Raw genomic sequence first — 71696 nt, 5'->3', positions numbered from 1 at the left:
ATAATGTTTTTTTGTTTTTTTTTAATCGGTTGTATAGAGTATATGTTACAGGTGAAGACCCAATGTAATCACTGTAAAATGTATTTCTCTCTAAACATGAGTAAGACTTAAAACTCATCACGTTGATTACATGTGTTACTATTAAACTATTGAATGTGCATAAAAATATTAAATTAAAAAAAAAAAAAAAACATGTTCCAAACATGAGCCACAGTGTACAGGTTACACGCTCAGATGTGTCTCTACTCTCTCCTCTGCTAAATGTAATTATTTACAATCTGTAATCCAAGCCTCCACTAACAACCCATGTAAACTATTCTCTACCTTCTCCTCCCTCCTAAACCCTCCCCCTCCTCCTCCCTCCTTTATCTCCCCTGATGACTTTGCCTCCTTCTTCTCTTCTAAAATCTCAGATATCCGCAAACTCTTTAACACCTCTCCCTCCCCCGCACCCCCTCCTGCTCCAACCCCTACACCCACTGCATCCCCTACTAACTCACCCTCCTTTTCCACCTTCTCGCCCCTCTCAGACTCTGACCTCTTCTCCCTGCTCCAGGGTCACAAACCCACCACGTGTGCCCTGGACCCCCTCCCCACTCACCTCTTTCAAGCTGCTGCTCCTGCTCTACTTCCCTTCATCTCCTCCCTTCTCAACACCTCTCTACTTTCTGGTCTCTTTCCCTCTGCCTTGAAAAAAGCCTCTATCACTCCCCTCTGCAAAAAACCTACCCTCGACCCAACCTCCCTCCAGAGCTACCGTCCTGTCTCCCTCCTACCCTTCCTCTCCAAAACCCTCGAGCGGACTGTACACCGCCAGCTCTCTGCTTTCCTGTCCAACCACTCTCTGCTCGACCCTCTCCAATCTGGTTTCCGCTCTGCTCACTCCACTGAAACCGTCCTCCTGTCTGTCACCAACTCACTTAAGTCTGCCCGAGCTGCCTCTCTCTTCTCTGTCCTAATTCTCCTCGACCTCTCTGCTGCCTTTGACACTGTTGATCACTCTATTCTACTATCATCTCTCGCTGACCTGGGGATCTCTGGCACTGCTCTGGCCTGGTTCTCCTCCTACCTCTCCAACTGAACTTACCAGGTAACCTGGTGTGGAACAATCTTCACACTTCACCTTCTCTTAACAGGAGTCCCCCAAGGGTCAGTCTTGGGTCCTCTCCTGCTCTCTCTCTACACCCGCTCCCTGGGCCCCCTCATCGCATCCTATGGTTTCTCATACCATTTCTATGCTGATGATGCTCAGATTTTCCTCTCCTTCCCCACCTCTGACTCCACCATCTCCTCCCGTATCTCTACCTGTCTGTCTGCTATTTCCTCAACCTCAACCTAAACTCAACCTCTCTAAATCTGACCTCCTTTTCTTTCCCTCCTCCTCCCCCTCCTCTGATCTCTCTATCTCTGTTCCTCTGAAATCTACAACACACTCTCCCTCTTCCTCTGCTAAGAACCTCGGAGTCACCCTGGACCCCTGCCTCTCTTATTCCCAGCACATCTCCACTCTGGCACGCACTTGCCGATTCTTCCTGAGCAACATCCGAAGAATCCGACATTTCCTCACCAACTACGCCACCCAGCTCCTGGTCCAGGCCTTGGTACTCTCCCGCCTAGACTACTGTAACTCCCTCCTGGCTGGCCTCCCTGCATTCGCCACCCGTCCGCTCCAGCTCATCCAGAACTCTGCTGCCCGCCTGGTGTTCTCTCTGCCTCGCTTCGCCCACGCTACTCCACTACTCCACTGGCTCCCGATCACCGCTCGCATCCAGTTCAAGACTCTTGTACTAGCCTACAGATGCCTTGACCAGACTGCACCCAGCTACCTCCAGACCCTCATCTCTCCCTAGAATCCCACCGACCTCTCCGCTCCGCCTGCACTATAAGACTGGCTCTACCTCCTCTACGCTCCCCTGCCTCCAGAGCCCGCTCCTTCTCCACGCTCGCTCCGCAGTGGTGGAATGACCTTCCTACAGATGTCAGGACCGTCCAGTCCCTGACCACATTCTGGCGCCTCCTCAAGACTCACCTCTTCAGACAGCACCTGTAGAACTCCTCTGTTTTTCCCGTTTGACACTATCACCCTTCCTTAAATGCTCTTTATTTGCTCTTATCTGCCGCCTATTTTACTGCATTTAATCCTGTACTTCAGAGTACTGTAATCTGACAAGTGTTTTATCTGTAGTATTTTGTAGTTAATCATATCCTGATGTAACTATCACTGTTATCTGCTGTATTATTGAATTGTATTTTGTCACACATGTACTTGCTTGAACCAAAGTCATTGTATTTATCTTGCTCTTATTGTATTATTACTTGTACTGTAACACTTGAAATGTATTTGCTTGCGATTGTAAGTCGCCCTGGATAAGGGCTTCTGCTAAGAAATAAATAATAATACAAATAATAATAAAGAGCATAATTTTATTACTCTCTCTTACCCTCTTGTGGTCACAGAGTGTAGTGCAGTTTGTGCTGTTTGGTGTTTTCTCATTTTAAGGTTGTGCCATAAGAGACTGGCTGACTCAACTTACCGTGAATATTTTCAAAGAGTAAAGATCAGAACAATTCCCCTAAAAGATGTATTGGCATCTTCATGAATTCAGTGTTTTAATTGGCTGAGAGACTCTAATTGATTTATATTGTTCTTTGAGCCACTTTGTGTGACTCAATGACCTAATAAAAGTTTAGTCACCCCAGCAAGTTAAACCAGTTGCTTCCAGATTGTTTTAATACATGCAGTCCTTTTCCATTAGGCTCCATAGTGTGGAACACTCCCTGTTTTTCACAGAACAGGACAGGTATAGAAGCCTCTAACCTGTTCTTAAGAGCGTGATTATGCACATTTGCTTGCAGTTTAAACAATGGCTCACAGGAAACCTGTCCCTGGAAGATGAATTGGTGTGGTTTCAGCACCTGTTACATAGAATAGCTCCAGCCATAATACATTGAAAATCTGAAGTACAGTAGCGGTGCTCGTATAATCAACAAAGCACCTACACTTCACACGCGGATAACAAAACACCAGTACATCACCACACACGCAGAACATTAACAACAATAAATAATATGTGCTTATTTCAATATTTATTTATTCCTTTACTTATTTGTTTATTTCGATAATTATTTAGGTATTTATTTATTTCAATATTTATTTATTAATACATAAATTAAATAAATATTGAAATAAACAAATAAATGTCAGTGTAGCTATTTTTTTTATTTGTTTATTTATTTATTTTTAATTTTGGCATGGAATATCCTCCATAGTTGCTATGTGTGAGAATTTTAAAAAAATCCAGTTGGAGCTACAAGGATATTATTAGAAATATGTGGGGAAATAGCGCCCCCTGCCGAGCTGCAATAAGAAAAGCTCACAGCACCTGGTAATACATACATACATACATACATACATACATACATACAAACATACATACATATGAATTAATAAATGAATTAATAATTGAATTGAATTGAATTGAAAAATGAATTAATAAGTGAATTATTGCATATACGGTTCAGGTCCGGTCTGGCCGACTCGCTGCAATTGTATTTCTCCTTTGAAAGTCGCCCAGCTGTGCTTACACCACGTGACCGCTGTCTCCACATAAGGAAGACACTCCATGTGAGATTCTAGAGCTCCTTGCTGTGAGACTTTCTTTTGTAGTCAAAAGCAGTTCAATCAAGCTGGAAAGAGTGTTTCCCCCTCAGCTGCCATGGTAACGGACAGCACGTCCTCGTGTACAGCGTGAGGTAAAACAATGGCAGCGTCACCCTCATCGCAGTAGGGATTCAAGGAAATGCATGCACATGGAATAGGGAGTGGTTAACATGTAGAAAACAGAAAGTACTGATTAGAGGAGAAACCTCAAAATGGAGTGAGGTAACCAGTGGTGTACCACAAGGATCAGTTTTAGGTCCTCTGCTATACCTAATCTACATTAATAATTTAGATTCTGGTATAGTAAGCAAGCTTGTTAAATTTGCAGATGACACAAAAAATAGGAGGAGTGGCAAACACTGTTGCAGTAGCAAAGGTCATTCAAAATGATCTAGACAGCATTTAGAACTGGGCAGACACATGGCAAATTACATTTAATAGAGAAAAGTTTAAAGTATTGCACGCAGGCAATAAAAATGTGTATTATAAATATAATATGGGAGATACTGAAATTGAAGCTGCACACACTGCCATCATTCACACTGACCACAAGAGGGAGCCAGAGCACCACTGCTGTCCATAATGTAATAACACAGTAATAAGACAATTGAAATAGCCAGCAGTTACCTCCCCAGTCAGCCCAGTTCTCCCATTGTTAACACAAGGCTCCTCACACCCAGTCATCTAAACACTACAGTGTGGTCAGTGTCTGTATATAGGAAATACTGAAATTGAAGAAAGAATCTATGAAAAAGACCTAGGAGTTTATGTTGACTCAGAAATGTCTTCATCTAGACAATGTGGGGAAGCTATAAAAAAGGCCAACAAGATGCTCGGATATATTGTGAGAAGTGTTGAATTTAAATCAAGGGAAGTAATGTTAAAACTTTACAATGCATTAGTAAGACCTCACCTAGAATATTGTGTTCAGTTCTGGTCACCTTGTTGCAAAAAGGATATTGCTACTCTAGAAAGAGTGCAAAGAAGAGCAACCAGAATTATCCCGGGTTTAAAAGGCATGTCGTATGCAGACAGTCTCAAAGAATTTAATCTATTTAGTCTTGAACAAAGAAGACTACTCGGCGATCTGATTCAAACATTCAAAATCCTAAAAGGTATAGACAATGTCGACCCAGGGGACTTTTTTGACATGAAAAAAGAAACAAGGACCAGGGGTCACAAATGGAGATTAGATAAAGGGGCATTCAGAACAGAAAATAGGAGGAACTTTTATTTGGCCTCCTCTCGTTTGTAAACTTTCTTATGTCCTTATGTTCTTATCATCAGCAGTCATCATTAACAAGGCCAGCATGGGGTGTTAAAGGCACAGTCTGCACAGCGTGGTACATTTCCTTTTGTGTGTTATTCCTTTTATATATTGTATATTTAATTTAATTTTACTTTGTTTTTAAGTTCAGTGGTGCATTGTGTCTTGAACTGTGCAATAACAGCGGTGTATGTGGTGTATTGAGATGTTAATATTGTATGGCTACTCCCTTTGTATGGAGGATATTCTACATCAAAATTAAAATAAATAAATAAATGAACGAATAAATAAATGTCTGTGAATGTATTTATTTATGTTGCTATATATTCATTTAGGGGTCTATTCACACTGTAGTGTTTCATGACTGGGTGTGAGGAGCCTTGTGTTAACAATGGGAGAACTGGGCTGACTGAGGAGGTAACTGCTGTCTATTTCAATTGTCTTATTACTGTACTGTTATTACATTATGGACAGCAGTGGTGCTCTGGCTCCCTCTTGTGGTCAGTGTGAATGATGGCAGTGTGTGCAGCTTGGCAGGGCACTGATATCTGTTTCCAGGGAGAAACACAGGGAGGGATTCAATCAAACACTAAGTTCACAGTTTAATAGAAGAGTGGATTAGTTCTATTTCCATATGTGTTCTAAGTGCTGCACTTCTGTTTCAATAAGTGTCACAGACAGTTCTATGAGATCTGAGCTGTGAACACAGGTGGGACTTGATAGGGTTGGGTGACTCACAGTACAGTTAGATTATCCTTATTGTAGTTTTATGTTTAGCCTCTCAGTGCTTTCCTGCTCTCTAGGCGGGGCATTAGAAATCTGCCTGTTCAGAATGAACTGGCCCATAAGTGTTGAGACATGTGTGCCAGGGAGCTGCTGCACACATAAGGAATGAAGGAGACCAGGTGGGTAACAAGGATGACACAGGAGGCAAGACAATGAAGAATAAACTGCCTTCAATAACGCTGATGTGCTGCTCCTTAATAAAACATAAGAATTCACTTAGAAATGTATGAATTCCTCATTTATTTATTTCTATTTAAATTTAGATACATTATTTTTTATTATAATAAGTTATAATCTAAGGTATATCAATATAGTATTAACATTTTTTTCAGTAATTAATAATAAAGTGTAAAATTCTATTTCAAAAGAAGACATGGTTTGTTCATTGTAATTAACAGTAATTTGTGTCTTGATTTTCATCTTAACAATATATTAAAGTTCGATGTTATTCATTTATGTATTAATATTAGTTTTCAAAATACATTAAAACACATCAGATTGACACAATGAAAAATATCCAGCTGGACTCCACAGAGTCAGAAAGTGTAACTACACATCACTGCAATACTGGGCTTTGCTGTTTGCTGGACTTCTTTTTTAATATGTTGTCCAGTGGATCATAAATAAATCAATCTCAATATGCATACTGTGGCAATGTGGCCACGCCCTTGTGCGTAGTTTGTGTTATATGTTGTATGTTGAGTGTGTAAATGTTGGTGTATAGTCATTGGTACACGGGATATAAATGGGTCTGTGTAACACGAGTGATTTAAAAATGTAGATTTGTATTTAGGCACGAGGATGGCACAAATCACTTCACGTGCTGGTTAAAATGTAATGTGTGGTCACGGGAGTACACTTAATTAATTCACGTGCTGGGATTCAAGTGAATAATTAATTAGTAATTGAATCCCAGCACAACAGTATACATAGATGCACGTTTCATTCACTCGGGGTTGGGTGTTCGGTGAGTTTAGAACAGGATTGGAGACGGAGGTAAAGAGAAGAATAAGAATAATAATAGTAATAATAGTTAAAGTATCTGCTCACCGTGTTTGTTTGTTTGTCTGTTTACTGTTTAGTCCGTTTTTTGTTTATGTATTTATTTTGGCGTAAGTGCCGTGTCCTGTTTTGTGTTCTGTCTGTTTAAACCTTTTATTTCGTTTAATAAACGCTGAGTGCCACCATTGCACTCAGCATTACTCATCACCACCGTCTGTCTGTGTGTTTCTTCCGGGTCTGATGTGTCACCACTCAGCCAGCCTTGTGACAATACACTTCAATTGTTTTAAAAAATAAACATCATTCTGTTTGTATATAGAATGTGTTGCTGATGAAGTGGAATCATTAAAAGAGTAAAATGAAAAAAAAGGAAATAATACTATTTGAAGTTAAATATGCAATTTATTTATATATATAATTTCCTGAAAGAGAAGTAAAATGTTTGTTTAACTTTATTTTCAGCTTGTATTTAATTATCAGAAAATGAACAATGTTCACCTGCAGTCCTGCTGAGGGAGGTTTTTGTACGGGTGTGTAGCACTGTGTGAACACTCTGCTAGTGCTGGGGTAGTGTAAACTCTGACAGTAGTAATCTCCTGCATCTTCAGCCTGGACTCCACTGATGGTCACATTAAATGGCAAGACTTTATATTTTCTTTTTTTGCCTGTTTTACTTTTGACACTTTTGTAAATTATCCAACAAACAGATATTTTATGTAAATGAAATTTTCTAAATGATTCTTACCCTGAGTGCAGATGACAAGTGCCCAGATGAAGATGCTGATAAAAGTCATTGTTGTTGTGGATTCTGTTGCCATGAAGGGCAGCTCTCAATCATGAAGTGTTAAACTCACAGGGCTATAAACACTCCCAGAGCACTGAAGTATGTGCCGCCAATGCAAAGTGTCTTTTCTATGCAAATTGTCTTCCTTGGCACAACAGACACTTGTAACCAAGCAGTGGTGTAAACACATGCTTGGTGTTGTGTATTCTGACAGAGCAAGATTAGCAGTTTAGCATGAACACTCCCAGGACAGCAGGACTAGACAAAGAACAGCTTTAATAGGAGCATATGAGGAGAGCCAATCAGCCGAGCCCTTATTCCACTCAACACAGCTGGAATGGAGTCAAGTGTGGAGTGTGTGTTTAAAGCAGTACTTGCACTGTGTGTTCAGACAGAGCAAGATTAGTAACTGCCCTGGCATTAACACTCCTAGGACAGTGGGACTATACAATAGAGCCCAGCTATTAAGAGTAGCATTGGAACCTGATTAGCACAGTCCTTAATGCACTCATTAAAGTGTAATGCAGCAGTACTGCTTATTAAACAGCAGCACCGTCATGACTGAAGTGCAGTGAAGTTCTCACTGGCTTCAGTAACACTAGAAGACACTCAGGTCCTCATTCACTAAACGCTGGTAAATGACCAGAATTATATAAATGTTCTTAAGCTTTAACCTTAGGGTGATCTCTAAAATAAGATTGGATGGATTGGCAGTTAACTCATTTGTGAATGGTCCCTGCTCTGCTCACAGCATCACCAGTGCGCTGCCCTAGTAACTGAATGTTGTGACAGTACATACCGCCTGCTTTACAAACACGGTATTTGAACACGCGCTGAGGACCCAAACATTTTAGCACCCTTCAGTGAATAATGGTTTGAATATCAAATCCCTCCCTCTCGGTATTTCTGATGTAATGTGCATACATTTACCATCCATTAACATCATGAATTATATTGAAATGACCCACATGCGGTACTTTTCCCTCGCATTGTTCACCACGGGTTAGGTTGCTCTTCACTGCTTGGTGAATGCAGCAGGTGTACACAGTAGCACACGGTACAGAGCCTCACTGCGTGTTAACACAGTACCGCTGTGTGATAAATGAGGTCCTTACACTTTGATGCTGGTAGCTCCTCACTGTTGTGGGCAATGTTAGGAACTGCAGTCTGTGATGTTTAAGGCATTTTCAGCTGCGTTCAAAAACTAAAGGCATAATATGCCACCTAATCTATCCTTCAAGCCCCTCAAGTGAAATACACAGCAATGGAAAAGTTATTTTATTTGTATTTAATGTGTTTAGTTGATATTATAAGATGCAGCAATGTTTATATCAGTATGTCAGTAAAACTTTTAATAACTGCTGAGGATGAAATCAAAGAGAGAATAATTCACTGCTCCTACATTATGGTCAACAGGCTCCCTCTTGTGGTCAATGTTGATAATTACTGCATGTTTTGTTTGAGTTATTATTTCTTCCAATTACACTGAAGAAAAAAACGTGCTCTCTTTTTTAGTTCAAAATAAAAGTGAATGGTCAGAAGTGGGATTTTTGAAAAACAGAGTCCTTGAGTCTGGCGCTTTAGACCACTCGGCCATCCTGACAAGCTGCGTTTGTTGTATTAGAAAATCGTGTTATTTATTTCAGCACAGACTAGGGTTGTATATATATATTAATATAGGTAATTGTATGTAAAAATAATCTGAGATCGTGTAACAATTGTATGTCGCCCTGGATAAGGGCATCTTTTAAGACAATAATAATAATAATAATAATAATAATAATAATAATAATAATAATAATAATAATAATAATAATAATGTGAATAGAGTCAAATACATTTGCATCATTCTGTAAATATGTTTTTGTATATATATACAGTATATATATTTATATCAAGTAACTGTAGCTTTATTTTTAATTTTATTTTTAATTTTTTTATTTTATTTTATAACTGTAGCTTTATTATCATTCACTGGTTGCCTACGAGGGATTGAGAGGAGGCGAAATTGGGAGTGAGATACATTTGAGAGGAATGGAGTTTGGGAATGGTGCTTAGTAACATTGAGGTTAGATACTGATAGCAGGACAAGATAGGGTAGACGAAGAGTTTTCCCTTCTCGTCGGGTCAGGCAGCATGCTCTGGCCGCTAGGTGATGTACAGAGGGAGTCACGAGAAGAGCAAAGGATTAGATATAAACACTTTCCGCCGGGTCAGGCAGCATCCTCTGACTGCTGGGTGACGTAAAAGTGAGAGAGAAGGAGCAAAGTTTAGACACATAACATACAACAAATCTGACTCTCGCTTCCGACGGCAGAATCCTCTGGCTGGTGGGCGTTTAGTGGAACAAGAGACAGGAAGGGGACAAACAGGACAAAAGGACAGCTCCTTCACAACTCAGTGCAGCATCCTCAGGCAGCTAAGCTGGGAGCTGGGCGGCATGGAGAGCTTAGGAAAAGTGTCTCGGGTCCGTTTAGGAGAGACGAAAACAGAGAAACCCCTCCGTTTAGGACAGACGAAAACAGAGAAACGATGGAATGCTGTCAGTAGTGTGCAGTGGCCTGCTGTAGAGAGCAGAGAGCTGCTGAATGCAGTGGAAATTGGTATTTGAGAGTTAAGGCATTTAAGATGATGTCGGAGATGGGGCTGCCTTTGGGCAGAGATGAAGAATGCATAGATCTGAGGCCGCTGCAAAACCTGAGAGGATGAGAATGCGTTGCTCGGAGGCTGCTGCAAAACCTATTGATTTGATCAGGAGCAGTCTAAGAGTGTATTGTCTATTGCGGTGTAGGAGGACGCTTGACTGAAATGTTGATAATGGTAGGACATAGTTTCTGTATGTGCCTGGAAGCTCAAATTGAATGAAATGGACTTTGAAAGTTGTATTAAGTGCCTTGATGATGTTGGGGGCAAATGAGGAAGTGCAAATCCGGGAACAAGAAGGATGCAGGAATTGACTGATGCAAGGAAGCTGGAAAATTAATGTGACGGTGGATTCTTAACATCTCAGAAAGCTGAGGTTTGGCTTCATGACCAGGTCCTCGAGGGGAGGGGTTTGGATTTGAAAAAATCAAGTTAATATATGAAGCAAAAGAGGTTGAAGCAGGAGGGGACTGAGAATCCCTCGGAATGACAACGAACTGCAGGAATTGATAGAAAGTTTGGAGTGTGTGAGATTCGCAGAAATAGCAAATCAGCTTCAATTATGTAGAGCTGGTGGTGTTATGCTGCCATCTAGAGGTTTTGATTGGAATTGAAACTATTGTCTTCACTGAAGCAGGGTAGCATATATTTGATTATTGCGATTAAAATCCTTGTCTATGTATAAAACATTTGCTTTACAACAGTTAGTGATGATATAAGTAAGTTAACATAGGTCTAGAAGAGGAGCCTGCAGTATATAGATATCACAATTCGGCGAGTTGAAGCTCTCATGTTGCAAAAGCGCAGCAGCAGGAACCAGAAGATTGCAGTAGTGAGGCACAGGCTCGCATTGCCTGTTAAAGCTGCCTGGTCGCCATGGCAACTTACCACTCCCAAGTAGTCACTCGATGAGGCGTTGCCGTGGTAACCATGCTCTGTGTGGCGCCGGTGGGAGAGTTGCAGTACAGCGGTGACGTTGGAAGAGTCTTTCTGATGAAAACGCAGACCAAGTTAAGAATGGCACTGCGCTTTGAACGGCGCTGTAGCTGTGCTGGAAACTGGAGACTGGATGGAGCAGAAAGGACTAACGATGGATCTCCTGCTAATGGTTCGAAATGAGTCAAAGCGAGTGAGGCGTTGTACCCATCACTAGGGACTGACTTCTATGAGAAATCAGGGGAGTACTCTTTTAAATTGTTACACTACTGTTGTATTTCTACTTTGTAAATCTTGGTGTTTTATTGATCTTAGCAACACTTAAATTCCAAACTGTTACACTGTATTTAAACACTGCGTGGATCTGCAGGGGACAGACACGCTCACTCCAATTCTTGGTGGAGGTGTATTTTGTGTATTTGAGTTTGTTTGTGTTATATGGTTATTGTCTATTTTGGGTTACTATTAATGATTTGATTGATCTGTTTATAGTTTTCTTTGAGCTACCTTGTTGTAGTTAATGTATTGTATTTTATCACTATTTTTGATTGTAGTGTGATTTGTGTTCACTAATGAATTATTGTATTTTCTTACTCTACGGGATTTGCAGTGGGTGTGTCTGCCCCTTTTGTGTTTCCTATTTCGCAGAGAATAATTAATCTAGTTTAATGGGTCATAATTTATTGGTAAGGTTTAAGATCGCTAACTGCTCTGTTTTAATTAACTATATTAATAAGTTATTTGCTCTGAGTTGCCGTTCCTGGTGTCTTTGTGACGTGACTTCAGACACTCTCCCTTATTCTATAAATATATCTAACTACCGGACCCTCGGTTAAACAGAGGTGGTGGCAGCGGCACGCTATTGCATATTTAATCCAGTAGCCGTGAACGAGCAGGTTCATTACCGTCCTGTACACAATGAAGTCGTGGCCACGTGGTTAAGGTGATGGACTTGAAATCTGTTGGTGTTTCCCCGCGCGTGTTCACATCCTGCCGATTACGTGACCCTTTTTTATGTCTTCGTTGTTAATTCTTAAAGGTCTGTTAAGCTTAAAGGCATCAGTCATTACTTGCTGTACTTTAAGTTTCTTCAAAACTAGTATTTGTAGAGCTATTTTCAAGACTGTCCAACATTAATTTGGGAGTCACTTTAATTTATTGCGCAGTATCAAATGAAACATAAAAATGAATCGCAATGCAATAAATCTCTGTTTGTCGCTATACAATCAATATGTTGTGTAGGCTAAATTGTATGAATGAAATAGTGTGGAATAGAAACAAAGAAAGCTTTGACCTCGACGTGATTTGAACACGCAAATTTCTGATTTGGAGTCAGACGCGCTACCGTTGCGCCATGATGTCCCGGCATAGTTTGTTATGTAATGCTAGAGTGCACCGCAAGCATGCCAAACACATGGTAATGCCGCCGCTGATACTAGGAAAACACTCGGTATCGCCAGTGTCAGGGATTAATATATATATCAGTGACCAGGGATTAATATAATTTAAAAACAAACTGCAATGGTTCCACTGGGGATTGAATCCAGGGCCTTCTGCGTGTAAAGCAGACGTGATAACCACTACACTATGGAACCTTGTCAGAACGGTTATGTTGCTCCTACATTATTGTCTACATGCAGCATCTCAAATAATTACAATGTCATTTATCAGACCCTTCGGCGTTGTCTTTTTAAGAATTAAACCTGCCAGACCGAACGCAGGCTAACATTCAATCAATCAATCAATCAATTAATTAATCATATATATTTTCTATAGCGCCCCATATGCGCTTCAAAAAATCTATTTGAAAACAATAAAATATCTAATTGTAAGCATGGTCGAACAAAATAAGTCTTCAGTGTAATTTTACACAAAGAGCGCTTTCCGCGATTTAAGATGCTTTAGAGAGACAGAATATTGTAATTGGCAGCCGAAACGGGGGGATAAAACTGCCTGTGATCAAACTGGGCAGTAAAGTTGCATACTTTGCATACCGTATTTGGGAGAAAAGAAAACGGATCATCTCTGATTTGCAGCGTTTCCATGGTTTGGCCCGGCCACTGCCGTGTGGCTAGTTAAAACGATGAGTTCAGTTTTTTTTCTTTTCTGCTGGTTGGTAATTCACTCGTGAGGCAGCTGTAGCAGAGTGGCGCAGCGGAAGCGTGCTGGGCCCATAACCCAGAGGTCGATGGATCGAAACCATCCTCTGCTAGCTTGTTTTTCTTCTGTTAGCAAAGTAGTTTTTCTAAAATATTAACTGAAGGCAAGACTTTGTATTATATTCGCAATCAAGGAAATGTGCACATTACTGGACACATTTAAATCGACAATAGACCTGGAAAACGTTAGGTTTTCTATCAAATTCGTTTCTTTACAAATGACATTGCTTTCTTTTCTTTTTAAATTGTGCCCAGAAAGACCAAAAAATAAAGCCCTTGGGAATAGGTCAATACTGCCAGCTCCTGCATATAAGTCAGCTCTTAACTCTCTTAAAAATTGAGCTCTAAAATGTTTGCTTTGTAAGTTAATTACCAACTGTAACACTCAATAGCTGTTAATCCATGTGTTAATTAAATTCAGTGATTGATTTGTTCACATAGTACAATGCTGTTTTCAGGATTCCCGGATATTCTGAACATGCACAATGTAATATGGCAATGGAATGACAGGGAAACCACTGCTTTCTTCCCTCTGGTCGTGTATTGTCACGCTGACTACTATCCATATGAAAGTGCCGCAGTCACCTAAAGGATAAGGCACTAGCATCCTAAACCAGGGATTGTGGTTTCGTCAATGTTTTATTAAAAACGAACTGTGTGTATTTGTTATTGGTCTGCGATATGTTTATAGAACTTGGTTCGCTACACAAAATAGTTTTGGCCAAGTGGTTAAGGTGACGGACTTAAAAGACGATGGAGTTTCCCGCGCATGTTCACATCCTGTCGACTACATGCCCCTTTTTATGTCTTCTTTGTTAATTCTTAAAGGTCTGTTAAGCTTAAAGGCATCAATCATCACTTGCTGTACTTTAAGTTTCTTCAAAACTAGTATTTGTATAGATATTTTCAATATCTCATGTAAGGAAGTGTTAATATGACTTTATTACCCAACTATGTCATTGAAGACTGGCCAACATTAATTTGGGAGTCACTTTAATTTATTGTCCAGTATCAAATGAAACATAAAAATGAATCGCAATACAATTAATCGATATGTTGTGTAGGCTAAATTGTTTAAATAAATGCACGGAAACATTCAAATCCAAACACGTTAAAAAATGAAATAGTGCGGAATAGAAACAAAAAAATGATTTGACCTCGACGTGATTTGAACACGCAACCTTCTGATCTGGAGTCAGACGCGCTACCGTTGCGCCACGAAGTCCTGGCGTAATGCAGGCTTGTTATGCAATGCTAGAGTGCACAGTATGCATGCCAAACGCATGGTAATGCCGACGCTGATACTAGGAAAACACTCGGTAACACCAGGGTCCATGGGATACAGCCGACTCGATACGTGTTCGTATCCAGCAGGGCTATGAAGTTGTCGGAAGTGTGTTTGATTCTCAGCTTTAAAAGTAAAGAAAACATAAAACAATGGGATTTGCTTTTATAATGTTCATTATTTGAAACGTGGGCATAAACACAGTTGGGCATGAACACAGACTAAGAATCATCTCGGGTCAATTACTTGGAAAGCAGCTATGCTGACCAATATATCACCGACGGGGGAAAGCTGGCAGTACTGAGTGACACAGAAGACGGATTCTCTCAGCGCGTCTCAATGCGCACTGGCACAAAGGGGCTTTGCTCGTCTAATGACGTGGCAGAATACAAAAATGTATTGTATTAATTTACCAACTAAAGAAACATAAATAAAAGTTGCATACTTTGCATAACGTATTTGGGAGAAAAGAAAACGGATCATCTCTGATTTGCAACGTTTCCATGGTTCGGCCTGGCCACTGCCGTGACTGGTTAAAAACGATAAGTTCAGTTTTTTTTCTGCTGCTTGGTAATTCAATCATGACGCAGCTGTAGCAAAGTGGCGCAGAGGAAGCGTGCTGGGCCCATAATCCAGAGGTCGTTGACTCGAAACCATCCTCTGCTGGCTTGTTTTACTTCTGTTAACAAAGTAGATTTTCTAAAATATTAACTGAAGGCAAGTCTTTGTGTTATTACATTTCAATTTAGTGTGTGTATTTTGTAAATGTTAATGTTTAGAAACGGCAGGTACGCAGCTTATCTGGACCGCTGCCTTTACCCATAGGAGACCAATACATTTATTTTTTGAAAAAAAAACTGAACACAAGGTGTGTTTATGTAATCTGATACGTTACATCTAGATTTAACTGTTATGGTTAACACAATTAGAGTAAGTTATCATAACAATAGAGTTAAAAGAACATTTAAATAAGATGCCAGTTAAAAAATGCGCCAAAAATGACAAAGTAGCCTCAGATTAGGACAATGGCACTTAAAGGGTAAGAAACACATTTGCAACAAAACCCTTGAAATGACCAGAGCCTTCCTCCTCCTGAATACTATGCAGGTGGGCGGGGACTGAAACGTCCCCCAGCTAGATAGATTGGTGATTGGTTGTTTCTTTAAATTATTCATAGATAGGTGCACCCTGGGTATTACTTAACTTCTCTTTTTTTACATTATACTTTAATTGAGTGGTTATTTCATTATGTGAATTTTGTGTTTGAAACGCATTGGCAAGTATTAACATTACTATGAACAAGTGTTATACTAGAAAGGAAACTGAACCAGACACCGTCACTGCAGTGATACATGCCGGGAGTAGGGAAATTGTTTTATCAGTATGTTTATAAGACTATACTTTCAGGGATCATTTCTATAGTTTGTTTCTAGTGAAATGCGTTTCTAAAGTGTCTGGTCTCGCTAACCATGGTGAGGAGTTACAGTGTTTTTTTCGGAGCGCGAAGCTGGTCTTGAATACTACTTCACTGTAGCTGTTCTTGATCATTGATGAACGTTCCGCTCTCTTTTGAGGGTGGAGGAAGAAAACACAGTCTGAGTGGTTCGTGATATTTTATAAATGGCAAATAAAAGATAAGAAAGCGTTTTGTATTTGTTACAAAAGAAAGTTTCATAAAGATAGGATATATTATTTAGTGTAGTGTTTGGAAAGTCGGTTATTAATATTAAATAACAGTGGATTAAATAACTAGTGTTTTAAGCGACACCTAGTGGAAGAGAAGTTCATTTCATGCATTTGCAGTCCGAAACTGGAACATAATAATCTGTTACACTCACATTTTGGTGCATGTGGCGATTTAGCTGGAAACAGTATTTTCATATTAGAAATGACTGTTAGTATAACAAGGAAACTGCAAGCAAGGATTAAAAACACCAGCATGATTATGAGCTGGCTGAGGCTGAAGAAGAAGGGTGTCCTTTGTTGAGGGTAAAATGGATAAATGTCATTGTAGAATATCATCTTTCAATGAGCTGAAAACAAACACGGAACAGTGCAAACAGTTATTCAGTACTTCTCGCTGAACAGAACACTAACATGCTGTCTGCAAACGTTATTGTCTGTGTTAAAAATAAAGACAGGAAAATCAAATAATGTTTTTTAGCTGGTTGACTAGTCATTAAAATGTGCGTCGTTGAACAGCTTCTAATGTGTTCAAACTGTATACTACTTTATCTTTATAATATTTTATATTTAATATTATTCTAGGCAAAATATGATAAACCATCACATTGTGGAAATCACATGGATTATATATATATATATATATATATATATATATATATATATATATATATATATATATATATATATATATATATATATATATATATATATATATATATATATATATATATCTCATAAAACGACTAAAAACTTACCTAACTTTTATCCAGTGATCTCGGTATATTGAGCAACTGGAATTTATTAAGATCTCTCCGGGGACCAGAGATGTGCATGAAAAGAGGGTGAGTTTTGATCCTTTCTCTTTTTATAGTCACCTCCAAGATATCATAAAGGAAATAGCTGGGGAATTTTGGTTGCAAGATTTATGTAAATACTTTGTATTTACTTGGTTTTTTCTCATTTTAAGGTTGTAGAGAGATATTCTCATGCCATGAGAGACAGGCTTGACTGACTCAACTTACCGTGAATATTTTCAAAGAGTAAAGATCAGAAAAATTCCCCTAAAAGATGTATTGGCACCTTTATGAATTCAGAGTTTTAATTGGTTTAGAGACTCTAATTGATTTATAGTGTCCTTTGAGCCACTTTGTGTGATTCAATGACCTAATAAAAGTTTAGTCACCCCAGCAGGTTAAACCATTTGCTTCCAGATTGTTTTAATACATGCACTCCTTTTCCAGTAGACTCCAGAGTGTGGAACACTCTCTGTTTTTCACAGAACAGGACAGGTATAGAAGCCTCTAACCTGTTCTTAAGAGCTTGATTATGCACATTTGCTTGCAGTTCCACAGGAAATCTGTCCCTGGAAGATGAATGGATGTGGTTTCAGCACCTGTTCCATAGGATAGCTGCAGACATAATACATTGAAACCGTTTCAAATAAAAGCAAAATTGACGAGAGTCCCAGCAATGGGGGACCTGTATGGATAGTTCTATGGTGTAATGGTTAGCACTCTGCACTCTGAATCCAGTGATCCGAGTTTAAAATAAAAGCAAAATTGATGAGCTACCAGGAGCTACCAGGATATTTCAGTATTAGAAATATGTGGAGAAATAGCGCCCCCTGCCGAAAGAAAAACTTACAGCACCTTGTGTTCCCAGGCAGTCTTCTATCCAAGTATTAAACAGGTCTGCCCTTCTGAGATCAGGCGTGCTCAAGGTTTAGTGTCTTTCATAGTAACTGATATCGGTATACCGATCTGTGAGAATAACAGAATAAGCAACAGTCTATATATATATGGAAAGACGCACACAACCCTCGCCTTGCTAAACTGTTGTTATTTTAAATTCCATATATTCCCTAAAGCTGTACGAAACCTTTTAATATTACCGCTATGTTTTAAATGAGCGCTTCTTTATGATTGGTTATGCAAGCCATGCAGTCAGCATTATAAGAACCAATCAGAGTTCTTGAATTGCCACGTGATCTGTATGTCTACAGAAGTCGCTCAGTAGGTTGCTTGGAAAGCAGAGCCCGGCTCAACTTCAAGCAGCTGTCTGCATGGACATCCACATGTACTACCTTGTTTACACTGCTGGCCGGCCCAGCCAACAGAATTTACGTTTATGTGTTTTTTTTTTTAATTGTACAATTGGCTCTTTGCGGACCGTTTGCTCAAAGATTTCATTCCGTTTGGCTCTTTTGCACTAAAAGGTTGCTGAGCCCTGGTGTAGGTGCTTAACAAGCGCTACTGTATCAACATTTGAAAAATGCATTATCAGACTCTGTGGGAATAGTTACAATTGTTTCGCAGGACAAGCGAAAGGAATGTAGCGCGAGTAATATATACCTGTACACATTGTACTGCAATGCTGCTGCATCGTGGCATCTCCAGAAAGCTACTATGCTATTGACAACACCATTCAGCTCATTCACTGGCCGGCACCACAAAACACTGTCCATTTCTTCACAGAACGGAAATGTTTGAGGGCTGTTCCCGCTGCGATTATTGCTGTCTTTAATGTTCCTGTACACAGCATGCAGTTTTTTATTTATTTAATTTTGTCCCGGAATTGTTGTGGAGTTCATGAGAACCCGTTATTTTTTTTATAAAAACTCGAATATTTTGAACAGCACCCATTAACTGTTTTTGAATTTCTGAGTCAGCCCACACTGAAAACAAAAATGTAGTTTCTTCGTTTTCCTACACACTACAAACAGCAGCCATTGAAAAGGGTTCAGCGGTTTCTGTTTCCATGGCTACAAATGCACACTCCCAGCTCTGTGATGATGAACTTCCTGTGTCTCCTGTCTGGCCAAGTCAGGTACGACAAAGCAAAGGGAGGCAGGAAGGCAGGCCGCGGTCAGCCAGGGCCACTGTGGCCAGCAGTGGAAGCTCTTATTTTCCGGTTGAGGCAGGCCATGGCCAGCCGCGCCCCGCAGTGGAAACGAGGCATAAGCCACTCAGCTGAATGCAAATACGTTGTGCAACTGAGGTGTGGCTCAGGTGTGGACCCAGCTTAACACACACAGAACAGGGGGTGTTACACAATTATGATCAAGGATGTTCCATGCGAAAATTAGTGTGGTACATTTCCTTTTGTATGTTATTCATTTTTTATATAGCATATTTGATTTAATTTAACTTTGTTTTTAAATGCAGTGGTGCATTTGTCTTGAACTGTGGAATAACAGCGGTGTAAGTGGTATATTGAGAACTTAATATTGTATGGCTACTCCCTTTGTATGGAGGATACTCTGCGTCAAAATAAAAATAAATAAATTAAAAAAAAAAAAAAAGAAATAAATAAATGAAGAAATAAATACACAGGAATGTATTTCAATTGTCTTATTACTGTACTGTTATTACATTATGGACAGCAGTGGTGCTCTGGCTCCCTCTTGTGGTCAGTGTGAATGAAGGCAGTGTGTGTAGCTTGGCAGGGCACTGATGCCTGTTTCCAGGCTATACAAACACAGGGAGGGATTCAATCAAACACTAAGTTCACAGTTTAATAGAAGGGTGGATTAGTTCTATTTGTATATGTGTTCTAAGTGCTGCACTTCTGTTTCAATAAGTGTCACAGACAGTTCTTTGAGATCTGAACTGTGAGCACAGGTGGGACTTGATAGGGTTGGGTGACTCACATTACAGTTAGATTATCCTTCCTGTAGTTTCATGTTTAGCCTCTCAGTGCTTTCCTGCTCTCTAGGAGGGGCATTAGAAATCTGCCTGTTCAGAATGAACTGGCCCATAAGAGTTGAGACATGTGTGCCAGGGAGCTGCTGCACACATAAGGAATGAAGGAGACCAGGTGGGTAACAAGAATGACATCAGGAGGCAAGACAATGAAGAATAAACTGCCTTCAATAACGCTGATGTGCTGCTACTTAATAAAAAATAAGAATTCACTCAGAAATGTATGAATTCCTCTGCAGTGGGGTTTTTGAAAGAATTCGACACAGGAAGCCTGGAGCAGAGGGTCTTACAACAAGCTTTAATACGATGCGCAAAGGAAGCCAGCAAATGCATTCAAAACACAATTCTGACTTGACTATCAGCCGAGTACAGAGAGATTTATACGTACATTGACGTCATATAGGATGAACAGAGACTTTCCTTAAAAGGAGTTGTTTTTCATAGTTGTTGTCGTTGTTACCCAGTACTGTCAGTGTATGTTCATTCCTGCACGTATTCGTGCTGTTTAGGCCTTGTTCTCTATTCTAGTTTCTGTTGTCTAACCTTTTGCTGCCGGAGCATGCCATGATTTTGCAGAAGTATAAACACATCTTACAGACACACATAAGCGGAACTGCGCCCCGAGATCTGAGTCGAAGCAATAATAAAATGAAAACTTATAAGCAAATACTTAAGTAATAAAAACACATATATTTATACACAAACATCATGGGCCATAGTCATTTAGATACAAAATTACTGTAACTAAGCAGATTATGAAGGCAAATGCTCCCTGCTGATTAAGCATTAAATGTTAGATATAAATTCCACCCCCACATTACCTCGCTCCATTTTGAGGATTCTCCTCTAATCAGTACTTTCTGTTTTCTATATGTTAACCACTCCCTAATCCATGTGCATGCATTTCCTTGAATCCCTACTGCGTTCAGTTTGAGAATTAATCTTTTATGCGGGACTTTGTCAAAAGCTTTCTTGAAATCTACATCTAATTGTGTAATTCTTCAGTAAAGTCACTGTCTCAGTTGATACACAGCACTGTCTCCAGCCCTTCGTGCCTCTGGTTCTTTAATGAGTTCAGAGTGAGGGGGAGATCAGTGACGTGCCCAGCCTGGGCTCTGGGAGAAGCTCAGAGCTTCAGCCCATTTTCTGCTGGTCTGCTGGAGGTTCAGCACCGGACAGCACCCTCTGACTCTCTCCCTGGGAGAGGCTCAGGGAGGAGAGGAAGGATAAAAGAGAAGATTGAAGCCCTTCAGCATGTGTATCTAACATCTAACAACCGACAAATAAATAAGATCAACAACAGAGTAAGAGAGAATATTTAAAAGAAAAACAGCTAGCTGTATCATCTTTTTATCTATAAACAAAGGTCATCTATGCATAATAATTATGGAATCTAGTCTCAGATTCCCGGACCTTTTTCTAATACAGAAATCCCGGGATTTGAAACATAAAATCCGGGGAATTAGGGAGTCAGGATATTCTGTCACTTTAATTTATTGTGCAGTATCAAATGAAACATAACAATCACAACACAATAAATCTCTGTTTGATCGCTATACAATCAATATGTTGTCTAGGCTAAATTTTATAAATAAACATTCAAATCCAAACACTTTAAAAAATGAAGTAGTGTGGAATAGGAACAAAGCAGACATTGACCACGACGTGATTTGAACTCACTACTGTTTGATCGGGAGTCAGACGTGCTACCGTTGCGCCACGAAGTCCTAGCATAGTACATGCTTGTTATGCAATGCTAGAGGGCACAGCAAAGCATGCCAAACATGGTAATGCTGAAGATACTAGGAAAACACTCGGTATCACCAGGGTCATAGGAAACAGCCTACTCAATACGTGTTCGTAGCCAGCAGGGCTATGAAGTTGTCGGAAGTGTGTTTGATTCTCATCTAGAAAACATAAAACAATGCGATTTGCTTTTATAATGTTAATTATTAGAAACGTGGGCATAAACACAGGTGTACTGGTTGGGAATCGTCTCGGATCAATTACTTGGAAAGCAGCTATCCTGACCAATATATCACCAGCGGGGGAAAGCTGGCAGTACTGAGTGACACAGAAGACGGATTCTCTCAGCGCGTCTCCTCTGAATGCGCACTGGCACAAAGGGGCTTTGCTCGTCTAATGACGTGGCAGAATACAAAAATGTATTGTATTAATTTACCAACAAAAGAAACATAAATAAAAGTTGCATACTTTGCATAACGTATTTGGGAGAAAAGAAAATGGATCATCTTTGATTTGCAACATTTCCATGGTTCGGCCCGGCCACTGCCGTGTGGCTGGTTAAAACGATGAGTTCAGTTTTTTTCTGTTGCTTGGTAATTCAGTCATGAGGAAGCTGTAGCAGAGTGACGCAGCGGAAGCGTGCTGGGCCCATAACCCAGAGGTCGATGGATCGAAACCTTCCTCTACTAGCTTGTTTTACTTCTGTTAGCAAAGTAGATTTTCTAAAATATTAACTGAAGCCAAGTCTTTGTGTTATTAGATTTCAATTTAGTGTGTGTATTCCGTAAATATTAATGAGTAGAAATGGCAGGTATGCAGCTTATCTGAATCTACCCATAGAGGACCAATACATTTATTTTTTGAAAAAAAAAACTGAACACAAGGTGTGTTTATGTAATCTGATACGTTACATCTAGATTTAACTGTTATTGTTAACACAATTAGAGTAAGTTATCATAACAATAGAGTGAAAAGAACATTTAAATAAGATGCCAGTTAAAAAATGCGCCAAAAATGACAAAGTAGCCTCAGATTAGGACAATGGCACTTAAAGGGTAAGAAACACATTTGCAGCAAAACCCTTGAAATTACCAGAGCCTTCCTCCTCCTGAATACTATGCAGGTGGGCGGGGACTGAATCCTCCCCCGGCTAGAGAGATTGGTGATTGGTTGTTTCTTTAAATTATTCATAGATAGGTGCACCCTGGGTATTACTTAACTTCTCTTTTTTACATTATACTTTAATTGAGTGGTTATTTCATTATGTGAATTTTGTGTTTGAAACGCATTAGCAAGTATTAACATTACTATGAACAAGTGTTATACTAGAAAGGAAACTGAATCAGACACCGTCACTGCAGTGATACATGCCGGGAATAGGGAAGTTGTTTTACCCACATATTTATTAAGACTATACTTTCAGGGATCATTTCTATAGTTTGTTTCTAGTGAAATGCGTTTCTAAAGTGTCTGGTCTCGCTAACCATGATGAGGAGTTACAGTGTTTTCTTCTGAGCGTGAAGCGGGTCTTGAATGCAGTCTGAGTGTTTCGTGACGTTTTATAAAAGGCAAATAAAAGATAAGAAAGCGTTTTGTATTTGTTAGCATCGTGGTATGTATTTCAGAAGAAAGTTTCATAAAGATAGGATATATTATTTAGTGTAGTGTTTGGAAAGTGGGTTATTAATATTAAATAACAGTGAATTCTTGTGTTTTAAGCGACGCCTAGTGGAAGAGAAGTTCATTACATACATTTGCAGTCTGAAACTGGAACAAAATAATCTGTTACACTCACATTTTGGTGCATGTGTCGGTTTAGCTGGAAACAGTATTTTCATATTAGAAATGATTGTTAGTATAACAAGGAAACTGCAAGCAAGGATTAAAAACACCAGCATGATTATGAGCTGGCTGAGGCTGAAGAAGAAGGGTGTCCTTTGTTGAGGGTAAAATGGATAAATGTCATTGTAGAATATCATCTTTCAATGAGCTGAAAACAAACACGGAACAGTGCAAACAGTTATTCAGTACTTCTCGCTGAACAGAACACTAACATGCTGTCTGCAAACGTTATTGTCTTTGTTAAAAATAAAGACAGGAAAATCAAATAATGGTTTTTAGCTGGTTGACTAGTCATTAAAATGTGCGTCGTTGAACAGCTTCTAATGTGTTCAAACTGTATACTACTTTATCTTTATAATATTTTATATTTAATATTATTCTAGGCAAAATATGATAAACCATCACATTGTGGAAATCACATGGATTATATATATATATATATATATATATATATATATATATATATATATATATATATATATATATATATATATATATATATATATCATAAAACGACTAAAAACTTACCTAACTTTTATCCAGTGATCTCGGTATATTGAGCAACTGGAATTTATTAAGATCTCTCCGGGGACCAGAGATGTGCATGAAAAGAGGGTGAGTTTTGATCCTTTCTCTTTTTATAGCCCCCTCCAAGATATCATAAAGAAAATATCTGGGGAATTTTGGTTGCAAGATTTATGCTTTGTATACTTTGTATTTACTTGGTGTTTTCTCATTTTAAGGTTGTAGAGAGATATTCTCATGCCATGAGAGACAGGCTTGACTGACTCAACTTACCGTGAATATTTTCAAAGAGTAAAGATCAGAAAAATTCCCCTAAAAGATGTATTGGCATCTTTATGAATTCAGCGTTTTAATTGGTTTAGAGACTCTAATTGATTTATAGTGTCCTTTGAGCCACTTTGTGTGATTCAATGACCTAATAAAAGTTTAGTCACCCCAGCAGGTTAAACCATTTGCTTCCAGATTGTTTTAATACATGCACTCCTTTTCCAGTAGACTCCAGAGTGTGGAACACTCTCTGTTTTTCACAGAACAGGACAGGTCTAGAAGCCTCTAACCTGTTCTTAAGAGCCTGATTATACACATTTGCTTGCAGTTTCACAGGAAACCTGTCCCTGGAAGATGAATGGATGTGGTTTCAGCACCTGTTCCATAGGATAGCTGCAGATATAATACATTGAAACCGTTTCAAATAAAAGCAAAATTGACGAGAGTCCCAGCAATGGGGGACCTGTATGGATAGTTCTATGGTGTAATGGTTAGCACTCTGGACTCTGAATCCAGTGATCCGAGTTTAAAATAAAAGCAAAATTGATGAGCTACCAGGAGCTACCAGGATATTTCAGTATTAGAAATATGTGGAGAAATAGCGCCCCCTGCCGAAAGAAAAAAAGCACCTTGTGTTCCCAGGCAGTCTTCTATCCAAGTATTAAACAGGTCTGCCCTTCTGAGATCAGGCGTGCTCAAGGTTTAGTGTCTTTCATAGTAACTGATATCGGTATACCGATCTGTGAGAATAACAGAATAAGCAATAGTCTATATATATATGGAAAGACGCACACAACCCCCGCTTGCTAAACTGTTGTTATTTTAAATTCCATATATTCCCTAAATCTGTACGAAACCTTTTAATATTACCGCTATGTTTTAAATCAGCGCTTCTTTATGATTGGTTATGCAAGCCATGCAGTCAGCATTATAAGAACCAATCAGAGTTCTTGAATTGCCACGTGATCTGTATGTCTACAGAAGTCGCTCAGTAGGTTGCTTGGAAAGCAGAGCCCGGCTCAACTTCAAGCAGCTGTCTGCATGGACATCCACATGTACTACCTTGTTTACACTGCTGGCCGGCCCAGCCAACAGAATTTACGTTTATGTGTTTTTTTTTTTAATTGTACAATTGGCTCTTTGCGGACCGTTTGCTCAAAGATTTCATTCCGTTTGGCTCTTTTGCACTAAAAGGTTGCTGAGCCCTGGTGTAGGTGCTTAACAAGCGCTACTGTATCAACATTTGAAAAATGCATTATCAGACTCTGTGGGAATAGTTACAATTGTTTCGCAGGACAAGCGAAAGGAATGTAGCGCGAGTAATATATACATGTACACATTGTACTGCAATGCTGCTGCATCGTGGCATCTCCAGAAAGCTACTATGCTATTGACAACACCATTCAGCTCATTCACTGGCCGGCACCACAAAACACTGTCCATTTCTTCACAGAACGGAAATGTTTGAGGGCTGTTCCCGCTCCGATTATTGCTGTCTTTAATGTTCCTGTACACAGCATGCAGTTTTTTATTTATTTAATTTTGTCCTGGCATTGTTGTGGAGTTCATGAGAACCCGTTATTTTTTTTATAAAAACTCTAATATTTCGAACAGCACCCATTAACTGTTTTTGAATTTCTGAGTCAGCCCACTCTGAAAACAAAAATGTAGTTTCTTTGTTTTCCCACACACAAAGCAAACGACAGCCATTGGAATGGGTTAAACGGTTCTGTTTCCATGGCTACAAACGCACGCTCCCAGCTCTGTGATGACAAACTTCCTGTGTCTGCTGCCTGGCCAAGTCAGGTACGACAAAGCAAAGGGAGGCAGGAAGGTGGGCCGCGGCCAGCCAGGGCCACTGTGGCCAGCAGTGGAAACACACATTTTCCGGTTGAGACGGGCCATGGACAGCAGTGGAAACACACATTTTCCGGTTGAGGCGGACCAAGGCCAGCCGCGGCCCGCAGTGGAAACGAGGCATAAGCCACTCAGCTGAATGAAAATACGTTGTGCAACTGATGGTTCAGGTGTGGACCCAGCTTAACACACACAGAACAGGGGGTGTTAGACAATTATGAGCAAGAATGTTCCATGCGAAAATTATAAATAAATACATACATACATTAATGAATACATTTTGTAATTAATACATTCATAAATTAGTTATTATATACACGGTTCTGGTGTGACGGATCGTTGCAATTGTATTTCTCATTTGAAAGTCGCCCAGCTGTGCTTACACCATGTGTCCACTGTCTCCACATAAGGAAGACACTCCATGTGAGATTCTAGAGCTCCTTGCTGTGAGACTTTCTCTTGGAGTCAAAAGCAGTTCAATCAGCTGCCATGGTAATGGACGACACGTCCTCGTGTACAGCGTGAGGTAAAACAATGGCAGCGTCACCCTCATCATCAGCAGTCATCGTTAACAAGGCCAGCAGGGGGCGGTAAAGGCGCAGTCTGCACAGTGTGGTACATTTCCTCTTGTGTGTTATTCCTTTTTAATATATAGTATATTTGATTTAATTGTACTTTGTTTTTAAATGCAGTGGTGCATTCTGTCTCGACCTGTGGAATAACAGCGGTGTATGTGGATGTGACAAAGAGAGAGTGAATTCTTGTTTTAGATCTCCCTCCCGACTGGTGAGGACGCTGGGGAGGAGGAGCAGGCGGAGCCACGGTGCGCAACGTCACAGACCCGGTCGGGAAGCACGGTGGCAATCACGCATTGGCTGACGGCGGTTGCCCTCGCTGACCAATGGGGACGGGACGGGGCGTGGCCCGGGGTTCTGTTCCTTCTGGCAAGGTACTGTGTGTGTGAGAGAGATAGCGAGAGAGAGAGAGAGAGAGAGAGAGAAAGAGAAAGAGAAAGAGAAAGAGAAAGAGAAAGAGAAAGGAGCAGAGAAACATGGGGAAGGGAATTGGAAGACGGGTCGTTTTCGCGATTGTGGATTTACTTGCTAACCCTTCTACTTCTTGTATTTTTTAGAGCACTAACGGGACACTCCAGGATCACCCCTTTGTTTTTCCCATTCCCGGATTACAAAAGGGAAGACGGATTGTTTTTGTTGTTTGTTTATTTTGGGACTGCAACCCTGTTTCTCTTTATTTTGTCGGGTTACACATTGTTGTGTACCCCGGCTTCCTTATTGTTTATTTTCCCTATGGTTTTGAGTGCATTTTGGTATTCTAATTGAAAAGAAGTAAAACCAAGGCGCTTAATTGAATAGAGGACTGGAGTCTATTATTTTACACCACACTACACCCATCCTGTCACAGTGGTACATTGAGAACTTAATATTGTATGGCTACTCCCTTTGTATGGAGGACATTCTACATCAAAATAAAAATAAATGAATGAATAACTACGTGCCTGTGAATGTATTTATGTCACTATATATTCATTTAGGGGTCTAGTCACACTGTAGTGTTTGATGACTGGTGTGAGGAGCCTTGTGTTAACAATGGGAGAACTGGGCTGACTGGGAGGTAACTGCTGCCTATTTCAATTTTCTTATTACTGTGTTATTACATTCTGGACAGCAGTGGTGCTCTGGCTCCCTCTTGTGGTCAGTGTGAATGATGGCAGTGTGTGCAGCTTGGCAGGACACTGATGCCTGTTTCCAGGCCATACAAAAACAGAGAGGGATTCAATCAAACACTAAGTTCACAGTTTAATAGAATAGTGGATTAGTTCTATTTGTATATGTGTCCTAAGCGCTGCACTTCTGTTTCAATAAGTGTCACAGACAGTTATATGAGATCTGAGCTGTGAACACAGGTGGGACTTGATAGGGTTGGGTGACTCACAGTACAGTTAGATTATCCTTCCTGTAGTTTTATGTTTAGCCTCTCAGTGCTTTCCTGCTCTCTAGGAGGGGCATTAGAAATCTGCCTGTTCAGAATGAACTGGCCCATAAGTGTTGAGACATGTGTGCCAGGGAGCTGCTGCACACATAAGGAATGAAGGAGACCAGGTGGGTAACAAGGATGACACAGGAGGCAAGACAATGAAGAATAAACTGCCTTCAATAACACTGATGTGCTGCTCCTTAATAAAAAATAAGAATTCACTCAGGAATTTATTAATACCCCATTTATTTATTTTTATTTCAATTTAGATACATTGTTTTTTTAATGTAATAAGTTATAATCTGAGGTATATCAATAGAGTATTCATATCTTTTTCAGTAACTAAGAATAACGTGTAAAATTCTATTTCAAAAGAAGACATGGTTTGTTCATTGTAAGTAACAGTAATTTGTGTCTTGATTTTCATCTTAAGATATGTTAAAGTTCAATGTTATTCATTTATTTCATATTAGTTTTTAAAATCCATTAAAACACATCAGATTGACACAATGAAAAATATCTAGATGGACTCCACAGAGTCAGACAGTGTAACTACACATCACTGCAATACTGGGCTTTGCTGTTTGCTGGACTTCTTTTTTTAATATGTTGTCCAGTGGATCATAAATAAATCAATCTCAATATGTATACAGTTCAATTGTTTTAAAAAATAAACATCATTCTGTTTGTATATAGAATGTGTTGCTGATGAAGTGGAATCATTAAAAGAGTAAAATGAAAAAAGTAAATAATACAATTTGAAGTTAAATATGCAATTTATTTATATATATATACATTTACTGAAAGAGAAGTAAAATGTTTGGCTTACTTTATTTTCAGCTTGTATTTAAGTATCAGAAAATAAACAATGTTCACCTGCAGTCCAGCTGAGGGAGGTTTTTATACGGGTGTGTAGCACTGTGTGAACACCCAGCTACTGCTGGGGTTGTGTACACTCTGACAGTAGTAATCTGCTGCATCTTCAGCCTGGACTCCACTGATGGTCAGAGTGAAGTCAGTCCCAGATCCACTCCCACTGAAATGAGTTGGGATCACAGACTGAAGGGTACTTGCACCATAGATCAGGGGTTTGGGAGCTTCTCCAGGTTTCTGTTGGTACCAGGCTAGGTAGTTGTTACTGTACACTGTGCTGCTGACTTTACAGCTCAAAGCGACTGTGTCTCCTGGGAGAACAGATTTCACTGCTGGAGTCTGAATCACAGTATACTGTCCACTGGATTCTGAAAATAATAAATAATAATATAGAAAATTATAAGAAATGATTGAATTGAATGATGAAAAATAATTTATTTCAGTTTCCCATTTTACTTTTAACCCTTACACAAATAGTTTTTATTTTTCAAAAGTGTTTTTCTAAATGATTCTTACCCTGAGTGCAGATGACAAGTGCCCAGATGAAGATGCTGATAAAAGTCATTGTTGTTGTGGATTCTGTTGCCATGAAGGGCAGCTCTCAATCATGAAGTGTTAAACTCACAGGGCTATAAACACTCCCAGAGCACTGAAGCATGTGCTGCCAAAGCAAAGTGTCTTTTCTATGCAAATTGTCTTCCTTGGCACAGCAGCCACCTCTAGCCAAGCAGTGCTCTTAAGTTTAAACTCATTTTCAGCTGATGCAGTTTCTTTGCCTTTCAGAAAACATTTTTTATGGATATCAAAAAGAAAAAATAACTTATAGTTTTCTTTGTGTTGAGTTTGTACAAACACAGTTATTTCTCTCTCTTCTCCTTTCTCTCAGACAATTCATCTTAGCCACAGCTGTGATTATGTAGCTTTGTTACACAGTATAAATAATTATTCATTGTAAAATATTAAAATCAGAGCAGCAAGTTAGCAGATCCATCATAAACTTTGTGAAATCAAATCCATTCAAGAAGCAAACATTTTGATTTTTCACATTGCTGATGTTGAGTGAAAAGTTTCCAGTTTTTTTCCTGTGGACCCCCTGGACTGTCTCTGAGGACCCTAGGTTAAGAACCACTGCTCTGGATTAAAAAGCATTATTTTATTACTCTCTCTGTCCCTCTTGTGGTCACAGAGTGTAGTGCAGGTAGTTCTGTTTTGTGTTTTGACGAAACATTGACGAGAGTCCCTGCAATGGGGGTCCTGTATGGGTGGTTCCATGGTGTAATGGCTAGCACTCTGAATCCAGCGAGCTGAGTTCAAATCTCGGTGCATTCGTGTTATATTTGTCTCACAGAAACACTTTATACTCTGGTTTTGGTTTAAATAACTAATGTTTTAAACTCTGGTTTAGTGTCTTTCATAGTAACTAATATTAGTACATACACTACTGATACTGCAGATTCCTCCCTCGCACCGCAGTGGAGGAGCGACCTTCCTACGGATGTCAGGACTGCCCAGTCCCTGACCACCTTCCAGCGTCTCCTCAAGACTCCCCTCTTCAGACAGGACCTGTAAAACTCAACTCTCCCCTTCTGGACAATATAGCACTCTGCCTTTAATGCACTTTAACTTGCACTTATCTGCTCCCTATTTGTATCTATCAACACTGTTATCTGCTCTTGAACTGCCCCGATATCAAATCGTACTGGGTTTTCTATTTGCTCATATATTCTGCAGTGTCGTGTCGTGTAACGCACATGATCCCGTGGTTGTACGGAGACCGGTACTAAACCAGTACACAAGTTAATAGGTGTTGTCAAAAGCATGTTGTTGGAAATGTTAACTCGCTGCGCTGTCCGCTGCTTTCTGATGATGTAAAATCCTCAGCAGCTTTCAAACCCCACGCGCGCAGCAGCAGCGGCTTTGGAATTGAGCGCGCGCATGAGAACGCAGAGACAGTCGAAACTGGCGCCATTTCGGATCTCGCGCAGTGTCTGCATCGCATCGAACACAGCGCTGAAAGAGCCAACATGGCGAACACGGGCATCAGTTTCATAACAACCTCGACACCGCCCTTCAATAGGGAGGCCAGCCAATCAGGCTCACATGCTGGGGATAGAGTGTTTCTACAGCCAATAATACGCGATGGGTCCAACAAGACCCGCCTTCTGCTGGTGACGCTTTCATTTCAGTACAGGAAATAGAGAGGTTTGTTTTGTTTATGTGTGGAGAGGTGGTTGCAGTCAGTGATGATTTTACAACACGCTGTCTCCTGCTGTTTAAAGGATTTAGGTTGGGATGAAATGTTTTCTAATAATTAGTGATTTTTGTGTTTATATATTACCTGCACGGAGTTCCGTGAAAAGGAAAGCATCCCTTTTCTGTGTTGAATTTCACACACAGAGCGGAGCGCGTCAGTCGCAGCTACAGACAAGTCGAGCTTTTCAATGAGATGATTTACTGAGAAACAAACGCGTTGAAGCTCCAGCAGAGCTCTGCGCGATTCTGAAAGACCAAAGTAAAGTTACTCCTTGCAAAGACTGTTGTTTGTGTGCTTTCTTTATCAGACCAGAAGAAGTGATGAATATATTTGAATGGGAAGGCTACAGTAAAAAATAAATATTAATAAATAAAAACCGCAGGCGGCGTTTCTGAATGAAAAGAGGATTCCGCTAGACCAGTGTGAAACTCAAACCAGTGAAGATGGACGGCAGCGTGTCCGTGTCGCTCTTTCAAGACGAGCTCGCCTCTACCATCGAGCACGCAGTGAAAGCGGCTCTACACACCGTCTTGTGTGCGATTACTAAAGCTGTCGGCAGCAAATTCACTGAATTCAGAGTGGAAATGGAAAAAAAGGAGAAAGAGAATGAAAGTGAAGCTGAGATTGGAAATATCGGAGAGCGAGCTGAAAGCTGTACGAGGGTGTATAAACGCTACAGATGCAGACACTAAACAACCTTTATTATTTCAAGGTAAGATTGATTTTATTGTGTGGTATTGCTTGGTCAATCCAGCACCTTAAGTGTTTGATTATTATAAGCGTTGTTAATAACACAGTTCTGTCCTAATATTGACTATAAGGAGTCTAATCAAGACATTGTATTATTTTATATATTTAAATAGGTAGTCTAGAAATTAATAAAGTACTAGATTGGTAAATCTTAACCAGTCTAATTTAAAAGCCTTCAATGGTATCCTTCTGGTAAAGTGATATTTTGTATAGTCCCACTGAGACAGTCACAGACCATATTGCAGAGGGTTAGAATAATGATTTGTGATCTAATATCAACATACAGGCAGCAGCACATCGGGTTTCAGTGTTTGATTGAACTGTTTGACTGCGAATCTATTGTTAGATAAATGGTTTCATTGTATTCCGCTCCAGTGCTGTTGAATTTATCTTTGGTACAGTCGCGGCTCATTCGCTGCTCGTTCTTTTGCTTTAGTCCTGTTTCCTTCTTGTTCCACACACACACATTTACACGATCTTTCCAGACCTCACTGTGTGAATAAAGGGGGCGGCAGCAGCTCCCTGCCTGCACCAATCCGCTGTAAGATTTTGGACCCGAGTGGTTCCACAAGTTCAATTAAGGGTTGAAGTTGGAGGAAGTAAATACAACACAGTAAGGTGTCAACTGAATTGTATCATTTTATTGAGTCTCCAGATTGAGTCTCTAAATAAAGTACTTTGTTCAGCTGATGGTAAACAGAATTAGGAAATGGTCGCTCATATTACTTATAAACATTTACTAATCCAGGTTATTATTTAAGAGCAGAGATGAGTTTGCACAGGATACATACAATAGGGAGAGCCACACCATTACAAATGTATTTTAATACTACAAGGGATGTTATTGGATTTATATCTACAGGTCACCTGACATTGCACAAGTAAGCTTCCAGTGTTGTTGCTAATGATTATTACACAGGTGGAGTTTGTACAAAAAACATATTGCTGCACTTTAAAAAGTTTGAGTTGTGTAAATCACGTGTTTAAATGAAACTGCTTTGAGAATAAGCAGGTTATCCTGCTGCAGTCGCTTGTCTGCTCATTGTATTTGACACATTGAAACTTGCATCCTGCGTTGACCGTTTCCTTCAAAATCGTTCTCACAATACAGTATCAGGTAACAAAAAGACATTCCTCAGACACTTTGCTAAGACTGCAAGTCTCCTGGCTTGGTTTCTAAGCATGTTTGCAGTAGAGAAATGGGTGTTTGCATTAGAACAATGCAAAGGCAGAACGGCGGTCATGATGGTGATTGACAGGGAGGTAGAAGTGGATGCAATGCTCCAGTGTGAGGCTACAGGAGGTGAGAAAGACCAGCAGCACTGAGTCTTGTACAGGACGTAGAATAAAAAGATGTTCATATGAAAATGCCTTTTCCTTCACTTTGTTCATAGGAACACAAACACAGCGTTAACCGATAATTGCAATGTAGAATAACAGGAATGGTATCAATGCCATCATGTACCTAAACCACCAAACTATTATACCGACTCACCCCTATACGAAATAACTGAGGAACAGTAACTTTAAATCCCTGATCAAAGCAACTAACAAACCTAGCTGGTAAGTAAGAGATCTAATTGTATACAGTTTTGTTTCCCACAGATCCCAAAGAGAGCCACGCTATCCCTGAATCTGAAGCACAGGAAGGGCCAAAGATAGAAGCAGGAGTGCTGCGCAAGTCTAATGCAGGTTACAGAGCTGGCATGTGTTAAAGATGAAGAGGTCCCTCAACAGGAATGTGTTCCTATTAAAGAGGAATTCATAGAGCAGGAATGTGTCCCCATCACAGAGGAACTTCCTCATGAAAATCATGTCTGCACACTTGAGGAGAACAAGCTGGGATCCAACCTGTGTGATGACTCTCCATCTGAATGTGAAATCGCATTCAGAGGTAATCCTACAAAACAAGCAGCATTGAGCTGCCTATTCATCCTGCAGAAACTGGTACTGAACACCAGCAGTGTGCTTGAGATTCATATTTTAACCAAGGGGAGCTGCCCAACCACTATGTCAACAAGGACATCACTGTGCTTGCTCCTGAGGCACCTGCTAGATGTGCAGCCGCTGCCATGCCTCTTTAGAATTCTGTTAGATCAGCGGTGTCCAGTCACACTCCTGGAGGCCATTCCGCTCCACATTGAACAGGTTCAGTTATATGAAGTGATACTCCTGTGTCTGGATGGACACCCCTGTGTTAGATCTTTGCCTTTCCTCATTCCTGGTAGACTGTTTGCAGTTGTGCTGCTCCCACAGCTTTACAGAGCTGCAGGGATCACATGTCCCATCACTGGGTGATGCCAAATCCAGTCGGGTTACTCAGCGTCACCAGAAGAAACATTTCAGTAGAGAATTTCTGTGGAGAATGTATGCAGCAGGATCGCAAAAATGAGAGTCTTATTTTAATTCATTTTTAAAAGCTCATCTCATGTCAACTATCCCGAGGACTGTAATGTTTGCTCGCAACGCCACATTTCACTTTTGTGTGTCTCACAGTAAGCATTGCTGTGTTATTATTGTCATAGTACAGTAAGTATGTGTGTGGAGGTGTTCTGTACAGCAGACCAGCTCAACAGATAATTTCTATATTAATTATTAATTATCAAAAAACAAATTAAATATTAGATACATTGCAGTACTATCAAAATGCAGGTACTAAATAGGATTTTTCATGATGCTCTGTTGGCTCGATTTAAAATATTCCATTTTAAACATTAAAAAAAAGCATGTTGTTTTTCATTTTCTACTTGGCTGACATGTTGACATCATTTTTGCTGTGATTGAAACTTGCAGGACACTAACTGGTGAATGAATCCACCTCATCTCAAGCAACCAATCACTGAACTGCTCATTTGCTTGTGTTCAGAACAGTGCATGTGGAAGAATGCTGTACAATAACCTTTGTCTCTCTTCTCTTTCTTTCTTTAGCTTCTAAAGTAGATGAAGGAGAACACGACTCCACTCTATCACCCCAGTGCAAAAACTCTTCTAGAGGCAAACCACAGTGCAAGAAACACAGAGAAACAACACCCCAAGAAGAAAATGTGAAGACATTGAGAACTCACTCAGTTACAATCCCTTCCTTACAAGACAGACACCCACTTACTGTAGAGAGTACAGAGACGGCACATTCTGTGTGTTTTAACAATTCTGTAACCCAGGGCAACTTGAAGACCTTGCCTCATTCTATTAAAGGTGGGAAAAGTTCCTGTCAATTAGACGCTCCTGAAACTCACAAGGGAAATCTCACAGGAGGGACTACGTTTTCCTGGGCTGATTGTGGGAAGAGTTTCAATTATATATCACTGCTTAAAAGACACCAGCGCGTTCACACAGGAGAGAAACCTTCTCACATACAGACCAGTGATAAGAGTTTCACACAGTTAGGAAATCTTCATTCACACCAGCGCATTCACATAGGAGAGAAACCTTATCACTGTACTGAGTGTGGGAAGAGATTAAGTAACTTAGGAAACCTTAAAATCCACCAGCGCATTCACACAGGAGAGAAACCTTATCACTGTTCTGAGTGTGGGAAGATATTCAGTGACTTAGGGTCCCTTAAAAGGCACCAGCGCAATCACACAGGAGAGAAATGTTATCACTGTGCTGTTTGTGGGAAGAGATTCAGTGACTTAGGATCCCTTAAAAGGCACCAGCGCATTCACACAGGAGAGAAACCTTATCACTGTGCTGTTTGTGGGAAGAGATTCAGTCAGTTAGGAAACCTTAAAAGACACCATAACATTCACACATATGTGTAATCCTATCCCTGCACTTAGTGTGAAGAAGTTAAGTCAGTTGCAGGCTCTTACAGGACTTGAGAACATTCTCAGAAATGCAGACACTTGGGGACACCTAAACAACAGGAGTGCATTTAACTAAATACAGAAATATTTACTGAAAACAAAAGAATAAACTTGCTTGATAAATAGGGTCACCCCTAATCACAATCTGTTCAGATCAAAAACTCACAAAAATCTGTGTTCATCATGTTGTTGAGCATTTTGATTGTGTTACATCACATTAGTAATATATTAAATAGATTGTTATCATGAGTGCAAGTTTCTCTTTTTTTCCCTCCTGTATTGCTCAGCCTCTTGCAGTGTGTTGTGTGGAATCTTCCCTGATACCATGGTGAATCTGCGGTACCTCAAGACGCAGCACAGTATACCACAGTTATCATGCGGGCAGCTTGAAGTGTAAAATCAATACTGTGTCCAGCAGGGTGCGCCAGAGAGCTTTTAGCACTTTAATGGCTGCATACCATTGCTTCTTAACGAGGTGATTTCTGCTCCCAATGTGTTGAATACTCCCCTCTCTCTCTGGGGGACTCTATTAAACAAACAGACACGAGGTATTTAGAAATCACAGCTTTATTACATCAGCTTAGATTCTCTCGTGTACCAGTTCTCTGTGCATGGAAGCAACATTTTCATGATCCATCTGTGAAAACAGCACAAGAACTTTACACATGGCTAATTTATATAGCAACCCCCACCTTTCCCCTTCATTTGCATGACGTCTGATGAAAGCCGGGTTTTCTCAAGTAAAATAAACTGAGCGAATGGGAACCCGAAAAAGCATATTGCAAAAAACATTGTTATTAAACAAATCCAGTGGTTTGCAGAAGTATTCACCCCCCTGCAAAGTTTTCACATTTTGTTGGTACCTGAGCGTACTCCACGACGCTTTCAAATTAGACTTTACATGTAGGATCTACACAAACTACTCCACATTGATAAAATTAAAAAATGCATATAGAATATAAATAAGTAAGATTTACAGAGAAAAACAGATTAATCTCAGTTGTATAAGTATTCAACCCCTTTGCTACTGCAGCCCTAAATCAGCTCAGGTGCAAATGATTTGTTTGAAAGGTCACAAAATTAGTGAAATGGTTTCAGCCTGTGTGTACTCAAAGTGGTTTAACTTGTAGATAATTTTCCTCAGGTATATAAAGACTTTCAAGCTGCAACTCAAAGTGATCTAACAAAGCAACCACGAAGACCAAGGAGCTTTTGAAACAAGTCAGGCATAAAGTGGTAGAGAGGCACAGAGCATTAGAAGGGTACAAGAAAATTTCAAAGACTTTGATGATCCCTCTCAGCACAGTGAAGGACATCATTAAGAAGTGGAAGATGCATCATACCACCCAGACACTACCCAGATCAGGTCACCCTCCCAAACTGACCAGCCGGGCAAGCAGGAAACTGGTTCGAGATGTCTAAGATAAGAGTCAGTGTACAGACATCAACAATAAGCCGGTCCCTACACAAAGCTGGCCTGTATGGATGGGTGGCAAGAAAGAAACCATTACTCAAAAAGCCTGATGCCAGCGCCTCTTCCCTTGTAGCAGTTGAACTACTGGTGACACATTTGCTTTTTATATTTCCAATTTCAGCACATGCATCAGTGATGTGATATCCATCAAAGTTCCTTTGAAATGCACAATCAGGTGTTCAGTGGGAGCAGTGGTCACGCTTCATTTGAAGTGCTGCTTGTTTAGTCTAGTAACTGTTAGCAACGAGCTCATTAAAACTATCAAACATTGTTCATTGTGTTCTTAATGGTTGGTTAATTAAAAAGTAACCTATTTATGTACTAATAATGTCATATTATTGGAATTGGGAGAGGTTTGTTTAAAGGAACTATTGAAGCTAGTACTGTAGTAATGTTTAGCAATGAGATCAGGTTTTGTTTCAGTACCGTATACTCACTAGGAATTGACGCATGCGCTTATACTTGAGTATGTGCTGTTTTCTGTGCAGATGCAGTTACTCCTTTGGTTTCATATAGAAGCTTATGCACCTGCATTTGAGTGCAATGCAAGGTGTGGAGGCTCACATGTTCATATATTGCATTACAAGAAAAACACCATATTTATTCTTTCTCTTTGAATTCCAAATGTTGTAAGACGGATAAGGGCGTCTGCTAAGAGATAAATAAATAATAATCTTTTTAGCTTGTAATAATATAATAATATCTTTATTTTTATATAGCACCTTTCGTAGTGGACCACCATCACAAAGTGCTTTACAGAGGTAGGCTGTGAACTGTGCATTATATGCACAGTCACTTACAATAGGGCATTGATTTAATAATATAAGAAAAGTTATGAATAAAATCAGGAAATTTAATGCATCAATACTTTTCTAGTAGCTGACTGATCCCTGGCTTTCATCTAGTTGGCTTTTAAAGACATCCTAATGACTCTGCAGCAACACCGTTCTAGTGACCCATTTCAAACACTCCCAACTCTGTGAGAAGTGTCTCCTCTAATCCTTCTTTGTTCCAGGCTAAATAGATTCAGTTCCCTTGTCTGTTGATTGTCTGTTAACTCCACTGCAAGGGATGTTGCCCAGTCGGAGGAGCACGTCAACCCGAGCCCTTTTTGACTCTAGGTATAATAATGTGTCAATTAGCAGACACTTTTATCCAAAGCAACTACACAGACTAGGGAATGAACTACACATCAACAATTACTGGTGCAGAGTCACTTCTAATAGGACCTCGGTTTTACATCTCATCCCAAGGACAGAGCACAAGGAGGTTAAGTAACTTGCTGTGAGAAAATGTGACTCCTACCCTCTGTCCTAAGTCTGTCTCCACTCAGTTTATAACTGTGTACTCTAGTCCTGGTCTCTGCTGTGCTTGAAAGAGTGACTACAGTTAACTTCAACTTTTTAAAACCTTTAGTCTTCTCTATTCTTTTTTTTTGTTCCAGACTGAATAGATTTAGTTCCCTCAGCTGTTCTCTCAACATATTTAGGGTTGGTTGAGTGTACAAGGAAAACAACTGACTCTGGAGAGGAGTTACCAATCAATGCCAGCACACTGGAGATCCAGAATTCAGAACACAGAACCAGGGAGGACGTTCGGCCCATCAGTGCAGCAGCTGATTGATCTCAAACCTGTTAAGTCGGGTCTTAAAGGATCCCAGCCCTAACAACATGACTTGGTAACCCATTCCATCCCCCCACCACACTCTGTGAGAAGGTGTCTCCTACCCTTTGTCCTATGGCTATCCACACTTAATTTCCAGGAGTGTCCTCTGGCCGTGGTGTCAGTGCTATGCTTGAGGCATTAGATTGGGTTAACTTTGTCAACACCTTTCAAGTTTTTAAAGACTTCAGTAAAGTCCCCCTAATTGTTCTGTGTTCAAGCTAAACAAATTCAGTACCCTCTTCACAGCTTGCTCCTTTAAGCCCTGGGATTAGTCTTCACCTTTATGATTGCTTCCCTGTTGCTGGTAGAAATGAGTCTATCACAACACCAAGGTCTTTCTCTCACACCCACTGGGTATTTCAATCCCACTTTTTTCCTACTAAAAAGAGACTTAGTAATACAATTGTGAAATGTTTCAATAAGAAACATGCACTCCACACCGTACAGCAGCTGACTGATTTGCTAATGAAAGAAGCAGCTCCACCACAACACCTGGTATAATGAACATGTTTGTGAGCCAGGTGTTTGCAGTACTGTACTGTAGATATGAAATTCCAGAGAACGCTTCATTTTGCATGACTGATAACTAATCATTCTATTGCCTTTAATACTGTATATGGGGCCACCTGTCTGCACCTGCTGATCCCAGCACTGATCCTGCACTGTGTTAAGAGAACAATGGAGATCACTGACACTGTGTCAATAGATTTGGATCATAGGGTATAGAGGAAATAGTTTTCAAGTGAAGTATGGGAATTTGGAAGAGGAGGGCATCACCAGTATCACAGTGTAGAGAAAGAAAGGGTCCTTGATGAGGGTTTAGTGGTGAAGGAGTGCATTTGCATGGGAGAGGGTATAAAACAGAGCAGGGTGGAGGGACCAGAGCAGCTGAAGAGTGGAAAAGCAGTATCAGCACCTTGTCAAGATGAAAGCCTGGACTACAAGAGCCATTCTCCTCTCGGTCCTGACAGCATGTCTTCTGTCAGGGGCTGGTAAGACTGCCTTTCTCCTGAGTAACATGGGGAGGGAGGGAGGGATTGCATTGATTGCCTTCAACCTAAAATAAATGGGGGAAGAGATGGCATTGACTGACTTTCATCAGAATAACAGAAGGGTAGGGAGATAGCAGACAGTCTTCCATGAGATAACATAGTGGAGAAGGCAGGCTTTTCCTCAGTGCTGCACTATTGAATAATCAACTTACCATAAGAATATCCTTCTTTGTTCTTAATTTGTACATTGCCATTTAAAAGAATGATTTCACCCCCTCCATTTCCTCTGTGCGCAGATGCAAGGAGCCTCCTTAAGGACTCTGAAGAGCTGGGAGATGATGATTACCAGGCCAGCAAGAGAGAACTGGGTAAGATCCATTCTTCCAGAACTCAATCCTATATTCTCAACACAGAGGTTTGTCTACTTGTCTTGGGGTTTGATTTGATGAGCCTGTACTCCACTAGAATAAGACACAACATTTAGAGAACTTGAAAACTCCCATGTGTTGCATCAACCACCTCCCACCATGGGGACAAATTATTTATTTCTTAGCAGACGCCCTTATCCAGGGCAACTTACAATTGTTACAAGATATCACATTTTTACATTATATAGATTCACATTATTTTACATACATTATACAGATATCACATTATTTTACATACAATTACCCATTTATACAGCTGGGTTTTTACTGGAGCAATCTAGGTAAAGTACCTTGCTCAAGGATACAACAGCAGTGTCCCCCACTGGGGATTGAACCCACAACCCTCTGGTCAGGAGTCCAGAGCCCTAACCACTACTCCACACTGCTGCCCTGACAAATCAAGGTTTGCATTTGAAATTTCCCTTCAAGTCGATCTTGCCTCCTGCTCATCTCTTCAATAAACCATTGCAGGGTGTGTATAAAATACACTGAGATTTTAAAATGTTCATTCAGTTTGATTTACCTTTTTCACAAAATATACATATCCTTGAAACATATAGACCTGCTCTTAATATTCAAACCACTTTTTATACAGCAGATTTAATATAATAATTTATTTAAGAGATATTAAAAATGCAAACTGTTTACTGCAAGTTGATTTATTACAATTCCTTGCCTTATATAATATGTGGCACTTTAAAGTGGTTTATTTATATAATATTAATTCAACTATTCTACACTGTTGCAGTTATTAACAAAAGTGCAGAATTTTATGACCATAATTACATGTTTTCAATACAGATAAAAATCTTAATAAAATAAAAAAAATCCCAGTTTTCCTAATCGGTCCGTTTGCATTCTCCATTCCATGCTGTCATTCCTTTCATAGCATTGGATACAACACAGGACTGCTCTCATTAAAAATGTAACCACAGCCTGTGTTTACAGATCTCAGCAACACTTTGGAAGACTCAGAGGAGCAGGAAGGAGCACTGGAGAACAAGAGAGCGCTGGGTAAGGAAAGAAAGAAAGAAAGAAAGAAAGAAAGAAAGAAAGAAAGAAAGAACGAAAGTTTCTTATTTGCAGGATTTAAGTTAAGCAATGACAAAAAAGCACAGTCCACATAATTTGTTTAGAAACTCAACCTGACTAATCATCGCTAATCATGCATAACATCAAGGGCTACTGTATATCCAGAAATCTCCTGGTTAAACCTCACAGCTCTGCATTGCAATGTAATGGGGTACTCTCTGCCTCCCTGTGTTGAGTGTCCTATGAAGTTGTGCTCTGCAGTCGAGGGACTCCTTCATTGCTTCATGAAGCTCTCTTCTCCCTGTTCCAGAGGCAGAGGATTCAGGTGACAGTGATGCTGAGCTGGACAGTGATGGACTCAAAGGAGAGCGGGAGTTGGGTGAGTTTTTTGAAAAGCACGTCTGGGTAGCGTGTGGGTACAACGTTAAACCTTCACGAGGAACACATTGTGAATTACAGATGATAGACTTAAGGCCAAACCCCAGTGAATCTGAGCACATTTAGCTGCTGTTTCTCTACTGGCACTAACTCAAAGTGCCCAGATCTGTTTCCTAATATACTTCTAACTGTATAAACCTATTTCTGTTTTACCTGATAGGAGACAATATGATGGAGAAAAGAGCTGACAGTGAGTACAGACGGCCTATAGCTTCTTCTGTTGAGTGTGTGTGTGTCTGTCTGTCTGTCTGTCTGTCTCTCTGTCCACTTGAGAGATATACACTGAAAATATTTCATCTGTTTGCATTTAACATGTGCATTTAAATGTGTTGATGCAGCACCTTTAATAAGACTTATTGTATTAATTGATCTCCTTAAATGTCAGTAAGAAGGATCGCCCAACTGAGATTTAATAACTTGACTAAAAGGTTGTCCTGTTCCCTTACCTTTTTATCAATCAATGTTTATTTTATATAGCGCCTTTCATAGTTGACCACAGTTGTTTTGTGCGATTGTTCTGTGTGATTCTTTTCATATGTAATGCAGACTGAAATATCTTTCTGTTAGTAAGTGCCATCACCATCTAGTGCATAGCAGTGAATTGAAAGCAGAAGGAAGCGTGATCCAGTCACTGGCTCTTCTATAAAGACACTTTGACTGATCCAGCCTACATTCTGTACATATATCTAAGACAGGCAACTAGAACTGAAGAGCAGCTCCTGAACTCAGGGGAAAACATCGTAACACACACTCTAACAAAATGAAATCTGAAGCTCCTTACTGTTCAGCAATCTTCTTTAATGTACATTGAAATCCTAATCCAAATTTGGAGAGTTCCTCAACATAGTCTGTGTTTAAATAGAAGGGATGCAACCTACTGTTTGTTTATGATCTTCACGTGCTTTCTGTCTCCTGAAGTGGATTCTGAAGTGGTCCTGACACAGTCCATGGTAGTGAAGAAGGATGCCCTGTCCAAAAGATACTACAGAAGTAAGTGTGTGTCTCTCTGGAGCTGGCTCCTGGTTTGGGTGAACTGCATGGATTGTAGACTGCAGGTCAATTGATTGAAGACATTGAGAAACACTTCAGTATTACAGCATACTCTACCATGGAGTGGTTTCATAATTGTGGACAGACTGGAGGAAATACTTTGAAGTGTGCCCCTCGGTGTCTTCATTAAGCCTGTAACAGCTATCAGAATCAACTGGTATTCTCAGAGGAACAGAAAACATTCCAGTAAATGAAACACAAACATGAATATAAAGTGAACTATTCAATCCAACAACCACTGTTTCTGTTTTTCTTTTTCTTTCAAACAGCTTTCTGTTGTAAGTATTTTATTTCATTATGGAACATTAATATATAGAAATAAATTGTATATATTGTTTTAAATTGTATTTAATGGTGTGTGTTTATTTCATTTCCAGATTATAGCATCTGTGCTCGTGGTAAGTGTGAAACTGATATTTTAATAAAAATGTGGCTGCACACTACAATACAATACACATGTACTGTGCGCTTCACAAGAAATGAATATATGTTAACAATGGGGCCTCCTACAGCTGATGTTGAGAATATGGAATGGGGTATTATTGTAATAGTATGAATGAGCTGCTCTTAATAAGAAATGACATCTTCATTTAATACATACTCACATAGTGAGGTGTTCTGTATCCTGTGGGAGGGTATATAAAGAAGGAGCCCTGGCTTTGGATTTTGCCAATAATAGAAATGTACAAATAGAGATGCACTCCTTTGAAATATATAGCTCTCCAATACACTACTGAGGCCCCATTCTTGTATAAAGCAGCCACTGCAGTGACTTCAAATGGACTGAACTCAATATATCACTTTTATCTTTCACAGTAAGGTACAGCTGCTACTATGGTAAGTAAATGGATTCTACTTTATTTGATGCAGCAATCAGTGGGTTTTATTTATTATTTTCAATCAGGGCACGAATTGTTTATCAGTGTAGCTTTGCTGAGAGGCTTCAGTGACACAGTGGCTAGAGTGCAGAGGTGCAGTGTGGAAGGTAGTGGGTTTGAGCAGTTCAATGACTAGAGTGCAGAGCTGCAGTGTGGAAGGTAGTGGGGTTGAGCAGTTCAATGACTAGAGTGCAGAGCTGCAGTGTGGAGGGTAGTGGGGTTGAGCAGTTCAATGACTAGAGTGCAGAGCTGCAGTGTGGAAGGTAGTGGGTTTGAGCAGTTCAATGACTAGAGTGCAGAGCTGCAGTGTGGAGGGTAGTGGGGTTGAGCAGTTCAATGACTAGAGTGCAGAGCTGCAGTGTGGAGGGTAGTGGGTTTGAGCAGTTCAATGACTAGAGTGCAGAGCTGCAGTGTGGAAGGTAGTGGGGTTGAGCAGTTCAATGACTAGAGTGCAGAGCTGCAGTGTGGAAGGTAGTGGGTTTGAGCAGTTCAATGACTAGAGTGCAGAGCTGCAGTGTGGAAGGTAGTGGGTTTGAGCAGTTCAATGACTAGAGTGCAGAGCTGCAGTGTGGTGTAGTGGGTTTGAGCAGTTCAATGACTAGAGTGCAGAGCTGCAGTGTGGTGTAGTGGTTTTGACTAGCTCAGTGGTTAGTGCTGGGCTGCAGTGTGGTGTAGTGATTTTGACTAGCTCAGTGGTTAGTGCTGGGCTGTAGTATGGGAGTTAGTGGGTTTGACAGCTCAGTGGTTCGAGAAAGTGGTGCCCTGCAGAGTGGAAGGCAATGTGCATTCTCGTGGATCTGAGTATTACTTTTTTATTCATTAGTCTTTTAGCAGTCGCTTTTCTCCAAAGTGCCTTCGAGACTAGGGGGTGTACTATGCATCAACAACTGCTGCTGCAGTCACTTACAATAGGACCCCAGTTTTACGTTTTGACTTGCTCAGGGTCACACACAGTGAGTGAGTGGCTGAGCCGGGATGTGAACCTCCTGGTATCAAGCCCTTTTCTTTAACCACTGGGCCACTGTCCCTGAGTAGCTCAGGGGGTTGAGTTCTGGGCTACAGTGTGGAAGGCAGTGGGTTTAAGAAGCTCTGTGTTAAAAATAGACTGTTCCTAATTTTCTTTTCTTTTTTTGTGTAGCTCATCACTATCACTACTATTTCTACTACCGTCATGGGCACCACTGCACTCGCCGTGAGTATGCCTTATTATTTCCGTATACATTGGCTGTGGGATGTATTAGAACAATTTGAAATAGAAAACCAAGTGTCATTCCATATCAGTTTAGAACATGAGGTCGACCAGGTCAAATATGGATGGAACTCCAAGAGAGACACAGAATTGTTGGAATAAGTTTTATAACAGATGCCATCCATCATAATCCTTCAACTGGAAATATCAAGATGAGTTTATGATTCATCTTTCAACTGCATTGTCTCAAACTATTGATCGATTGAGGTCATTCGTAACTTATTGGAAAGAGGAAAGTCTAACCTGTCTCCTGCAATCCTGAAATGTATACTTAAACTTATTACATGTGTATGATCTCATGCTGGAGTAACCAACTCCACAAATAATCCGAGGAGAGCTGAGGAATGGGATTGCTGCTGTTTTATGGTGTGTGTACAGTTGTTCCCTGTGGGAGGTCATTATGTCAGGGTTGGCTTTGAGTTGAGAGTCCACTGACCGCAATCTCCTGTGAAACTTTTGTCATTTTAGTGGAACAAAGTATAAAAGCAGGGGTCAAAACAGATGAGCTTTGATCTAGGATTGCTCTGAATAAAACCTCAGAAGCATGTTTGGCATTTGAACTAGTATAGAGGGTTTCCGTGTCTTTTATTGATAGGATTGTATTGAGAGGTTGTGGTGGTTCCACAGTTTAGCAGTTGATTCCATACCCTTTGGGATTGTGAAATTGCATGCTGAATTACACAAAGCTTTTTTCAAATTTGTAATTCAAAGGAGTGCAATACAAAGAGTGTGGAGGATGCTATCTACACATGGGAGGGAGTTCAATTCTGCAGCTCAGTGTGACACTGATTGTCTATATTATTAGTCAATGCTGACCATTACCACCCCACAATCTCATTACCTAGCTGTGCAATGCTCTGTAGGGTATGGATCAGAACAATAGCGTTTCTGCCCAGGTTACTGATAATGTCTTCAATTGGTTTCAGACTGGCGTACCTACCACTGCAGGCGATGCCAGCACTACTGAGAAGCAGCAGCGCCTAGGGATCACAGTGCTGGAATTTACCTGACAGCAGACCTGCAAGCAAAGCTTAAACACACCAGCAACCTTCTTTTGTAGCATCGCTGAAACCTTTCTGTTCTGGTCCCTCTCCCCACACACAGCTACAGCACCCATACTTATTTCTATCAGGCCATTCACAGTTTGTTTAAAACAGCTGCTCTCTGTTGTGCATTTGGTCAACCTCTTCAAGGATATATAATAGAGACAACATTATTTTTCTATTGGGTGATTCCCTACCTCTCATGAAGCAGGTCTTTACATTGTATGGAAAGGTGTCCTTATTTAACATGTAGTCTCAGATTCGAAGTGAGATCACATGCTCACACATGTTTGAATAGAAACACAGCTGCACATGGGCACATATACAAAACGTTACGTGGAGAGCGTGCTTGATTGATTTGCCCCAGCTCATAACACTATGTAACACAATTTTTGTTCCTGGGTATTAAGTGTTATTTCATAATTGCTTATGCCTCAAAAGTATAGAAAATGGCTATTATTCCCCACAAACTTTGCTTTTGTGACCAGGACAGTGATATTTTGAAATTTACCTATTTCCAATGAGAAAACGGGCGAATTTGTGTCTTTTTGTTCACAAAGTCAGAAAAAAACAACATATGAATCCAAATTAACATGTATTTATACTAAAGTAATACAAAAAAGATTTAGAAGTGAGTAGTTTTTCGAGATTTACGATTATACTGTAAATCACTTTCACGAATCAGCCCCCAAATGTAGTCTCCCATCATGTTCTCGTTATACTGTCCTTGGTAGCGGCGTTCAAAGTCCAGTATATCCTGGTGGAAGCGCTCGCCTTGCTCCTCCGAGTACGCTCCCATGTTCTCCTTGAATTTATCAAGATGAGCATCAAGGATATGGACTTTGAGGGACATCCTACAGCCCATTGTGCCGTAGTTCTTCACCAGAGTCTCAACCAGCTCCACATAGTTTTCGGCCTTGTGATTGCCCAGGAAGCCCTGAACCACTGCGACAAAGCTGTTCCAAGCCACTTTCTCCTTACTAGTGAGCTTCTTGGGGAATTCATTGCACTCCAGGATCTTCTTTATCTGTGGTCCGACGAAGACACCGGCTTTGACCTTTGTCTCAGACAGCTTAGGGAAGAAGTCTTGAAGGTACTTGAAGGCTGCCGACTCCTTATCTAGAGCTCTGACAAATTGTTTCATAAGGCCCAATTTGATGTGCAGTGGTGGCACCAGCACCTTCCGGGGGTCCACCAGTGGCTCCCACTTGACGTTGTTCCTCCCCACAGATAACTCGGTCCGCTGTGGCCAGTCCCTTCTGTGGTAGTGCGCCTTGGTGTCCCTGCTGTCCCAAAGGCAAAGATAGCAGGGAAACTTGGTAAAACTGCCTTGGAGACCCATCAGGAATGCCACCATTTTGAAGTCTCCTATGACCTTGATGCCATCTCAGAAAAATGCAGATATGTATCCACTTAGGCAGCTGGAACTAAACTGAACTGGTGGGCTTAAGGTCCCTGTATTTATACTACTATTTATATTACTGGAAAGTTCTAGAAGTTACTCCAAGTTTACTCAGCACTGAATCTATCTGGAATGTTCTGGAAAATAGGTAAATGTCAAAATATCACTGTCCTGGTCACAAAAGCAAAGTTTGTGGGGAATAATAGCCATTTTCTATACTTTGGAGGCATAAGCAATTAGGAAATAACACTTACTACCCAGGAACGAAAAAAAAAAAAAATTTGTTACACGGTGTAATCACTGCACCGAGTCAGGTTTGACCAGTAGACTCCTTTCTTCTCCCAGCCACCCTGTGATGTCACAAGTGGCCCGTGACAGGCCTTGTTCACAGACTGACAAAAACATTTTGTTTATATAGAGATTTTCTTCATCTCTCAATTATTTTAACATCTCTTTATTTGCATTCATGACAACAAATGCTCAAACTGTTGACCAGTATAAATGCTGTCCTGCCAAAACAACACTATTTGCTGTTACATGAAGCTGGGTAAAAGCCTATCACTTTCTGTAAATCTTTTTCAGCAATAAAACTAAGCATCAATGTCTCGTTTTGGACTGGTTTATTTCACATGACATGTATGCATTTCATACTGCCACCACTGAAATCACTCAAAAAGTACTCTTTATTGATAACAAATAACTCTTACCAGTGCAAGGTAGGATTCATATATTTCCTCTTTCTTCTGCATTGCATATTGCTGGATTTTAATTATGACAGAAATCACGATGAACCCAATCCCCAATCTGCGAGAGAGCTGGCTGGCGTGCTGACAAAATTTGATTTAGTTGACATCTGGAGAAACTTACATAATCAATCTAAACAATATACTTGGATCAAAATAAATAATGGTCAATTGTTTGGAGCACAGTTAGATAGATTTTACACTCAAAAGCATCACCTTAATAGAATTATTAATAGCAGTATTAATCTCTATTTGATCATCATCTCATCACAGCTGTTTTGTGTTTACCCACGGCACAGCACTCCAAATCCTATTGGCACTTTAACATTAAATTATTACAGGACATGTAGTTTAAAGAAATATTCAAACTATTTTGGAGTAACTGGAGAATAGAAAATAGATGCTTTTCTAATTTGAGACAGTGGTGGGATGTGGGGAAAATCCAAATTAAAATATTCTGTTAGAAATTCACCCAGAACGTCACTAGTGAGTTGAATGCAGTGGCCAGCCAGCTAGAGAATAAGATTTTAGAGATTGCGAGAGAGCTGAGCGGTCAGAGCACGGAAGGGACTTATCACAGCTTGAAGGAGAGGAAACAACCCCTGGGCAGCCTGCTGGAGGAGAAGGTCAAGGGGTCCCTGGTAAGAGCTAGATTTGTGGAATTAAGAGACATGGACGCCCCCACGACCTTCTTTTTCAGCTTGGACAAGAAAGAAGCTGAGGCTGCCCGGGGGGAGAGAGGTCTCCAGCCCTGCGGAGCTTCGTCAGACTGCGGTGACATTTTATTCAAATCTGTACCAGGCTGAGGGCTGCGACCAGCAGGAGACGGAGCGGCTGTTGGAAGGTCTCCCTCGCCGGGGTGAGGAGGAAAGCCGCGGCCTGGACACGGTCATCACACTGGAGGAGCTCACAACTGCCGTCACACAGCTCTCCAATGGAACAGCACCTGGGTTGGATGGGCTGCCTGCTGAATTCTATAAACATTTCTGGAGTTGCATTGGAAATGATCTCTACCAGGTTCAGAATGAATGTGTGGTGGAGGGAGAGCTGCCTCTGAGCTGCCGCAGGGCAGTACTGACTTTACTACCCAAAAACGGAGACCTCTCTGAGCTGAAGAACTGGCGTCCTGTGTCGTTCCTGTGCTGCGATTATAAGGTATTTTCCAAAGCTCTGGCCGGCAGTCTTAGGGAGTGTATGGGTACTGTGATGCAGTGACCAGACACACTGTGTACCAAAACGCTCAATTTTTGATAATTTGTTTTTAATCAGGAGGCTTTGTGGTCCAGTGGTTAAAGAAAAGGGCATATAACCAGGAGGTCCCTGGTTCAAATCCCACTTCAGCCACTGACTCATTGTGTGACCCTGAGCAAGTCACTTAATCTCCTTGTGCTCCATCTTTTGGGTGAGATGTAGTTGTAAGTGACTCTGCAGCTGATGCATAGCTCACACACCCTAGTCTCTGTAAGTCGCCTTGGATAATGCATCTAAACTTTTTAACTTAGATTTCGGGCTGGTGTCGCTTGACCAGGAGAAGGCTTTTGACAGGGTAGACCATGGCTTTTTATTTCGCACCCCAGAGGCATTTGGTTTTGGTCCTGTTTTTATTTCGTATATTAAAATTTTATATTCAAACGTATATTCTAATTGTTGCATTTATGCTGCTTATTTATTTGATTTAGACGACCAATTTGTTAGCTTTTTGTCAATCTTCATTCACTTTAATGGGACTTTTTCAACATTCTAAAGCTCCCCATGGTTTAAAAACTTCCAACATTCTATTTACTGTAAACAATGTAACTTTTGACACAAATCAGCTACTTTGACAACTTTCCCAACAAGTAAGACAAAAAGTTAGAGCATATGGAATCTTCCTCTCTTCTCTGCTATTCAAATCTGAAATCAAAACAGAAATAACCAATCAAGAGGTACACCTGTTTTAGTAACCGCACCAACTAAATTTTCTCTAACTTTTTATAAACAACTGAAATTTTGACCACTTTCCCTAAAGCAAGCCCCACAACTTTACCTGTAAAGTTACCATTGTTATTTTTGGTGAATACCTTGTCAAAGTACTACAGAGTCATACAAATATTGTACACACAGCCATTATATGGCTTAAACCCAGCCGTCAGGGTCCAGAGCTCTAACTACGATTACCACAGCCAGGGCCGGATTAACCTTTTGTGTGCCTGGCGCCAAACAGATTTGTTGGCCCCCATTTGTGGAACCATTATAAAAGACAGGGGATCGACACAGTTGTCGTCTTTGACACATCACGTTTTTGAGCACCGCTTACATTTTTTTTTCATCATTTTCTTAGTCACTTGTTCCTTGATGTTTACTCTCCCGCTCGGAAACCGTGCATGCTCAGGCAATACACTGGTGTAGTGTACACTCAAAACACACTACTAGTCACTTTCAAAACACTCTCAAGCTCAAAACACGTTGTTTTTACAATTATGGTATTACATTTGTATTTTCCCCAAATGTTTTTCAGCTAAAGTGAACTGAATTAACTAACATAACAATGTACTAATAGAAACTGTAACCATACAGTACTGTATATCAACATACAGAGTTGAAATACAAAGCAAACAAAAAATAAAAATTACCAAAATTAACTATACACAAAAAAGAAAAAAAAACAGTACTACCTACAGAAACACAAACACACACACACACACAGACACACACACACACACACACACAGACGAATACAGTAAATTGGAATCTATTGCTAATGGATGCCTTCTTTCAAGCATACTGGTTTGAGTTCCTTTGTTTCAAAAACAACAATCATTCTCGAGGCATGTTTTGAATATGTTATCTTGTTTAATACAACTTTTTAAATGAACAACAAAAAAAAGTTTAATTAATATTATAACAAATAGTAACATACTGATGTACATACTGATAGAATGTGTCTATTTTGTGGCTCACCTTTGTCGTTTTTTTTTGTACCTTGTGTTTGTACATTAGTTAGCCACCTGTAATGAAAAAACGCTGACACTGTCTCCGAAAATTAACCTTTCTTCCACTGTTCCCTTTAAGTGCATGAACATGAACAGGATCTGCAAGAGGTTTGTTCAACTTTTTTTTTTTTGCCTCAGTTCACTGGTCGCTTACAAGGGCTTGATTAGTGCAGAATAAGGGGGATTTAATTTGAGGAACGGGGGTGCTTGTGTAACACAGAATTAGAGAGATAAAGCTGGATAGCTTGAGATGAGAAGAGCTGGACAAGACAACAACGTAAAACACTCTGAACTCTCACGTCTCACCGGGTCAGGCAGCATCCTCTGGCTGCTGGCCGGCTATTGAGAATGAGAGACAGAATAAATAAGGACAAAGCTCTCAGTCCAGGTCGGAACCAGGTGGCGTCTCTTAGCTGCTGGACGAACAAGGAGAATGAGAAGACAAACATAAAAGACACTCTCGATGAGAGACATAAAAGACAAAGGGATAGATCCATCACTACTCATTGCAGCATCCCCAGGCAGCGTGGCTGGCAACTGGGCGGCGTGGAGAGTTAGGATAAAGTCTCGGGTCTGTGTTGGAGAGACGAAAATAGAGAATCCCCTCCCCCCCCCCCCCCCCCCCGTGGCGGGGCCCGGCCCGGCTTAGCAGGTGGGGACTCGGCCAGCCAGAAGGGGCAGAAAGGTGCTCGGACCTGAAAAGAAATGAGGTAGATGGGATAGCATGGTTGTGGCCTTGGTGAGGCTAGCGCATGAGCAGCGACAGGATAGTTGTGGCCGGGGGTCCCCTCTAGCCAGTGAGGAACCGCCGGGGATGGCAGTGACTTGGGCAGGAGGCCGACCTGGTCAGTCGGGGGAGTGAAAATCACTTCCCCCCCAAAAGAAGGATCCCCGGCTCCCCGCAGCACCGCACCTTGAAGATAGGGAAGAGACTGCTGAGCCGCACATATAGATAAGAGGAAGCTGTAAGAAAGAGAACCCCCCCCCTAGTGGGGGGAAACCTTTGGTGGACCTGGCGGAGAGGGCACCCCCACTCCGGGCATACTAACAAATGACTTTTGCACTGCTGCAATGCCTGAAGGGACTGAAGGCGGAACTGATACTGGATGTCTGATAGGTAGTTCCTGAGAAGGAAGGAGCCAGGTTGAGAGACAGACTGAGATACGTGATAAAGGCCAGCAGGTGCTGAAGATGGAGTGAGAGATACGATTCTGGGCGTAGAAGATGGTGAAGGAGGACCAGGCAGTAGAGTAAGCTGAGCGTGTGGATGGGGCTAGAGCACTCTCCATAAAACAGCGGGCCGACTGGAGGAGACCAGAGAGAGTGGAGTTTAGTTGAATATTAGCTGGCTGAACGAAGGCACTTGCTGCGGGTTGGGATCTGCTCCTGGAATTAGGCTGTGGAACTTCAGGACCTGCCGGCGAGATAAAGCTTAGAGGCGTTAAGGGACCCGGGGTGGCAGGCCCGAATAATGACGTTATTGGACACGGAGATCCAGACCAGGTGACGAAGAAGCTGCATGATTAAGGGGAGGGATGAGCGCCCTTTGTTTTTTTGGTTTTTTTTCCGCTGATTTGAGAGAGATCGGAGCGCTTGAGGCCTAGAGCTGGGAAACTGGAAGTTGATGGAGTTGAGAATTCTGCACAATGGAGAAATCCAAAGAAGATGGTCAGGCACAGGGTTTCCATGACAATGTCGTCGAATGGGTTGAAGCATCCTTGCCGGAGAAGGTCTGTTGAGATTGGTTGTCTTGATGGAGAGGAGGGGGGCAGGATTTTCTCCATGCCTCTGAGAATTAGGTGGATCTCGCGGGTTGGGGTCTGCTTCTGGGACCAAACTGTGAAACTTGTGGGCCATCACACAACCTCCACTGGGCATGTTTTTTTTTTTACTGCAAGGTGTAGTATTCTGTAGTAAAATTACTACAGCTGGCCAAAGTCCAGTATCTGGGTGCACGGAATGGTTCACAAGACCTCATGGTTGATATGTCTTAAAGCTCCAAGTCTATTCATTGTATTCCCCTTGATGTCCTGGTAACTGTTGCCTTTTTTTCCCCATTGGTAAATCAACTGATGCTGTCATGGTAAGTTCACAGGGTGCACTCTGTTCCTTCAGGAGTCCTGCAGAGGAAGTGCTTCATGAGAGCAGTTAAACATAGTACTTCCATGGTCAGGTCATTGAATGTACAGAGCAGCCTTTTCTGAGGGTAGAGATTAAAGAGTGAAGGATGTCTATTGATATAGGGAGCCAGGAGGGAGCAGCGGAGGGGGGGGGGGGCTCTTGAGGATCTCTCTGAGTGTCAGCAAACTGATGGGATGGATAGGAGTGTTGGAGAAGGGACGGAGATGAGGTGGCAGAAATACTGAATTCCAGAGATGTAGACGGTAGTGGCTAAGTGAAGAGAATCCCTTGCATGGGCGAAAGAGGCTACAATCCGAGTTCATTAAATCGGAATAGGATGTATTTTTATTTTTATTTTGTGCAGAAAGTTGTAAATGTTTTCCATCCAGTGGTAAACGAAGATTTGGTCGCTGGGGCTAAGAGTGTGGCCATGTAGTGATGAGCAGATTGCAGAAGGTTGGAGAGTGTTGTATTTAGTTGAACAGCAGATGTTGGTGTTGCAGAGTTTGATGAGGGCTGAGGTGGCAGCTGGAGCTGAACAAATATATGAAATCGACTGCTGAGTTGTTTCTGGAAACGAAGGCAGAAAGATGAGATGCCGACCATCCTGTTTTAGTTAATATGGGATCGATCGGCGGTTTGCTACCATCATGTCTGCTAAGAAATAAATAATGTCTGTTTGGAATGGAAAAGGTGAACTTATAATCAGAGGTTTGGGTTTCACAACTCTAGTCATTCTCCTAATAGTGGAACTTCTTAAATCATAAATCAAAGCAGATTTCCAGTCTCATACCGCGTATTAAAGCTTGTAGTATCTGAGAGGATGAGCGGACATGAGACGGGCAGCAGTGTGGAGTAGTGGTTAGGGCTCTGGACTCTTGACCGGAGGGTCATGGGTTCAATCCCTGGTATGGGACACTGCTGCTGTACCCTTGAGCAAGGTACTTTACCTAGATTGCTCCAGTAAAAACCCAACTGTATAAATGGGTAATTGTAAAAATAATGTGATATCTTGTAACAATTGTAAGTCGCCCTGGATAAGGGCGTCTGCTAAGAAATTAATAATAATAATAATAAATTGCTGAGGAAATTTATTTAAATGTGTTTATTTAAATGTGTGTTTGACACGGGACCCGGAGGTGAATTGGTCATTTACGCGCTGCAGGGGCAGCGAGCTGTAACAGAAGGAACTGAAGCAACAGACTTATTTCCAGGACACTGTTTATTGTGGGACAGACACAAATAACATCACATACAGGTTGTGTGGAAAGGGTGGATACTGTGCTTTAACTCTGGGACACAACTTTGTTTCCGGGAACAACTGGGACGTTGGCTGCAGGGGTCCCTTCCCCACAGCACGGATACAACTTTATTACCACCGTTGTGTACGTCTCTTGGCGTTCGGGTCACGTGAGTGGTGTTCCTGGAGCCCTTCTTCAGAGGGGCCCATTCCATTCTTGCCTACGCTTACCTGTTGCAGAAACACTCCAGCAGAGGGTGTCTTCTTTGTGCTTACCTGTGTTACAGAACCACTCCAGCAGAGGGTGTTTGTCCTGTGCGTACCTGTGTTGCAGAAACACTCCAGCAGAGGGTGTTTTCTTTGTGCTTACCTGTGTTACAGAAATACTCCAGAAGAGGGGGCCTGTTTATACTTATCTGTGCGTCAGGATCACTCCAGCAGAGGGAGTCCGTCCGATGGTTGTCTAAGTTGCAGGATCACTCCAGCAGAGGGAGTCCGTCCGATGGTTGTCTAAGTTGCAGGATCACTCCAGCAGAGGGAGTCTGTTCCATACTTACCTGTGTTGCAGAGATACTCCAGCAGGGGGGGGAGCCACCTCTGTGATTACTTGGAATACCAAGCTACTCCAGTAGAGAGGGCCTGCATTGAGCCTACCAGCATTACAGGACCACTCCAGCAGAGGGAGCTTGTCCTGTACTTACCTGTGGACTGACCCACCCGGGTTGAAGGAACCTCTCTGATACTTACCGGTCTCCTCGTCTAAAGTTTCCAGTGAAGTTCATCCCGGTGGACCCAGTCCCATTTGGGCAGGTCTTGCACAGGCCACGGCCTGTAGGACACAGTAATCTGAAATAGCTTAGAGAGGGTCGAAGAAGTGAGTCAGTTAGTGGCCCGTACAGGGCATTATTAAATAACAGAAACTGTTTGTTGGTGTAAATATTGTAAATAAAAGATACTTGCCTGAAAGTTCTACGAGTCTGTGCCAGTCGGTGGGAGCAGCAAACGAGTAACACGCAGGGTTACTCCGCCAGTGTGTTACAATATATATATATATATATATATATATATATATATATATATATATATATATATATTAGATCCAGGTATTGGAGGAAAGCTGGAGCGTTGGAAGCTCTGGAGGAGAGCAGTTGCAGATTTGAACAGTAAACTAAAGCCACTTTTGTATGCTGCAATAGGAGCAGATCTGAAGAGGGAGCTGAGATTTGCTGTACTGAGGGGATATTAACAGTAGAGGCAAGATCTGCTGAACGGGCAGAGATCTGAGGGAGTAAACGATGGAATGCTGTCAGTAGTGTGCAGTGGCCTGCTGTAGAGAGCAGAGAGCTGCTGAATGCAGTGGAAATTGGTATTTGAGAGTTAAGACGTTTAAGATGATGTCGGAGATGGTGCTGCCTTTGGGCAGAGATAAAGAATGCATAGATCTGAGGCCGCTGCAGTACCTGAGAGGAAGAGAATGCGTTGCTCGGAGGCTGCTGCAAAACCTATTGATTTGATCAGGAGCAGTCTAAGAGTGTATTGTCTATTGCGGTGTAAATGTTGATAATCGTAGGACATAGTTTCCGTATGTGCCTGGAAGCTCAAATTGAATGAAATGGACTTTGAAAGTTGTATTAAGTGCCTTGATGAAGTTGGGGGCAAATGAGGAAGTGCAAATCCGGGAACAAGAAGGTTGCAGGAATGGCCTGATGCAGGGAAACTGGAAAATTAATGTGACGGTGGATTCTTAACATCTCAGAAAGCTGAGAAGCATGGCTTCATGACCAGGTCCTCGAGGGGAGGGGTTTGGATTTGAAAAATTCAAGTTAATATATGTAGCAAAAGAGGTTGAGGCAGGAGGGGACTGAGAATCCCTCGGAATGACAACGAACTGCAGGAATTGATAGAAAGTTTGGAGTGTGCGAGATTTGCAGCGATAGCAAATCAGCTTAAATTATGTAGAGCTTGTGGTGTTATGCTGCCATCTAGAAGTTGTGATTGGAATTGAAACTATTGTCTTCAGTGAAGCAGGGTAGCATATATTTGGTTATTGCGATTTAAATCCTTGTCTATGTATAAAATATTTGCTTTAGAACAGTTCGTGATGATATAAGTAAGTTAACGTAGGTCTAGAAGAGGAGCCTGCAGTATTTAGATGTCACAATTCGGCGAGTTGAAGCTCTCATGTTGAAAAAAGCGCAGCAGCAGGAGCCAGAAGATTGCAGTAGTGAGGCACAAACTCACATTCCCTGTTAAAGCTGCCTGGTCGCCATGGCAACTTACCACTCCCAGTAATCACTTGATGAGGCGTTGCTGTGGTAACCATGGTCTGTGAGGCGCCGGTGTGAAAGAGTTGCAGTACAGCGGTGATGATGGAACAGTCTTTCTGATGAAAACGCAGACCAAGTTGAGAATGGCACTGCACTTTGAACGGCGCTGTAGCTGCCCCGGCCACTGCCGTGTGGCTGGTTAAAACGATGAGTTCAGTTTTTTTCTGCTGCTTGGTAATTCAGTCATGAGGCAGCTGTAGCAGAGTGGCGCAGCGGAAGCGTGCTGGACCCATAACCCAGAGGTCGATGGATCGAAACCATCCTCTGCTAGCTTGTTTTTCTTCTGTTAGCAAAGTAGTTTTTCTAAAATATTAACTGAAGGCAATTAATTAATATTAAATTTCGCAATCAAGGAAATGTGCACATTACTGGACACATTCAAATCGACAATTGACCTCTAAAACGTTAAGTTTTTAATCAAATTAGTTTCTTTACAAATGACATTGCTTTCTTTTTTTTTTAATTGTGCCAGGAAAGACCAAAAGATAAAGCCCTTGGGAATAGGTCAATACTGCCAGCTGCTGCATATAAGTCAGCTCTTGAACCCTCTTAAAAATCGAGCTCTAAAATGTTTGCTTTGCAAGTTAATTAACAACTGTGACACTCAATAGCGGTTAATCCATGCGTTAATTAAATTCAGTGATTGATTTGTTCACATATTACAATGCTGTTTTCAGGATTCCCGCATATTCTGAACATGCACAGTGTAATATGGCAATGGAATGACAGGGAAACCACTGCTTTCTTCCCTCTGGTCGTGTATTGTCACGCTGACTACTATCCAAATGAAAGTGCCGCAGTCACCTAAAGGATAAGGCACTGGCCTCCTAAACCAGGGATTGTGGTTTCGTCAGTTTTATTAAAAACAAACTGTGTATTTGTTTGTTGTCTGTGATATGTTTATAGATCTTGGTACTTTACACAAAGTAGTCATGGCCAAGTGGTTAAGGTAATATACTTGCAATCCGTTGGTGTTTCCCCGTGCATGTTCACATCCTGTTGAATACGTGCCCCCTTTTTATGTCTAATTCTTAAAGGTCTGTTAAGCTTAAAGGTATCAATTATTACTTGCTGTACTTTAAATTTCTTCAAAACTAGTATTTGTATATAGCTATTTTCAATATCTCATGCAAGGAAGTGTTAATATGACTTTATTACCCAACTATGTCAATGAAAACTGGTCAACATTAATTTCGGAGTCACTTTAATTTATTGTGCAGTATCAAATGAAACATAAAAATGAATCACTATACAATAAATCTCTGTTTGTCGCTATACAATCAATATGTTGTGTAGGCTTGTGGCAGTCTGGCTCGCAGTGGTGATGTGTGATGACGTCACGGACCAGGAAGTAACTCAAACCAAAACAATGGATGGGCGGTTGAAGCTGAGTGCAACGGCACTCAGCGTATTTATTAATAAACAAAACAAAAACAAAAGATTTAACAAAACACCAAACAAAAGGGCACGAGGGCCAAACGAATAAACAAACAAACAAGTAAGTGTCGTGCTGGATAATCAAGCATGTTTTAGCAAATGTTTTTAAATGTTTCTCGCTCTCTCCGCTCCCCGTACTCTCCTCTGTACACTCCACCCCGAGTGCAGAGAGCTGCAGGTTTATATACTCTGGCCGAGGGATTCACTAGTTGTTAATTATCTTATTATCCCTCGGCTAGAGTCTGCACGCGTTTGGTAAGGATGCATGACTGTCAGCTAGTTAAATAATCAGTAGCTGATCAGCCATGCATCCTCACGGGGTTTTTAAATATATAATAAAAGACGCGGCGCTTTTACCCGCGCCGCAAACAAAAATACAAATAATAATACATAGGGGCGGGACACTCCGCCACACATGCCCCCCCTTGTGCGCAGCACACATGGCCTTTTCGGCCACCTCCCCCCTTAGTCCCCAAAGTCCTGGTTAGCAGTCCCGGCGCAGGAACAGGGGCAGCAACGGGCCAAAGGTGGCGGCCACAGTGGGATGTCCTCCTCCCACCCAAACAACTGTAGCGTCCCAGTGGACGACGCACAGGCCGGTTCCTCTGGCCAGAAAAATTTTGGGGGTGGTCTCCAGACCTGCCCCCCCTTCTTCATGGCTGGCAGCTTCCCTCCGTGGGGCTCCGGCCACCCTTTCTCCTGCAGCGAAATTGCTGCGGGGGAAGCTGGTCTCCTGACCTCCCCCCCCCCCCTTCTTCATGGCTGGCAGCTGCCCTTCACGGGGCTCCAGCCACCGTATTTCCTGCCGCGAAAGTGCGGCTGGGGGAGCTGGTCTCCTGACCTCCCCCCCCTTTTCCATGGCCGGCAGCTACCCTTCATGGGGTTCCAGCCATAGTATTTCCTGCCGCGAAAGTGCGGCTGGGGGAGCTGGTCTCCTGACCTCCCCCACCTTCTTCGTGGCCGGTAGCTGCCCTTCATGGGGCTCCAGCCACAGTATTTCCTGCTGCATGGCAGGACTGGTAGCGACCCCAGGCAAAACAGGACCCTCGGGAGGCGAAGGTAGCAGCTGCAGACCTTTGGCAGACAATGGCAGCAGCAGCAGCGGACCCTCGGGAGGCGACGGCAGCCGCAGCGGACCCTTGGGGGGCGACGGCAGCAGCAGCAGACCCTCGGGGGGCGACGGCAGCAGCAGCGGACCCTCGGGAGGCGACGGCAGCAGCAGCAGCGGACCCTCGGGAGGTGAACTCGGGAGGGGAGCCCCTGGCCATGGAGGCGGCAGCGGGAGCTCCACTTCTCCCTCGTTCCCTGTAGCTGGTGGCTCTCCAGGCGATGTGGAGCAACAGGCAGCCCCAGGCGATGCGGAGCAACAGGCAGCCCCAGGCGATGCGGAGCAACAGGCAGCCCCAGGCGATGCGGAGCAACAGGCAGCCCCAGGCGATGCAGAGCAACAGGCAGCCCCAGGCGATGCGGAGCAACAGGCAGCCCCAGGCGATGCAGAGCAACAGGCAGCCCCAGGCGATGCGGAGAAACAGGCAGCCCCAGGCGATGCGGAGAAACAAGCAGCCCCAGGCGATGCGTAGAAACAGGCAGCCCCAGGCGATGCGGAGAAACTGGCAGCCCCAGGCGATGCGGAGAAATAGGCAGCCCCAGGCGATGCGGAGAAACAGGCAGCCCCAGGCGAAGTGAGCAGGCATCCTTGGGCGAAGCGAGGCAGGCATCCCTGGGCGAAGCGAGGCAGGCATCCCTGGGCGGTGCGAGGCAGGCATCCCTGGGCGAAGCGAGGCAGGCATCCTTGGGCGAAGCGAGGCAGGCATCCTTGGGTGAAGCGAGGCAGGCATTCTTGGGCGATGCGAGGCAGGCATCATTGGGCGGTGCGAGGCAGGCATCCTTGGGCGGTGCGAGGCAGGCATCCTTGGGCGGTGCGAGGCAGGGCAGGAGCAGTCCTTCCCATGACGGTGGATGTGGCACCAGCAGGTATTCACCCTCTGCTGGTGGAGGTGGAAATGGAACCAGCAGGTATTCACCCTCTGCTGGTGGAGATGGGAGGGGCAGGCAGTCCTCCCACGGCGGTTGAGGCATAACCAGCAGGCATTCACCCTCTGCTGGTGCAGGTTGTGGAGGTAGAGGCAGCTCCTGCTGCTCTGCTCCTGGCGGTGGAGGTGGCGGAGGCAGAGGCAGCTCCCGCTGCTCTGTTCCTGGTGGTGGAAGCGGTGGAGGTGGCGGAGACAGAGGCAGCTCCCGCTGCTCTGCTCCTGGTGGTGGAAGCGGTGGAGATGGTGGAGGCAGAGGCAGCTCTTGCTGCTCTGCTCCTGGTGGCTGAGGCAGAGGCAGCAGGTATTCTTCCTCTGCTGCTGGAGGCCTGGGCGCTGGATGCACGGGCTACCCCCCTCCGGGCGCTGGATGCACGGGCTACCCCCCCCCGGGCGCTGGATGCACGGGCTCCCCCCTTCTGGGCGCTGGATGCTCGCGCTCCCCCCTTCTGGGCGCTGGATGCTCGCGCTCCCCCTCAGGCGCTGGAGCCTGCTTCTTTGCCTTCTTGGCACCGCCCCTCCTTCCCTTCTTCGGGACCAGCAGTTCCACCTCCTGCCATGGAGGGGGTTGGTCGGGTGCTTTGTGCCCGACCTTGCCGACGGCAAAGCACCACTCCTCCCCTTTGAGGCAGGTTTCCTGATCCACCTGCAGCGATGGTATGGCCTTCAGGTGGATCCACTCCTTCGCAGTCTCCACCTCACCTCGATCAAAGGCCTGTACAAAGAGGGGGTCTTCATATGGGCACACCTCAGGGAGGTGCCCATACTCCAGGCAGGCGAGGCACCATGTAGCCCCTCCTTCCTTTAACTCCCTCTGATGCGCATGCCACCTCTCCATGTAGGCATCCACTTTATCCATTTTTTTTTTTTTTTTTTTTTTTTTCAAACACAAAAAAACACTATTTGAAAAAGAACAAAAAAAAACGTCCTTTCCTTTCCCGGTCCGGCTGTTGGAGGCGTTGTTTGTCCCACGCAGGACACCATATGTGGCAGTCTGGCTCGCAGTGGTGATGTGTGATGACGTCACGGACCAGGAAGTAACTCAAACCAAAACAATGGATGGGCGGTTGAAGCTGAGTGCAACGGCACTCAGCGTATTTATTAATAAACAAAACAAAAACAAAAGATTTAACAAAACACCAAACAAAAGGGCACGAAGGCCAAACGAATAAACAAACAAACAAGTAAGTGTCGTGCTGGATAATCCAGCATGTTTTAGCAATTGTTTTTAAATGTTGCTCGCTCTCTCCGCTCCCCGTACTCTCCTCTGTACACTCCACCCCGAGTGCAGAGAGCTGCAGGTTTATATACTCTGGCCGAGGGATTCACTAGTTGTTAATTATCTTATTATCCCTCGGCCAGAGTCTGCACACGTTTGGTAAGGATGCATGACTGTCAGCTAGTTAAACAATCAGTAGCTGATCAGCCATGCATCCTCACGGGGTTTTTAAATATATAATAAAAGACGCGGCGCTTTTACCCGCGCCGCAAACAAAAATACAAATAATAATACATAGGGGCGGGACACTCCGCCTCAAGGCTAAATTATATAAATACATGTCTGGAAACATTCAAATCCAAACACGTTAAAAAATGACGCTGATACTAGGAAAACACTCGGTATCACCAGGGTCATGGGAAACAGCCGACTCAATACGTGTTCGTAGCCTTTAAAAGTAAAGAAAACATAAAACAATGCAGTTTGCTTTTATAATGTTTATTATTTGAAACGTGGGCATAAACACAGTTGTATTGGCTGGGAATTGTCTCGGGTCAATTATTTGGAAAGCAGCTATGCTGATCAATATATCACCAACAGGGGAAAGCTGGCAGTACTGAGTGACACAGAAGACGGATTCTCTCAGCACGTCTCCTCTGAATGCACACTGGCAATAGTAAGTTCCTGTGCAGAATCCTGCTTCTTCCTCCTCCTGCTTCTGGCTTGACCTCAAATACAGGGCTGCTGTTGCTCTTCCGTCCCACTACAACATATACTCTGTCTTCCCAGTAGGAGCGGATTTTGCAAGCCCCCCCCCCCCTTCTCACGCACATTCCTTACTAGCACTCGACTACCCGGTTGTAATTCTACTCCGTGGATCTTCTGGTCATAATGTTCTTTTCCTCTGGTGTCGCCCTTATGAGCAGATTTGCTGGCCACCTCGTAAGCCTCTTTCATTCGACTCCTCCATTTCTTCATGTAATCCCCATATAAGCCTGCCTCAATTTCCTTCCCCAATCCGAACATAAGGTCAATCGATAACCTGGGGGACCTTCCAAAGTGCAGGTAGAATGGGGCGAATCCTGTGGCCTCATTGTGGGTGCAATTATATGCATGAACGACCTTTGCCAAAGAACTCTTCCAATCCACCTTCTGTTCCTCGGTCAATGTCCTCAGCATCCCAAGCAGGGTTCGATTAAATCTCTCTACCTGTCCATTGCCTTAAGGGTGGTAAGGAGTGGTGTGGGAGCCCTTTGATGTTGCAGTTCTCCTTCAGCTTCGTCATCAGCTGGTTTTCAAACTTCTTTCCCATGTCATGATGAATCCGTGTGGGGAAACCAAATTTGAGGGCAAAATCATTGAAGATCTTGTCAACCACGGTCTTCGCAGATTTGTTGGTCGTCGCATAGGCTTGGGCAAAGCGAGTGTAGTAATCCATTACCACTAGAATGTATTCATATCCTTTCTTGCACTTTTCTAGGTGCAGGAAATCCACTGACACCAACTCAAATGGGTAGGTTGTTTTGATGTTACATAATGGTGCTCGGGTGGGTTTGTTGGGTCTTCTTTTCTTCAGACAGTCGCAGACCTTGATCACAAAGTTTTCTACATCTCGTTGCATCTTCGGCCAATAAAATCGTTCCCTGATGAGGCTCAAGGTCCGCTCCACTCCCAGGTGTCCCATCTCCTGATGCAGCTCCCGATACACCAGCAGTTGATAATGTTTGGGCAACACTACTTGTGATCTGGAAACAGTTTTCCGGCACAATATTCCTTCCTCACTGATATACAGCTTCGTCCATTCTCGCAGGAGCACTTGTTCGTCACTATGTGCTTGTCGACTTGCTTGAGCCCCTGGTCTCTGGTTGTTTGCCTTGTACTCCAATACTCTTCCGATAACTGGGTCTCTTCTTTGCGCTTTAAGTTCCGCTCTCGGGATGTACTGCCAGGAGGTGGGCGAATGATCCAGATCCTCCTGGACCCCCATGGAGTGCAGTGCAATGGCACTCAGGAGTGGTGTCGACTCTTCCTGTGGTATGGAGACCCCTTGTATCGTGGCCGTTATCACTCCCGGGCTTACTTCCTCCGTACACTGTGAGATTAATCCATGTTCAGAGGCATTCTGGACAGCCCATCAGCATCTGCATTGGCTCTACCCAGACGATACTTGATCTCAAAATTAAAGTCTGCAAGCTCTGCAACCCACCTCTGTCCAGTAGCATTCAGTTTCGCTGTCGTCAGGATATATTTGAGTGGGTTGTTGTCTGTATAGACCGTGAAGGATGGTGCATGGAACAAATAATCACGAAAGCGCTCACATATTGCCCACTTCAATGCCAAGAACTCAAGTTTCCCTGAATGCAGGTGTTAATTCTTCTCCAGTGGTGTGAGTGTCCTTGACCCATACGCTACAACCTTCCATTTTCCTTCTTGTCGCTGGTATAGTAAAGCTCCGAGCCCTTCCTGTGAGGCATCACAGTGTAGCACGAACGGCTGATTGAAGTCTGGATATACCAACATGGGCGGGTTGGAAAGGAGATCCACTAGCTGTTCCAACACCTGCTGGTGTTTACTTGTCCATGTGATGGGAGCCCGGCTTGGCAACTGTCCCTGCTTCCCCATTTCCATCTCTTTCTTTTTCTTATCCTTAAGCTTTTGTGTCTCTGTCCACTGTTTTCCTGCTTGGGGTAATGAAAGCAAGTCATACAAAGGCTTTGCAAGCCTTGAAAAGTTTTGTACATATGCCCTGTAGTATGAGAGGAAACCTAGCATCTTCCTCAATTCTCCTACAGTGGCGGGTTTCTTCTCCTTGAGAGCCTGGACTGGGGCTATCTCTGCAGGATCCATTGAGTAACCATCCTCCGACACCATCCTGCCTAGGAATCTCACCTTTTTTGGGAACATTTCACACTTCTTTGTGGACAGCTTAGCGCCATGTTGCTGGTATCATTGCAGTACTGTCCTGATGTGCTGGATGTGGTCCTCAAAGGTCTTACTGTGCACTAGATTATCATCTAGGTACGGCTGGCAGATGTCATCTCGAAGACCTGATAGACACTCTTCCATGCTTCGTTGGAATTCGGCAGGGGCTGAGCTCAGACCAAAAGGAATGCAGACCCACTCATATAAGCCCCAGGGGCTGATGAATGCTGTGAGAGGTCGACTTACCTTGTCTAGGCTACCCTGGTGGTAGGCCTTCCCCTGGTCCAGGACAGAGAACCAGGAACTGCCGCTTAGACTATCCAGCATATCTTGGATTCTGGGAATTGGGTGTCTATCAGGGACGGACTTCCGGTTCAGCTCACGGTACTCACAGCAAAGCCTTAAACTTCCATCTTTTTTTCGTACACAGACAATGGGTGAGGAGTAATGTGACCTGGACTTGGTTATCCAGCCTCGGTTCAGCAGGTCCTGCAGGTATTCTTTCACCTCGTGATGTAAAGGCTTTGGTACTGATGTGTATGTCTTCTGTACCGGAGTTTTGTCATGGAGAGTGATGTGCATCCGTAACGAGGGAATATGTCCCACATCATAGTCATCTTGAGAGAAAGCATTGCACTCCTCTCTCAGCATCTTCTTAGCCACTGCTTGCTGTGCCGTACTCAAGTGGTGTAAATCAACAGGTGGATCCCATGCATGTCCTTGTTCGTGGATATTCACATTGGGCTGTTGTCCCTGTGGTTCTACTTGACTCCTCTTGTCTTTACACATCTGTCGGGGTGACCCCGCCGAATCCATGTGGTCATTCTGGTGCTCTAAGGATCTCACTGCCGCTGGGTAAACCGCTTTAACTGGCTGCATGTGCCCCAAGGTGGCATGCTGACCCAAGATGACGTTATGCTTGGAGGTGTTCACCACCGAGATAGTGATTGCTGTTGGGTTCCTTTTGCTAACAGTCAAACTGGGATGTGCAAGTGCTGACTTTGGTTCAATTTGCCGTTCAGTTGAAATTCCACCTCAACCCAACCCACAAATGGTATCTCAGTCTGATTGACTGCCACCCCAATGAGTGTGCCAGGCCCCAGCAGCTCTTCGACTGGCCTAACTGCAGTCTGGAGTAAATGCTGGCTTCTCCACTCTTCACTGATTATGCTGGCCTGGGCTCCCGTATCCCACAACGCTCATGTTGGCACCTTGTCCAGTGTGCAGTGCACCAGGCATCTCCTCCCAATCATCTTAACCAACCGGGCATCCTGCTTTGGGGTGAGGTAGCTGGTTTTGCCTAACTCTGGGTTTCTTCCCTTAGGGTTATCCTTGCTGGCCACCTTCACCTCCCGCCCACTGATGGCACTGCAGAGCACCGGCTGGCTCTGGGTGTGTTGTCTGTGACCAGTTGTCATATCCGGCTGATGTTGGGAAAATGCCTGTGGGGTTGCTGCTGGTCCCTTCACAGCGACCCCTCTCCGTTTCCCTGAACCTGGCTGTGAGCACGGCATCCCCGGGATAGATGTCCCTCTTGACTGCACCTGAAACAATGGTTGCACTGCTCTCCTGCCTCAGCTTCCTGGCACGCTCTGCACCCCCTTTGCAGTGGTCTTCTTGCCATTGGCGGGTAGCCCTGACTGGACCTGGAGGTTGCGCCAATTGAGGCTGATAGCATTTTCTTAACCTCGGCTAGTTCTGCTCTAAATTCTCTGACCATCACTTGAACTTCCGTCTCTACTGTCTGCTCAGCGGTGGCCCGCTTTCTTGTCCCTTCTGCTTTGGGTGCGACCCTTCTTGTACTCGGTGGTTCTGCGCTTTGGTCACCTTCCTGGAACGCTCTACTTACTTCCACTTGTAGCTCATTTGTTCGGGTTGTTTTGGCTGCAATACTTTTCTTTATTTTCTGCTGCCTCTCCAGTTCCAGGCTTGCGGCTTCACTGATCCTCTCTATCAATGCCTCATCAAGAGAATTGTGGGATATGTCTCATCAAGATAATTGTGGGATATGTCGTTTTAAAATCTTGAAATATACTTTTGCTTCTATGACTCGGTCCCACATATCCCACAATTCTTTTCAACGTCCCGTCCCTGCCTATTGGCTGAGCGTCGCAGAGCAAGCTGGGGTGTCACATTCAAAATTCAAACTACACAGATAGACACGGAACATTTAATTTATTTGTTTTTAAACTACTGACTGTCTCTGTTGAACCGAATACTGTTTTGTTTTAGCTCTGGGTGCAAGTACAGTGCTGACAAGTCATTTCCTAAAATTATATTAAGCGAGGTTTCCCGTAAATATATAAAGAAAAAAGGTAGTGTATATTTTAGCACTAGTACAACAAGACCATGTACGGAATTAAAATGAATGGACTATAGAACAGTCGTTTTTTCTTGTAACAATTTAATTGGTTTAAAAGCACGAGGTTTCAAGTAAATATATAAAGTAAAAAGGCAGCGTATATTTTAGCACTACTACAAGACCATGTACGGAATTAAAACGAATGGACTAAATAATAGTAATGGTTTTGTAACAATTTAATTTTAACAGTTTAATGATCACAGAAAATAAATATAAAAAAAGAATTTCGACAAAAGCTGCCGCGAAGCACTGTGGTTGAAAGTGAAAACGTTACCCACGTAAAGTTTTTTTCCACCAGAAAAGAGAAATGCAGAAACGTCAATCTGTTATCGTTTCTCTCATGAGACTGGGTTTGCAAATACGCAGCATATTTAAACTTCTTCACAATCTTAAACCTTCCCACATGAATTTAGAATACTTACTGACAGGTATGGCCCTTTCCCAATGTAACACTCTGCTTTGTTTGAACACCAGCGATGGGTGGGATATAATGTAGTAAATCACGATACTATTGTTCCCACTTTCTTTAGTACTACCATAAAACCTTTCCACGGCAGCCCTAGTGGCCTAATGGATCAGGCACTGACCTCCTAAACAAAGGATTGTCGTTTCGAGTCCCATCTGGGGTGAAATGGTGTTATTCAAACGAACATAATTATCTTTTTTTTTTTCTTTTCACGTGATATTTTGTAGATCTTGTTATCTGCTATGTCCGCTCACGCTAGGCACAATGTGCTCAAGTGCTGTAGCAGCAGCCATGAAGCAAGTTAGTTTTTCAGTTGAAATAAAGATCTATTTTGTTTTTGTGTATGGGTGTTTTGAAAAGATCAGTTACATAGCTACGTATTTTGAAATAAAGATGTATTCAGTTATGAACGTTGGCAGAAAGGATATTGTATTTATATTTCCCACGTGTGCTTGACTTGTACAAATCTGATAGAGTTTCAACAAAGGCATTTGACTTCGGTTCATTATTTAGCCTTTACTGCCATCTACAACATTACTGCGGGTGTCGTTTGCTTCTTTTGACAATAATATGGATGTTTTCACGGAAAACCGTGAGAGCATGTAGTCGTTGCCGAGTGGATAATGAACAAAAAGAACTGACAGAAGTGGGATTGGAACCCATGTTTCCCTGGTAACTGCGATGTGAACGCAGCGCCTTAGACCGCTCAACCATCCTGAATTACACAGACAACTTCTCACAACATTGCAGTACACTGCTGAACATCCGATGTCTGACGCTGCAGTAAATCACCTGGTGTGTGCGCGTACTTATTCTTTTTCTGTTTATATTAAGGAGGGCGACCTGTTTCGTCGCATTTATGTAGCCCTGCTGCAAATTTGCGCTATTTAAATAAATGTTTTATTTTTTGTAACAGTTAGAATGCAGCAGAATCACATTTACTAGCTTGCTACACCTAAACACAATTCTATTGGACAGGTTTCCCCTCTGAACCAATTAGCCAACAGGTAGTGGAATTTGGGGGTGGGACTTAGCGTTTTGATTGGGTTTGTGCGAGAGAGAGAAAGAAGGTTCGAGAGAGTGTGAGGGGAGACAGACGCAACGTGCGAGAGAGAAAGGAGGTTCGAGAGAGTGTGAAGGAACAGACGCAACGTGAGGGAGTGAAAGAAAAGTTTTATAGTAAAAGAAATATTATCTAAACGATATATTTGTACTTTATTAGCAGAGTATAAGAGGCTAATATATTTCAGTAAACCAAACGTTTGCTGTAGACAGTACTATCTACCTGTAATTTCACAAGAGAGAAATTAGTCACCATTTTATGGTATAGTCTTTTTTGTTTATTATTAATTTACTTTTCTGCTGGCGTTTGGAACTGCTGCTGAGACCCAGATAGCACTCGGGGTGACCAGGAGAAAGCCCCGAGTACCTCTGGCCACGTTGGAAAAGAAGATTTTTCAGCTGTCATTGTGTTTATTGTGTCCTTCTACGAACTTACCTTGGAAGCAAGAAACTGAACTGTGTTGCTGGTCGTGAGTACTGCTTGCATTCAAAAAACCGTTTTTTGAAAGTATAATTTTGTTGCTTATTCGACATAAATAAGTGAAGGGGCATTTTGTTTTTTTTTTATTATTGCCACTACGTACCCGAGCAACGGTTCAGGCCTGCAACGTGTTATTTCTTTTATATTGGTGCACATGTTCAGTACACGTGAGTACACGTGTGTGCATGTGTGTGTGGGCCCACTGTGTAGTGCAAGTGTTTAATTATTTTGCATAGCAACGCATAGTATTTAAGAGTAAATATATTATTTGTAATAGTGATTGTATATTATTTTGCTTATATTTATTTATTGTGTGTTTATGTTATTATTGAAAATACTTTATTTTTGCGCATTTATTTGAGTAAATTGTTTACTTATTTCTATTGGTGTGTGTTGTGTGAGTGGATACTGGGGTTAGTATTTAATAATAATTCCTATTAGGGGGTGCATGTGTATTTAAATGTCCCTTACATAGGTGGAGGCACCACATTAAAGAAACAGTACACCTATATTTCTAACAGACAAATTGTAATTTAAATAAGTATTGGGAACCCAGGCCTTGCCACTTACAGTGAGTTAGGTGTTGTTTACTCCATACACTAACAGGAGTGGGAGGGGCGTTACATAAATGGAGGCTCCGCTGGGAGACTATTTGTCATTTTGTTAGAGAATAGAGTGTCAGTATTCACTCAATAAGCCCTGTTTTGAATGCCAGTGCATCATGAATCAGTCAGCCAGTACCGCTGAGCGAGCACAACTGCTTAATTGGTGCAAAGGTGAAGAAATAGACTCTGCCCATGCAGTATTAGTGATTGGTATACCGGAAGGTACCGATATAGCATTTATTGAAGAAACCATGCACACTATTAAGGTGCTTGGACGCGTGAGAGTAAGAGGGAAAACATTTAATGCCCTTACAAAGAGTTTAATGGTATTGTGTGAGTGCTCTCGAATACAGGACCCAGATCAGGTCCCCAATGAAGTACTGCCACCTGGTGATCTTGCAGCCTGGACGCTAGTGGTAGCTTATGGAGCAACAATTGATCCTGGTGAAGGTGTTCCAACCTCAAGCTTTCAGGAGAAGCTTACAAAGCTGCTGCAGGAAGAGGGGAAGACGTTACGTGAGGCCCAGGCTCTATACCCAGCTGAAGCATTGTAAACCACGTCCCATGAAGCCATAATTCGTGCAGTTGGAGACGTTTTAGAGAAAACGGCGAAATCACACAACGAGAATAATGCGTATCGGCGGTTACGAACATTCTCAGGAAGCATTCCTACTCCCTCGGGAGAGGAGAGTTTTGATAGTTGGATGGATCAAGCCCGTCTCATGGTTCAAGAGTGTGACTGCTCCAGTAGAGAGAAAAGGAAGAGAATCGGGGAGAGCTTGAAAGGACCTGCTTTGGAGATTATTCAAGCAGTGAGGGCCGCCAACCCTGATGCTAGCCCGATGGACTACCTGGAAGCACTTGAACACACGTTTGGAACCCCCGAGTCTGGTGAGGATCTTTATTTTGCATTCAGATCATTAAGACAACAGCCTGGAGAAAAGCTGTCTGATTTTCTGAGGAGGCTAGAGAGGTCTTTAAAGAAAGTAGTGCTGAAAGGAGGCATTGTGTCAAGCCGCATTGATCTTGTGCGCATTGAACAGCTTATACGAGGTGCTACTGAGTCTGAGCTGATGCTGATACAGCTGAGATTAAGGGAAAGGAAGGATAACCCCCCTGCGTTCCTGACTCTCCTGAATGAAATCCGTGAAGAGGAGGAGCAAGAAGCTGCTCGTCATAAACTGAGCACCAGTGTAAAGCGGATACAAGTCAGAGATGACGAGAACCTGGAACAGTCTGAGTTTAATGAACTGAATGCTCAAGTTAAAGAGTTGCAAACTGGGTTTGTTGCCATGATGACAGCATAGTCAGTCAAAGGAATCAAGTGTTACTGGAAGTCAAGCAAAGAAGGTTAAGCCTGTTACATTGCAGCCTGATAAAGACTGTGAGATACAAGCATTGAAGTGTCAGGTACAAGACCTGCAGCAGAAGGTCATTGTATTGAACATGACACCAGTACCATCAATTGTGGACGGGCAAATGCTGAGAACAGCTGGAGCAGCTCGTGCCCACAACAGCAGTAGACCTCAGGCAGCTAAAGGTTCTGGGGATTACTTCTGCTATCGCTGCGGAGAAGATGGGCATATTGCCAACAAATGCAGCACACCTGAAAACCTTGCTAGGGTGACTCAAAAGCTCATTCGTTCCCTGCTTAAGATGAAAAGTCAACAGAGAGGACCAAGCAAGGAGCCTGCCGAGTCTCCTAATGTAAACTGCTCGGTCAGGAAGAATGCAATAGCCTTAAAGAAGACATGCCACCTTCCCAAAGGGCTAATAGGACCATCATCAGTGATCACAGTGAAGATTTGTGGACGACCATGCCGTGCTCTGCTAGATAGTTGTTCACAAGTGACCATTATCTTTGATAGGTGGTACTCTCGGTTTCTACCACATCTGCCCATTCACCCAGTCGAAGGATTGGCCATCTGGGGCCTGAGTGACACCAGCTATCCCTATAGAGGATACATAGTAGTAGATTTAGAATTTCCCAAAGATGTTGCAGGAATTCAAGAGTCTATCTCTGTTTTGGCTTTGATCTGCCCAGAACCACGTAGCCCTGAGCAGGTATCTGTCATAATTGGGACTAATGCAAGTATGTTTCAGCGTCTAGCCAAACTCTGTGAAGAGACAGCTGGCCCTGACTTTGTTACCTCTCTGCATATCCACCCTTTGTGTTCTCAAGCTTACAGAAAACAGCAGGAACCAAAGAGTAAACAGCAAGATGACTGCA

The 71696-nt window shown here is 42.3% G+C and overlaps 2 protein-coding genes, 1 long non-coding RNA gene, 4 other non-coding genes and 1 pseudogene across 7 annotated transcripts; 6 read left to right on the top strand and 2 right to left on the bottom strand.

Annotated features, from left to right (window-relative positions):
* Nucleotides 1-12601: 12601 nt before the first annotated feature.
* On the bottom strand, nt 12602-12674 carry trnav-uac (transfer RNA valine (anticodon UAC)). Its single transcript has one exon. It is a non-coding gene; the product is annotated as a tRNA-Val (tRNA).
* A 545-nt stretch (nt 12675-13219) lies between these two features.
* Nucleotides 13220-13291, top strand: trnam-cau (transfer RNA methionine (anticodon CAU)). The gene has a single exon. It is a non-coding gene; the product is annotated as a tRNA-Met (tRNA).
* Nucleotides 13292-14391: 1100 nt separating this feature from the next.
* trnaw-cca (transfer RNA tryptophan (anticodon CCA)) lies at nt 14392-14463 on the bottom strand. The gene has a single exon. It is a non-coding gene; the product is annotated as a tRNA-Trp (tRNA).
* Nucleotides 14464-15914: 1451 nt separating this feature from the next.
* LOC117421321 (small nucleolar RNA U3) lies at nt 15915-16127 on the top strand. Its single transcript, XR_004547489.3, has one exon. It is a non-coding gene; the product is annotated as a small nucleolar RNA U3 (small nucleolar RNA).
* A 6936-nt stretch (nt 16128-23063) lies between these two features.
* LOC131705482 (small nucleolar RNA U3) lies at nt 23064-23258 on the top strand (annotated as a pseudogene).
* A 10906-nt stretch (nt 23259-34164) lies between these two features.
* LOC131705087 (zinc finger protein 239-like) lies at nt 34165-36029 on the top strand. The gene is made up of 2 exons (XM_059007300.1): nt 34165-34514; nt 34948-36029. The coding sequence occupies exons 1-2, from the start codon at nt 34448-34450 to the stop codon at nt 35781-35783; spliced, it is 903 nt and encodes a 300-aa protein (XP_058863283.1). The 5' UTR covers nt 34165-34447; the 3' UTR covers nt 35784-36029.
* Nucleotides 36030-41332: 5303 nt separating this feature from the next.
* Nucleotides 41333-42911, top strand: LOC131705086 (uncharacterized). Its single transcript, XR_009310173.1, has 4 exons — nt 41333-41401; nt 41730-41798; nt 42018-42047; nt 42776-42911. It is a non-coding gene; the product is annotated as an uncharacterized LOC131705086 (long non-coding RNA).
* A 23017-nt stretch (nt 42912-65928) lies between these two features.
* Nucleotides 65929-70773, top strand: LOC117972508 (paraneoplastic antigen Ma1 homolog). The gene is made up of 3 exons (XM_059007408.1): nt 65929-65991; nt 69820-69982; nt 70067-70773. The coding sequence occupies exons 1-3, from the start codon at nt 65929-65931 to the stop codon at nt 70771-70773; spliced, it is 933 nt and encodes a 310-aa protein (XP_058863391.1).
* The last annotated feature ends 923 nt before the right edge of the window (nt 70774-71696 follow it).

The sequence above is a fragment of the Acipenser ruthenus genome, chromosome 35 (assembly GCF_902713425.1).
Source record: "Acipenser ruthenus chromosome 35, fAciRut3.2 maternal haplotype, whole genome shotgun sequence".
Lineage (NCBI taxonomy): Eukaryota > Metazoa > Chordata > Actinopteri > Acipenseriformes > Acipenseridae > Acipenser > Acipenser ruthenus.
This window is presented reverse-complemented; position numbering and strand designations above follow the sequence as displayed.

Excerpts from the sequence above, each read along its gene's own strand:
- LOC131705087 (XM_059007300.1), top strand. The coding sequence starts at position 34,448 with ATGTCAACTATCCCGAGGACTGTAATGTTTGCTCGCAACGCCACATTT. Across the intron at positions 34,515-34,947 it reads TCACTTTTGTGTGTCTCACA|CTTCTAAAGTAGATGAAGGA; the intron begins GTAAGCATTGCT and ends TTCTTTCTTTAG.
- LOC117972508 (XM_059007408.1), top strand. The coding sequence starts at position 65,929 with ATGCCTGTGGGGTTGCTGCTGGTCCCTTCACAGCGACCCCTCTCCGTT. Across the intron at positions 65,992-69,819 it reads CCGTTTCCCTGAACCTGGCT|GACCCAGATCAGGTCCCCAA; the intron begins GTGAGCACGGCA and ends TCTCGAATACAG. Across the intron at positions 69,983-70,066 it reads GGAAGAGGGGAAGACGTTAC|AGAAAACGGCGAAATCACAC; the intron begins GTGAGGCCCAGG and ends GAGACGTTTTAG.